General features: G+C 33.5%; 1 protein-coding gene, 1 long non-coding RNA gene and 1 pseudogene across 8 annotated transcripts; all 3 read right to left on the bottom strand.

The window, feature by feature from the left end:
• Nucleotides 1–28,872: 28,872 nt before the first annotated feature.
• On the bottom strand, nucleotides 28,873–36,511 carry LOC115953704. 7 transcript variants are annotated; one of them, XR_004083771.1, is made up of 9 exons: nucleotides 36,329–36,511; nucleotides 34,367–34,436; nucleotides 32,772–32,883; nucleotides 32,055–32,638; nucleotides 30,938–31,028; nucleotides 30,476–30,819; nucleotides 29,519–29,702; nucleotides 29,240–29,294; nucleotides 28,873–29,121 (listed from the first exon to the last, which is right to left on the bottom strand). XR_004083771.1 is itself a non-coding variant. In XM_031071467.1 (6 exons), exons 1-4 carry the CDS (start codon nucleotides 35,292–35,294, stop codon nucleotides 30,657–30,659), a joined length of 384 nt encoding a protein of 127 aa, XP_030927327.1. In that variant the 5' UTR covers nucleotides 35,295–36,320; the 3' UTR covers nucleotides 29,214–29,294; nucleotides 29,519–29,702; nucleotides 30,476–30,656. The 7 variants fall into 7 exon arrangements, 1 of the variants encoding a protein (XP_030927327.1); XR_004083769.1 differs by lacking the exon at nucleotides 36,329–36,511 and having other exon boundaries at nucleotides 32,055–32,156; nucleotides 32,478–32,638; nucleotides 34,367–36,320; XR_004083768.1 differs by lacking the exon at nucleotides 36,329–36,511 and having other exon boundaries at nucleotides 34,367–36,320.
• A 3,078-nt stretch (nucleotides 36,512–39,589) lies between these two features.
• Nucleotides 39,590–42,500, bottom strand: LOC115953212 (annotated as a pseudogene).
• An 11,701-nt stretch (nucleotides 42,501–54,201) lies between these two features.
• On the bottom strand, nucleotides 54,202–60,068 carry LOC115953707. The gene is made up of 4 exons (XR_004083776.1): nucleotides 59,987–60,068; nucleotides 54,733–54,961; nucleotides 54,538–54,595; nucleotides 54,202–54,412 (listed from the first exon to the last, which is right to left on the bottom strand). It is a non-coding gene; the product is annotated as an uncharacterized LOC115953707 (long non-coding RNA).
• Nucleotides 60,069–72,089: the final 12,021 nt, after the last annotated feature.

Below are 72,089 nucleotides of genomic sequence, written 5' to 3'. Positions count from 1 at the left end.
AATCCCTGGTACATGGCTCCCGCATTCTTCAAACTAGAAAGCATGACCTTGTAGCAGTAGAGACCCTAGCTGGTGATGAAAGCGGTCTTCTCTTGATCCTCCTCTGCCATTTGTATTTGGTTGTATCTGGAGAAGGCGTCCATAAAGGTAAGAAGCTTGTGCCCAGCTATCGAGTCCACAAGCTGGTCAATCTTAAGCACTATTCAAATCTGTGAAGTAGACACACATTCTCCATTTCCCGTTTGTCTTTTTTACTGTGACGACGTTGGCCAACCACTTGAAAGAGTATACTTCTTTTGATGAAGTTAGCAGCGAGTAGTTTGTTCACTTTGTCCATGACTACTTTGTTCCATTCAGGAGAAAAAACTCTTCTTCTCTACTGGACATGTTTCTTCTCAGGATCCACATTTAAGCGATGTTGAATGATGTCTGCTGGTATTCCAAGCATATCTTCATGACTTTAAGCGAATATGTCCAGGTTACTCCTAAAAAAGCTGATGATTTCTTTCTTTGTTTGGAGGTTCAGACTCGTCCCTACTTGGGTCGTCTTTGTTGGATCTCCCTCGATCAACTCAATCATCTCTAGTTTCTCAGCAATTTCTAGCGTCTTTTCTTCAATTATCCATGTATGGTTTTCTTTTGACATTAAAACGGCCTGGTAACATTCTCGTGCCAGCGTCTGATCTCCTCTTATTTCCCCAATTCCTTGTTCTGTTGGGAACTTCACCTTTAGGCAATACATGGAAGTGGCTACTTTCCAACGATTGAGGGTAGGCCTTCCTATGATCATGTTATAGGATGAAGATGAGTCTACTACCAAGAAGTTATGTTTATTGGTTACCTGGAAGGGGTACAAGCCAGCCGTGACCATCAGCGTTACTATTCCCCGGGGGTACACCTTGACTCCATTGAAACTGATGAGGGGGGATTCAAATGGACGAAATTGTTTCGGGTCTAGTTTTAGTTGCTAGAAGGCAGAGAGATAAATGATATCTGTTGAGCTCTTGTTGTCTACTAAAACCCTTCTAGTATTGAATCTTTCAATCATGAGCATAATGACCAACAGGTCATCATGAGGTTGTTTCAACCCTCTGGCATCTTCTTCTGAGAATAGCATATTTTGGTCCGTCCGCCTTTACTTTAGAGATGGCATGCTATGGACGTTGTTCACTTGTCTCTGGTATGACTTCCTTAGGGACTTGAATGACCCCCCTGTGGATGATCCCCTTATGATGGTCTTTATCTCCCTTATGGCGCTTTGTTGATTAAAAGGCATGTGATCTTTGTCCCTCTGAGGGACTTTGTGTTGACCCTTGTTATCATCCCTGGATCTGCTGTAATCTTCCTTTTTCACAAACTTTTGCAACTTCCCTTTTCATATAAACTCTTCTATCTGCTCCTTCAAGTCCTTGCAATCCTTTGTATAATGCTCATGATCTTTGTGGAAATGGTAGTATTTTCTCTTGTCACTCACATTGGGTGATGAGTGTAATGGCCTAGGCCATTTGAGGTAGTGTCGTCTTTAATCTACGCCAAAATCTAGTTAACAGGCATAACTAAAGGAGTGAACTTTACTGTACAATGGTTTTTGCCATCTCTTCGTCTGTTCCCTTCAACATTTTGGCGATCTGCCCGATCCCTTTTTCGTTCTCTTCAGTCTTCCTTCTCTTTCTTCTTTTCCTTGGGCTTCTCTACCCCTTCTATTGCTGCCAAGGCATCCTCAGCATTCATATACTTCTATGCCTTCAAGAGCATTTCCACCATCTTCTTAGGGGGATTCTTCGCTAGGGAGACCATGAACTCCCTAGACTTCAATCCAGCCTTGAAGGTTGTCAATTTTACTTTATCATCTGCTTTGTCTACCTCCAAAGTTTCTTGAGTAAAACGTGTTACATACGATCTCAGGGTTTCCTTCTCTCCTTGCCTAATGGTGAGCAAATGGTCTGCTGGCCTTTTTAGGTGCTGCTCGCCAATGAAGTGATGAAGGAAGGAACTGCCTAGCTACTCGAAGTTATCGATGGATGATGTTGGTAGTTTAGTGAACAACTCCCTAGCTACTCCTTTGAGAGTGGTGGGGAAAAAACGACATAGTATCTCGTTAGGAGACTGCTAGAGACCCAAAGTCATCTTGAAAGTGTTAAGATAATCCAAGGATCTTTCAATCCGTCAAATAGCTCGGGTTGCGGTAAACGAAACTTTGAGGGTACCGGGCATTCTAGGACCGCCATGGTGAAAGGTGAATCTGTTCTTCTGACCATTCTATCCAAACTCTGGTCTGTTTTCTCCTTGATTGCATTCTTCAACTCGTCCATCTCTTTTCTCATTTCTTTGAGAAGGTCCGAGCTCTCCCCTTCTGGAGTACCTAGTCATCTTTTCTGATTGTCTCCATCATCATCTCGGTTGGTCTCCGAGCAATTGTCTTCTTGTTGTAGTCGTTGCCTCATCTCTTGGTTCTATTTGGTAAGCTCCTCCATGGTGGCTGCGAGCGTCTGAATTTGCAAAGCTAATGCTGCAAGATCTTGGTTAATGTTGGATTCCATTTGGACTTGTGAGTTGAATGGAAATATGCTTTCGAACTTAGGTGCGAAGAGTCATCCCCACAGACGGCGCGAAATTGATAATGCAAAAAATCGTTAGTCAGAATGATCGTCCAGAGGGAAAGTTGTCCACAGCTAACAAGATTCTGAAAAGGTAAATGAAGAATGGAAGAAGTGTGAGTCACCAGTGTAGTGCCTGCCACAAAGCCTTCGATAGAAAAGTCAAAATGGCTAGAAGAGAAAAGAAAATTCAGTATTAGAATATGAGAGAGTATTACCTAGAGTTTCAGTACCTTCTCAGGTCTTGGGGCACTGGTATGTATATATATATATATATATATATATATATACATATATGTGCTTGTTTCTTCCTTCTAGCTATTGGTGGTGCTTTAATGGTGGTTTCAATGTGGTATTTGTAACGCCCCTATGGGGTGTTAATGATAAGATCTTTGTCTCTCCAACAGTATGGAGACTCATTATAATCATGTAACGCTTCATCATTGATTGTGGGTGAATGGCCTCATCTTCCTCTGACGGGTACCATGAGATGGACGAAGATTGATGTTGCTCTTGCCCACTGTCTTTTCTATGAACGAGGATATAACCGGGACTATCAATTATTATTATTATTATTAAGATGGAGGTTTAAAAAAGTATTAAAAATTAATTTTTAACTTTTTTTTTTTTGGCGTTGTTAATTTTTAACTTTTTAATCTGATCGATTGATTCACTTTATGCTGCTAGATGATTTGACAAATTCTCTCATTCATTATTTGCCTAATTTTCCTACTTTAGCATCTGTTTTAGAGACACATTACTATTACTATGTATTCACGAATCACATCACTATCTTAATCCAGTAAAACGTTCGGATCCGGCTAGACTGATCTTTAGACGAAACGAAATCTCTCTTTTTCTCTTTTACTGGATGCTGTCACATGAGACATGACCCACTTCTCCCACTCTCTCGACATTCGATCAAAATTAAAGCATGGAAACAATAAGATGTTACATCTTCTTTTACTTTCATTTCTTCCTTGGAGATAAACTAACAAAGCTTTAATTTTCAATATGGTTTTCGTCGCTAAACTATTGAAAATTTTGTCTTTTGTTTATATGTTATTAAAAATATTTTACTTTCTGTCGTTGAACTTTAAAAAATATCCATAAACTATCGGAAAACTATTTTTTTTTATATCCAAACTATTAAGAAATCTTTTTATAAAGTTTAAGGATAAAAAATGAATTTTTTACAATTTAGGGGAAAAAAAAACTTTTGGTAAAGTTTAAGAAACAAAATAGTATTTTATATTTTAAAAAAAAAGTATAAATACTTGAAAAAATAATACAAAACTAAAATATTTTTAACATCATAATAAAAAATTTAAATCAAAAAAAAAAAAGATTGAACACTCTGATTTGAGAACCACAAGAATTTTGATTCAACAAATATAAGAATAATTCTATGTCAACATTAATTAATTAATACAACTACATTATCCAAAATTAATTATTTTTTATCTCTTAATTTTTATGATATCCATACTATTTAGGGACTAATTTGGTTTTAAGAACCAAATTGGCTGGTTTTAAAAAGTCTTGAACCTGATTGGCATTAACCCAAACCTGAGGATATATTAGTAGAATATCTTATTTAATTACAACTACATTAACCAAATATCAATTTTTTAAAAAAAGTTTCAACCTATGGTGCCCGCTCTAAATAATAACTCTTAACATCAGACCGAGACACCAACTGATTTTGGTGTAGACAGAAATTGAACTCCAAATCTCTTATATTCAACTATTAAAAGTTTTACCAGTTGAGCTAACTAAAACCCACAACCAAATATCAATTATACAAATGAACCATGGGTCAGTATGTCACTAAGGTCCTCTATAGACTTTTTGTTGGTCTCACGATGCATATGGAATATGCACTGATTAATTGTTTTTGTTTTGGTGTCACTAAGTCGCCTTGTAATTTTTTTTTTTTTTTTTTGCTCTCGTAAATCGTAATAAAGGATTAAGACCGCCTCCGTAGAGAAAGGGTGGTTCCTTCCATGCATGCATTTGCACGTAGCATCTCACGGTGCTTATGGACAAATTAATTAGTAATTACTTGATTAGTTCCATATGGATGGTGTCTGTGCTCTGCCCTTAATTAAATGATGAGTACGGGTGTAATTTGATAGTAAGAGTTCTCGTATCGTTTCAAATAATCATTTGTAAAAGTTGAGTGATTTCACTAGTGGCATTTCAATAAATATACCATGTCCACGATAATATATATATATATATAACCCCATCAACGGCTCGGTAATACATTTGGCAATACCCTTTGCCACATATTACCGTCAAATGACACGGACTTGATAAGTCACATGGAAATCTTTTTTTTATTTTTTATTCAGCAAATAAATAAATTGAATGGTGAGTGTAAATTTTGGTGGGTCGGATAGAGTGATAAAGGAAGTTGCATTAGTCAAGTATTGGATCGCATGACATTTCCTGGCAGTCTTCTTCTTTTCTTTTTCACCTTTTGCTTTGTCGTTTTTCATTGGAGTTCCCTCGTTGTTGAACTTGAAAGCATTGTTTCCTATTTTTCGTACAGATATTGCGTGGGGATAATATTTAGTAATAGTATAAGGATTTTACTAATGTGTGCCCTTAGGGCACACATTAATTTCTATTTTTGGGAATTTTTTTTTTCGAGAATTAAAAAAGTAATGACAGTTTTTTCAATTTCCGAGAAAATGTTTCCAAAAGTAGAAAGCTTAATATGTGCCCTTAAGGCACACATTAACCGGATCCATAGTATAATTAGTATTCACTACCGCACGGGTCTAGGCTTATTCCCTATAAGCCTGATGCGACTACTGAGTATCGTGGAGGAGTGAACACATCATCACTGAACTTTCAATAAAATAAAAAGAAAAGAAGAGAGAAGAGGGCGTGCATTGGTGCACTCTCATCATGAGATCTAAACTTTTGATGTTCCGAATGAAAGATTTAGGGGCTATTTGGATGAAAGGAAATGTTCACTCATTATTTATTACTCATCACTCATCACTCTATATATAACTCATTTTCTATCACCCAATAATGATGAAATATCTCCTACAGCCTGTTTGGCACCTAAAACCTAATTATGTTTTCAACCTAAAAATATATAATAGAATTTAAATGTAATTAAAAAAATTTAAAAACTAGCTTATAGCCCTTACATATACATATGTACAATTAAGAACAATTATATATTAAAAATTTTACTTTTTTTCTCAAAAAATATTACACACATATAAATATGTTATTTCTATCTAATAGAAGTATAATAAATTTCATATAAATATAATTGATACAAAATTAGAATATAATTTAAATGACACTTGGTATGAAAAGTGAAGTGCATGCATGCATTTGGTACTTGACATCAAATTATATGGAAATTAGAAGGTCATTAGGTACAAAATTATCCCTCTTAGACCTAATATTGCAATATCTCAATCTACATTTTATTTATTTTATGAAGGAGGGGATGCTGTTTAAAATGAAAAGAAATTTTGTCTCCAATTACTTTAATTCTTAAATATAATAATTTTGATTTCTGCACTTTTTTCAATACCCTTGGTACCTTATGTAGATCAGATTGTGAGTATAACCGGTGCTGAGTAGACGAGTGGTAGAAAATAGTTAACATTAGAATGTTTTCGATTTTCTATTCTTAGCATAGAAAATGGTTTTCATAAAAATTTACATTGAACCAAACATGACCTATTGATAGACTAGTTTCTCGTTTGGTCGGGCTAAATATAACATGCCATAAGAGTTGGCAAAGTCTTGCATAAAAAGTTGGTGGACTCAATAGTTCCTCTAGGCAATAATTGGAGTGAATTCCTCTTCTTGTGTTAATTAAACTCTATGTTAGTGCTATGTGTAGCTTCTCCATACTTTTTTTTTTTTTTTTTTTTTTTGACAAACAAGTTACTCAAATCTCTTTGAGTATTTGACTACTCCTTCAAGTATATGTAGTCTCCTCATCTTACACACACCAGATTTTTGTAGGGAGGAATCTCGTGGCCCATGAGGGTGGCTTTAAAATGTTGATGAGAGGTTTTCAACCCAAGATCTCATAAATATCTTAAGTCCTAACTTAGGAGCTTCTAGATACTTGGTTTGATTAAAAAGGTGTCTCTTGTCCACTGTAAATTTGATTTATAGCAGTAAAAATTTCCTTTATAAGCAACCAAATGCTCCCCATATTCTTCATCAAAAATCTTAGAACCATCTTTGCTTCTAAATATGCTACCATCTCTTTTTCTAAAAATGCTTCTCCTCCTAGCCATAGCGGTACTTATGAACATGCCTACAGCATATGAGGCTAGCAGGCTTCCAGAGAAAAATAAGTTGCTAGGGCCACTGCAAATGCATGGCTTCCAAGTAACTCCAATATCTGTGATCATGTCCAATCCTCCCACCACCCCCAGCGACACTCCTCCTTCAAAGACCAGCCAAAAGGCCTTCACCAATGATCACGTTGAACACCAACTACTTTTTAAGGGTCCTATCACACCATCCGCTCCAAACCCCGGCACCTATATCCCATCTCCACTGCAGAACAGTCTTCCTCCTACCCCTATGCCTTAAGAAGGAACCTCCATCCCCTAGTCCCAATGAATATATTTGTGTGTGTGTCTTCCTTCTTATCTTTATCAATAAGAATTTTGTTGGCTCAACAAATTGTTGTATGGAATATATATGTATACCTTTGATAATTTGAATTTGAGTTTTTCTCTGATTCTCAGCTGATGGATATGTATATGCTTTGAAATTATATGTTTGTATTGTTGGTTTAGAGAAATGGTTATTCTTTGGAGTTGGTTTAGATAAGCTTTTGGAAAAATATATTAATTTTTGGTTGTGTTGCTGCTGCAGTGCACAGTAATTGGAAATGCTGATAAGTGATAATTCACCATGAGAATATTATTCAGTTTTGCTTAATTACACAGGCAGCAATACAAATCACATATTTATAGGCTCCTTTAGACAATTCTAGAGTCATTCTAGATAACTGATCAGACTCTTAAACTGCATCTAGACATAGAATAGGCTCAGATTCAAGAAAGTTCAAGAAAGTGCATTACATATGCATGGTTAGCCGCATAACCCATCACATGTCAGTGAAAAAAACACCCAGCGGTTCAACAATCTTCTCTCTGTTTCTAAAGAGACAAGCCGTGGCCAACAAGTCAAACATACAAAATGGTGTTCTAACAGACACGTTGCAAATGGTTACACAATTCTCATTATAAATAAACCAGATGCTCTCTCATATTGTTCATCATCAAAATTTATGAACCCTCTTTTCCTAATATGCTACCATCCGTTTCACTAAAAATGCTTCTCCTATCCACAGTGGCGCTTTTTCTTATGAGCATATGTGCATAATGCATATGAGGCTAGGAGAATCCTCCATGGAGAAGAACAAAATCTGATGACGAAAAACAAGTTGTTGTTAGGGTCACGGCAAGTGCAAGGCCAAGTCCCTACAAATATCTGTGCCCAATCCTCCAACTGTCGGCGACACCCCTCCTTCAACTTTCAGCCCAAAGGCCTTTGCTGGTGATCACATTAAGGTCTTTTCTTCACCGGGCAGAGAAGCAGCGGAATGCAATAGCCTCCTCATGTTCAGGTGCCTCCATCTGCACCCAATCTAGGCATCCAGATTCCCAGTTCAACATTGAGAGGAAGGAAGAATCCTCCACATAGCTGCATGGGACTTGTTATGTCGTCCCTCCACCCAATCATCCAGGCACTCGTATCCCAGCTTCAACAACTAAAGAGTCACAATAATGCTATCTTGGGAATATACATAAATTTTCAAAACTGTGAGATACAAAGGCAATCATATGATACAAGAAATTATCAACAATTTGCATAATTTTACCGAGTTTAAGTGATTTCATCATTTTTATTTTTAAAACAACACATCAAACCCTAACCTAATATATATATATATATATATATATATATGTATATAAGCATTTTGTTACTTAGTTGAATTAATATGTTGTATGGATTACATATTTACGTTTTTTATTATATTAGTTTGCGTTTATCTTGAATTTTTAGCTGTTGGGTCTATGTGCTTTGAAATTGTATGTGGCGCATCACCGATCACAATGTCAGTGAAAGAAACACCAAAAGATCGATCACCTAAGAATCTAAGAAACAACTAAAAGAAAAGAAAAAAAAAACAACAGAGAACTTTTGTTTGTCTTTCAACATGACAAGTTGTAAATGACGGGAAAAAATTGTAAGTTCATGTAGGTCTACAATTCCACCACTCACAAATCGTCATGTGAATAAATTGTAACAAAGTTATGAAAATAGTTAGGGTACTAGACTTACTTCTCTCCAGGTAATTTAAGAATCTTCTTTTTATATTCCTAAAGCGGCGAACTGTGACACAGGGTCCCAAAAAGTCTGCCAACCAAAATCCTACAAGTAAAAAATATTACATATAATTTGAACCGAAATCATGTCTTCAACTCTTGATTTCGGTTCAAAAATATGGGTGTGTAACAATATGTATGTAACTTTAACAAATAATACACAAATTCAACTACCGAGCCTTAAAGTTTCCATTCCATTCTAACGCCTTGAAAACCTTTCCATCAATAAATCAATTAGTATGAATTAACCAAACTATTGTTCCATTATTAAATCAATCAGTATGAATTTACCAAACAATTTCAATTAAAATAGAAACTGAAAATTTTCATGAATACATGTCCACAACAAAACCAATATAAAACCCATATGCAACTCAAATTTAATTAAACAGAACAAATACAATTATTAAAAGAGTAATGATATAGATAGAAAATATTTTACAATATTTTTAACAATAATTGAGCTAATATATAAGTGTGGGGGGTATAAAACTGGAAAGCTCATGTCAATATCTGCGTTGGGCCCAGATCCAAGGAAGGCTCACCCCTTGGCCATGAGAAGGATCCTTCTCGGCCATGAGAAGGACCCTCCTCGGCCATAAATGTAGCCGAGGGCAAAAGGGAGCAACTCGATCCATGTGACGACATTTCGAGTCATTTCGCCGAACAGAAAAAGTACTAAAACGACAAAGAACAAGGAAAAAACTGTCATTACTGCAATTAAGTACTCTGCACCTGACAGAGCCATACTTTTAAGCTTTTACAACCCACCCCAACCACTTTGGATTTGGGCTGATGGGACAAGTATCAGCCCTATAAAGCTAAACCTACACGTGGACGTTCGTGAGAGGGAAAAAGCTAGTATAAAAGGAGGAAAAAGCAATCCAGAAAGGGGACTAGGACCAGGTCCAAGAACCAGAGCCACCTAGGCTGCGCCGAGGAAAAAGTCTTCTTGGATAAGCTTAGTTCACTTCTATGTGATCATCTTGAACACCATGACTAACGACTGTCCATTCACCAAGGCCTAGCCTTTTAGCCCACTCTCTACAAATTCATTGTATTGGACCCGCTGGTCCAAGATCCCACCCACCGTGTGGTATTGGGCTGAAAAACGAGACCATACAATAAGCTTTTACCTACTCTAAGTTGCACTCATCGCGGACATCATTCTCTTACCCACTACTAATAATATACATCATCCAGATATGAAATTTATTATCATTTTTTTTTTTTTTTTTGTGTTTATGGACTTTTACCTATTAAAAATTTGGTGCAAATGCACTTTTGGTCTCTACATTTTAATCCAATTTCTATTTTGGTCCCTACTTTTTTATTTTTATCACATTTAGTCTCTATTTAGAAAAGCGTCATCCATTTTAGTCCTTTTCATCAGTGCCCTAACGGCAAAATCCTAGGTGGCTAACAAACTATTAAAATAATAAAAAAATTATTTTACTATTTGAAAATGCCACGTTGGCCACTAAATTTAAAAAAATTAATTTATTAATTTTAACTAAATAAAAAAATTAAAACAAATTATTTAAAAAAGAAATCAAATTAATTAAATTTAAAAAAAAAATATTTACATTATGTTCTTCCCAGTCATCATGAAGAACATGTTCATATTCTTCCTCAAATAATATGTTTGGTTGCGGAGGAAATTAAAAAATCAAGACTATACCAACATGAAACACATAAAATCAAAGGGCATAGATCTACAAAATATAAAGACCTTCAAAGATTCAAAACACAAAGAACAAGAACACAAACCCAAACCCAACCATCAATCTCCAGCAAACCCAGAACATCACATGAAAAATCAAACCCTTCGTACAAATATCAAACCCAAAAACAAACACATAAATTTCAAACCCAAAAAAATTCAAGAAACTAACCCACAAATTCAAGAAACCCATAAACAAACCCACAAATTTCAAACCCATAAAATCCGAGAAACTAACCCACGAACCAAAAAACCCAGAAACAAACCCACAAATCTCCATCGCAATCTCCGCCACAAATCTTCCACCTATCTCCACCATTGAGCTCGGTTCTACCACCTATCTCCACCGCAATCTCTACCACCGAGGTGAGAGATTGAGAGATGAAAGAGAGAGACCCAACCCACCAATTTGAGAGAGAGACCCACCAATCTAATAGAGACTCACTGATTTGTGAGAGAGAGACACCAATCTGAGAAAGAGAGAAGGACTTCGGGTTTTCAGTAGAGAGAGAGAGAGAGAGAGAGAGAGAGAGAGAGAGAGAGAGAGTTTGGCCTAGGAATTTGGTTTTCAGCTGAGAGATTAAAGAGAGTTTTGAGAGTTTGGCTGAGTAGTTTTGAGATTTTTGTTTTTAACTTTAATTAATTTAGTTTCTTTTTTAAATAATTTGTTTTTAACTTTTTTTTTATTTAGTTGAAATTAATAAATTTTTTTTAATTTAGAGCATGACATGGCATTTTTTAATAGTAAACTAAAATTTATTATTATTATTTTAATAATTCCATATGCCACCTAGATTTTGCAGTTAGGGTACTGACGAATATGACTAAAATGAATGGCATTTTTCTAAATAAGAACTAAATGTTATAAAAATAAAAAGTAAAGACTAAAATAAAAATCAGATTAAAATATAAAGACCAAAAGTTATTTTATACCTAAAAATTTTAGGATGATCCTGAGGTTAGGTATCTGAGAGTGTCCAAGGACCAGGGATCGAGGATAGAATATATAATCATATATATGTTTATTTACATGGGTACGTAGGGTCAGAGAGAATGGTACGAGCTGCGCCTTTTAAAGCTGATTCCTTTTGGGTGCACGTGCATGGAACCAAAGTCGAGCCCACTTGATTTTCAAGGCTCTCCAATGAGCTTGTAAAAGAGAATCTGATCTTAGCAACAAAGCCTCTGGTAAATCCTCCTAGTTCAACTTTGGGAATCGTGTTCCACTAGGAGGAGTATGACTGTATGAGAGTTCGTGCTTCTATGTTTTAAAGTTGTGTTCGTGTTTTATAGAAAAGAGTGAAAAAACAGTGCTGTCTGGGAACAAAAAGAAAAAGATGGTGTGGAAGAGTGAGCACTGTGAACATAAAATAAGGTAAAATATGTGTGTAACAGTGAAGTCATTGATTTTGTGCACACTTGTATCAAAACTGACCAAATCTGTAAACCCACCAAACCTGGAGTTCGGGCGTTAGGTTCAGTTTCAGTTGATTAGTAAATCTAATATTATGTGAATTATAATAATTTATTATAATAATTTATTTGTTAAAATAAAAACAAAAAAAATCAATGAAATTTCAATATTTTTGCAACAAACATTTATTTGATGAGAATTAGATCAGACACCCAAAATACAAAGATTATATATATATATATAAATATATATATATATTACTATTTAATGGATTTCCTCAGTCTAGGCCGAATTTTTTTTTTTTTTTTGGTTCTAAAATACCCATGTTTCTCTAGGATTAAGTAAAGATAAAATTAAAGGATAATTTGGTAAAAATATATGTCTAACTTGCACTAAAATATTGCCTACAAAATAGGAACAATCTCCCACTAATCCACTTTTATTTTTTAAAATACTTTATTTTTTTTAATTAAAAAAACCCACGTACTGATATTAAAAAAAAATTAACACATGTATTGATAAAAAATAAATAAATAAAAAAACTAACACACATAAATGTGGGTGTTTAAACCCATCTACACTTATTGCAAAAAATAAAAAATAAATAAACAGCCCTACACTCACATTTTAGTCACACACAAAATACGATAATGGATTCAAATTATTAACATTTACCAAAAAAAATAGAAAAGCCTCTGAGCACGTGCAAGAGCACATACTCAGAGGCTAGTATATATATATATAAGAGGATTTCCCTCTTTCAACTGGACTTTTATGTGGTTCAAAAATACCCTCATTAATGAAGGGTAATTCATTTAGAAATAAGGTTATAAATGTCAAATAACAAATTCATTTTGAATTCAAAAAGAAAACTCCTAAAATTTAAGATTTTTTTCCCAACACGTTCAAAAAAGAAATTACAGTTATTGCTTATCTCTAAAGTTTATCTTTTTTATTTTTTTAAAAAATAAAAAATATATATTTCTAATTATAATATATGTAAATTGTTAACATTTACTCAAAAAAATATAAAAGTCTTTGAGCAAGCGCGTAAGTGTGTGCTCAAAGGCTACTATAATATAATATAATATAAATGAAAGAAAAATTTCAACGTTGGTCACAAATTAAAGGCACAAACAAAACTAAAATACTTTCAATATATAATCACATCATATCATTACGCTGATCAGAAAGGAATGTCAAAAATAAATAAAACTAAAAAAAAAAAATTGGTATCAAAAAATTGGTACAGCTCAAATTCAACAATTCCAACTTTGCTTTATCAGAGAATCAGAACCTTAAAAACAAATTTACAAAATAAAAGAGAGAAATCTTACACGCTTTGAAGAGGGGGACACGAAAGTGAAAAAACCTAGAGATCATGGGGGTGGGACATCGAATCAATGGTTAAAGAGATGAGCAATAATGAATTTGACCATCTTTTTTGGTAGGTTCCGGTCAATCGATTCAGTGTGTATAGATTTTTTACACATCCTTCAAATTTCAAGTTAGGCATAAAGTTGAGAAGATATAATAATTAATTTTATAACTGTAGATTTATTTGAAGTTAATTTGTTTTATGGTTTTTCTCTTCAAGTAGAAATAATTTTTTCACATATATTTGTTTGTTATTGTGTGTGATTGATATCTTGTCTTGGTAAATTTTGGAATAATAATTTTAGGTGATTGATTTTGTTGGCCTCTGATCATGATGCATAAAGTTCTTTTTCAGCATAAGGAAAAGATCAAGTCCCAAAGCCCGAGAGATCTAAATCCATGAGGCTCTCTTGCAATATAGGAAAAACAAAAGTATTTTAACGCACAATTTGTCTAATTTGTTAGACTAGACTGGTGGCAAAATTTTAAAATAAGAACCTGAGGAATAGTATCTAAGATACTATATTTAAGTTTTGCCCTATCGTGTATACATAAAGTTACCAAATGGATGGTGTTATTTTCATAAAGGAGGTAGTGTTATATTCTTTCATACATGACATTGCATTCATAAAAATTCCATCCATTCAACTTTTAACCCCTATAAATATGTGATCTAATTACGAATGAATGCACATGCATTCAAGGATTCATAGTATTGTGTGGATAACCACATAGAAAGAAATTAATATATTTTCTCATCTTCACATATCTTTACCTTGTCTTACTATTTCTTTTATTTTATGACATGTTATCAGCATGAGCCTCTAGCCAAATTCTAAAATAAAATTGCGCTCTTACTATTCTAAAAAAATGTAACACTCTCAATTCATTGTTAGTCTCTTCTTAAGAATTGAAACTTCACAATCTAATTTGTTGATTATCGTATGGTAATGCATGATTAGAAATTTAGTATTTACATAATAAATAGAACAGTACCTTAGGTGCTGTTCTTTAGATTCCCTTCTCAAGATTTAACCATATGACTACTTAACTAAAAAATCAACTTTCATCTCATGAGGAAAAAAAAAAAGAGATAGAAAAATAAACATAAAAGAGCACTAAAAAGCCAGTTCATTTCTTTCCTGATCTGGGAAACATCATCTGTAGAATAATAATGATAATAAAAAATAAAAATAAAAAAGATAGAAATAACTCTATTAAAAAAAGGATAGAAATAAAAATAAAAGAACACTAAAAAACCAGTTCATTTCTTTCTTGATCTGGAAACACCTAAGAAGGAATAAGAGACGGAAGTGAGCCTCGGAAAATTATTGAGTAAAATATTAGCCTCTCTATGGAGAATTTGACAAATTTGATATAGCATAGGAGTCGAAGACAGCTGGATACAAAAATTATGATATCTTAAGCAATAAATAAAAATTTTTTTTAAAAAAAAGATTGTTTTCCCAGATTGAATTATTCAATTAAATACCAAGCTTTTTTATCAGCCTGGAATTGAAAAGGCTTCCCTTAGGGCTTTATTTAATCAGCCCACAGAGCACAAAAGTAGACCTGAAAGCCCAATTCCCAAACTCATCAGCACCATATTTATCCTGTCCCAGCCCAAGTTATATGAACAATTTTTGTTTATTGCAAATACCAACATGTTTGGGCTAGTCTCTCTGGGCATGATAGAGCTTGCTGAATTACTCCTTGCTTAGCCAGCTGAACAGCCCACTTTTTATATACTAAGTCCCAAAAATTAAATGTACATAAGGGTTTTTGTTTTTTTTTTTTTGGGCCCTTTGGTTTAACATTTTATGAACTGTTTTTTTTTTAATCGGCACAGATTTCTCTTTAATTCTTAGTTGATATGTGTGGAGTATTGACAATGTTCCTCAGACAGTGGTTTTTAAATTGGATTTTTTTTTTTTTTTTGGTGATTTTTTACTTGTATTTTGGGTAGGTGAAAAGTGAAAACTCATGCCCATTATCTCATACTTATGAGTTACGAGTGTAAAAGTGTCACTTCACCCAAAGTTCATCGGCATAATTTCAGTTTAGTTAATGTAGTTGTAATAATTAATTATAATTGATGTTGTCATGAAATTTAAGAGACAAATAGAAACCTATATGCTTGAAGTATTATAATTTCTTAATTAGTAGTTTGTCCACAAAAAAAAAATAATAATAACAATAATTTACTTAGTAAACAAATTTTAATTTAGAGACAAATGATGAATTAGGTTTTTTTGATGATGTTCGCAAGAAGAAAATAAGTAAAACAAGTTTGAAACATTTCTTCAACATGGGTTAAGATCTTGTGAGTTGTGACCATATAGAAAATCAGTATACTTCACATAATCATATAAGAGAAAAACATAATAGAAAACCAATATCTTTTGATCACTATTTCTTTGTCTCTACTCATTTTGTATGCTTCGCATAATCATATAAGACATTAAAAGTTTTTTTTTTTTTGGGTAGATTTTATCATTTGTAGATTTTTTTATAGATTTTATCTTTCAAATTATATTATTCGCATAAATGGTGTCTAAGAATCAATAGCAAGGTCAAGAACTTGTCTGAAGAATCTAAATAAAAATTATGTAATTCATATTTTAAATCTTACAAATTTTCACTTTAGGCTGCGTTTGATTCGACTTCAAACGAATTCCGGAAATCAATTTCCGGAAAATGGAGCGTTTGGCTGTGACGGAAAACGTTATTTTCCGGAAATCGAATTCCTGTTGACCAAAATTTGAAGCCTTGACCACGGAAATGAATTTCTGTCTTGATTTTCACTTCAATTCATTTCCGTGGCTTGCAAAACGCAGAGAGAGGGAGAGAAAAAACAGGAAACACAACACGCGAGCGAGAGAGAAAGAACAAACCGCGATCGAACCTCACACCCAGAGCTCCGATCGGCGAACGAGCGAGAGAGAGTCGATTCAAACGCACCCCAAACCGCGATCGAACCTCACACCCAGAGCTCCGATCCGGCGAACGAGCGAGAGAAAGTCGATTCAAACGCACCTGCGCGAAGATCGCGCCGTCGCGAGATCGCGCAGTTGATCGCGATCTCGCCTTCGACCGAGATCGCGATCTCGCCTTCGACCGAGATCGCGATCGACGGCGCGATCTCGCGACGCGTCGATCGCGATCTCGCGCCGTTGATCGCGATCGACGGCGCGATCTCGCGAAGCGTCGATCGCGAGATCGCGCCGTCGCCATTCGAATCGCACCCTTCGTCGTCCCCGATCGCGAACCCAGATTCGTCGTCCCTGATCGCCGCAGTCGCAACACCGATTCGTCGTCCCCGATCGCGATGGTCGCATCCCAAAACCGATCGTCCTCCCTCTCTTCCTTCTTCTCTCAATTTGACCGGAATATGATTTTTTTTTTCTGGGTTTTATTTGTGTTTTGGTGTTCTGTATGATTTTGATTTTTGGTGTTGTTGGGGAGGCGGTGTTTTGGTGGTTGTGGCTTTTAATTGCCGGAGTTTGCTGCCGTGAGTTTGGCGGAGTTTGTAGGAAAATAACATTTTCATCCATACAATCAAACACCAGAAAATATTTTTCACAACATTTTCCGTAATGCAACCAAACACTTAAAAATATTTTCCTTTCCGGAAAATAACATTTCCGGAAAATAAGTATTTTCCGGAAAATCACTTACATGAAACAAACACAGCCTTAATTTATTGTTTTAGGCCTCAAATTATATTGACTCAGCCATGACTACAACATGAATGTGTAAATCTAGATAGAATCTCATGCTAAATCAGTATAATGATTTGGAATAAGAAAAATTCCAAACTTTTATACCATCAAACAAACAAAAAGAAAATAAATTTTTATACTTTCTAAAGCTTTGAAGTGATTAAATTTTTCAATTTTTTTTTTTTTATAGATATAAAATTTCAATCTTGTCTCAAACAAAGTTGGATCTGCAAAAAATCAAAGAAAGATGGATTTTCCTTTTTCCTTTCAACACTAATAAATTTTGGCTCTTTAATCTTTAGAGAGACTCTCCAGTTTTAGCATGCCGCTGTTTTTTTCGTATTGAAAATAATAATAATAATATAAAGAAAAGACGCAATAGTGGACCGGTTACTCAGATTCTAGACATATTTTGTCCAAAATCACATCCAACTTTGTGGGTACCCACAAGACACTTGGGGAGGAAAAGTTCAATTTGCAAAAGTCAATAACTTCTCTCTAATGAATGAAAAATTGGAAGAATCTTTTAAAACTTTTGTTTTTAGTGAATGAAGTCACTTCAGGATTGTTTGAATTTGACACGTCTTTTTCCTTTGTAAAGTAGAGGGCCATTTTATTTGTTCCAAAGCAATTTGATATATGCTTAGCATTAGCATCGAGTATTTTAGCATAAATGTACTAAATAATCACTGCATCAGAGAATGCTATAAAGAAGTATTGCAAAAATATTTAGAATTATGCTACAGTACAATTCTAAATGTAGAATAGTACTGTAGCACAATTGTATAAATTATATTAATTTTCTATTCCCTTTCTTCTGACTCTCTCTCTCCCTTTGTTTCTCTTTTCATTCCTCTCTCCCCAACGGCTCTCTCACCACAACGGCTTCTCTCTCTCATCACGTCTCTCTCTCACCACAATGGCTTCTCTCTCTCATCACGTCTCTCTCTCACGGTGGGCTTTTCTGGCGTGGGTCGTGGGTCCGGCGTGGAGGTGAGACTAGGAAGTCAGATCAGCGTGGTATGGCGGCGATTTCTGAGTATTTCCGGTTTGCAGCGGCGAGATCGATTTGTAGCTGGGTTTGTGTAAATTTTGACTTGATTTTTTTTTTGTGGGTCATCTTGTGGATTTGGAATTTGCTATTGGTTTGATTTGATTTTGGGATGGATTTTTTTTTTGTGGGTTCATGGTGGTGGTGTTGGGGGTTGCCGTGGTCGTGGTGGTGGTGGTGGAAGGGGGTGGGGTTTTTATTATGGGTCATATGTGGGTTCGCGATGGTGAAGGTGGGGGGTTGCCGTGGTGATGGTGGTGGCCATGGGTTTCGGGACTAAGGTTTCTGGGGTTGCTGTGGGGTGGTGGCGTGGTGGAAGGGGGTGGGGTTTTTCTTATGGGTCATGTGGGTTCATGGTGGTGAAGGTGGGGGGTTGCCGTGGTGATGGTGGTGGCCAGGTTGCTGTGAGGTTTCTGGGTTGCTATGAGGTTTCTGGAAGAGAGCTGAAAATGAAAAAGAGGAGAGAGATGAGGGAGAAAAGATATAATTTTAATATATATTATTTTATTTTGTAAATATATTATTTTAATGAATAAAAGAGGAAAATAGAAGTTTGGGATGTGGAGGTATTGTAAAATAGAATGTTATAATGATAACCTTAAAATATTCTGATTCCATTGGGATAGTGGCATCCTTTTATTTTTTTTAATAAGATAGAAATCAACATAAAGAAGCACTAAAAAAAGCTACTCTAATTTCTTTCTTGGTCTATAAACACTTAAGCAGATAAAAGAGATTTGGTGTGTAAATTTTTTTATAACCAATATTTTGACTTGATGATAAAAAGTAATTATTATGAAGCGAATATTATAAGTTAAAATTTTGCCATATCAATAAATAAAAAAGAATAAAAGATACCTCACCAGCCACAATAGACAATTAGACAAATTTGGCATACCATCCAAGACAGCAAGAACAGAACATTCAAATGTCCTTTATAATAGTATATAATACTCTTAAGAGTCAGATTGTCCAGTCAATCTTATCTAGTTATTTATGTGATAAAGAACTTTAGATAGTGACACTTTTTTTAATAGGTCACGTACCATGATGGTTGGTAGCACATGTTATTGTCATTGAATGTCAAACTTTTTTCTTTTTTTTATTTTGTTATTTTTTTTAATGATCTTAGAGCACTCACAATAAAGGAAATATAGTTGTTTTAATATTGAGTGTTTTGTAAAATGAGTTGTTAAAATAAATAATGTTGCTTTTTAAGTTACTAAAAGCTATAATTTATAACTCCCTTGCTGTGAATACTCTAACAAGGAAAACTTTTATTTGTATGATTTTATATGGTAGCCTATGATCTTACAAGTAACACTTCTATTTGCTTGGGATGTAGGCATTCGTGATGCCATGTTTGAATGTGACTCAAAAATTGTAGTTGATGCGGTCTTGGGTTCTCACAGCCCACCAGTGAATATTAATAATGTTATAGAGGGGATTCAGCTTAGACTGCAGGACTTTAGATCAGCTCAAATATCTCACGTGAAGTGACAAAGTAACCATTCGGCACATATTTTGGCACAATTTGTCAAGGGTATTAATAATTATGTAGCTTGGATAGAGGAGAACCTTTATATTATTGAGTCTATCTTGGCTCAAAATGTATTGTTTTTATCTTCTTCTCAATCAAAGTTGCTATCTTCTTATAAATTTTTTTTAAAAAAAAAGTAAAAAAATACTAATGGAAAGCAATAACATAAAGAACACGATATTACAAGGAAGGACCATGTTTATTGTTGAAAATACACACTTGACACTGTCTAGAAACGTGACTTTAACTTACAATTTCCAACTTAAAATTGTGACTTAAATTCACTTTTTCAGTTGTTTTATGCAATTGTGTGAAACAACTTTTTACAGCAAAGAAAACCTCATATAAGTAATATTACTAGGATTTGATATAGAGAGAACTCTACTTCTAGTCATTATATTTCTTTTTTTCTTTTTCTTTTTTTAAATAAAGCCATTATATTACCTGGAGGAATTGCTAAGAAGCAATAACATTATTGTGTGCACGATGAGCTTTGAGGGTGGGTTTGTGAGGGGTATTTCGGCAAAAAAAAAAAAAAAGCTTTACTTTATTTAATTTTTTGCCCCAATACCCCTTCTATTTATTCTATCTTATCTTATCTCTCTCTTCTTCTTTTTTTTCTCTCTCCAAGTAAATAACTACCGGTCTTTTTCTTTCTCTTCACGTTAGTAACTACCAGTCTTCTCAATTTAATAGATAAGAAGAAGAAATCATTTTTAATTACTTATCAATACTCAATAACTTTTTATTGTATTTATGCACACTAATACAAGGGCATCACCATGATGAGTAGAAGATAAGGAGAATTAAATTAGAGCATGAGCAATCAGCCATGTTTTAATTTTATTTATTTATTTATTTTCTATTACCCCAATTTATTGTTACCTCCTATCAATATAAATATATATATATATATATATATATATTTGTTACCTAAACAATACAATGCCTACTTAAGTAACTTAACAAATCATCACCCATTTCCCTTTTTGTTTTACAGAAAAAATTTTAGAGAACATCAAAAAATTAAAATATTTAATGAAATAGTATGAGTGTCCAAGCTTGACACATGATCAAATGAACAATACTGACATGTGTGACTAAATTATTAGGTATTTAGAAGTAAAATGATATGGTACTCATTTCTTTCATTAAATGATAAATTCCTTCAATAAATTTAATTACAATGATCTATTATCAGGTGGAAGAAAGAGAGTAGTCATTATTATTGAGATGTAGTGGATGGAAGTTAGTGTACTTTATTTAATATGACTAATTTATTTATTTTGGGTACACATATAGATTGATAACTTTTAGAAAAAATTATTAGGTATTTTTAGAGTTTAATGACGTGGTATTCCATCATTTCACAAGAATTATAGATTTCATCTTAGTTTAATTAGTAAGATCAAATACCATATGAAAGGATCCCCTAAAAAAAAAAAAAAAAAATCATATGAAAGGTGCGGGTATTATATTATTGTATTTTGATAGTAATAACTCAATTTTTATAATTGGATCTATCATTCAGACTATAATAAGGGGGAAAAAAGTACCATATCACTATCTTTTGGGAGTACATAAATAGTAGTGTAACTTTTTAAACTAGTGATGATTCTTTTTCAAGATATACAGCGACTATGGAACCAAATATCCAATCTTTGTGGTTCAATTGGATCTAAAAAAGAAGCCTGCAGTATTTAGGACTTGAGCATAATGGATCAGAGGCGCACCAGAGATTGTAAAATGCTATAAAATAAGAGTAATGCTATTGTAATAACATTTTTACTGCAAATTTTATATACATGATAACAGTGATGGAGCTATACTTGCACCTGGGGGATAGTGCCCTTTTATATAAATATATATATATATATATATATATATTAATTTTAGCAATTTTTTTAATAAATTTGCACTTTTCCCCTCTCATTCTCAAAATAAAAATAAAAAATAAAAAATAAAACAATATTATTGATTTTTTTTAAAGGCTATAAAAATTTTTATTGATCTAAAATCTGCAATAAATTTAACAAACTCAACAACAAAATTTACCAATAGCAAACTTAAGCCCAAACAACACCCCAAAACAAACCAACACAAGACACAAACAAAAAATAAAATAAAATAAAATAAAAAATTCCTAAGTCAATTCTAACTAGTCTAAGTAAACATCTACACACATCTAACAACACACAAGACACCCCAAAAAAAAAAAAAAACCTAAATTTCTAAATTAATGCTTATTTGGAGTTTCAAAAAATATTTTTGTCCTCCCTAACTCCCGTTCCAATAAATTGTTATTGATTTTTGTCTGAATCTAATAAATTTTTTTTTGAACTAATAATAATTAACTACTTAAAATTTATTATAAAATTATTATGATATAAATAAAGTAACACTTTTTATTTTTCTGCTTTTCAGATTTCTTCGTCACATGGTCTCCATCATGGGTTCAATCAACCTCGTTTAAGCGGCCATCCCTAATTTTAGGATTTATCTTTTTGGGCCGGTAGCGTAGGTACCAGTTTAGACCCCAAAATGGCAAACAAGGTCAGACTATTTTTTTTTTCTTTTTTTGAGAAACAAGTCAGACTATCTTTTTTGAAGAATAATTGTCAGTTTGATACTGACAACTACTTGTCTTTTAATAGTCACTCCCGTTCTTACTTTATTGATGAAAAGGTTTTAATCTCCATTATTAAAATTAAAATACTACAATAGAAGTCTAGAACCACTACTTTGTCACCATCATTCTTTCAAAACTTGGCGTCATCTTTTACTTTTATCAGTGTCTAGTGTAAAACGAAGTTTGAATGTGTATGCAGATGTGTTACATGATTCTCATTATAAATACACCCGATGCCCCCCTCATAACTCTTCATCAACCATTACTTAAGCCTCTTTGATTCAATATGGCTCCATCTCTTTCTCCAAAAATGCTTCTCCTAGCCACAGTTGCGTTTTTTCTTATTAACATGCCTGCTTCATATGAAGCTAGGAGGATCCCCCAAGAAGAAGAGCCAAATCTGATGAAGAAAAACCAGTTGTTAGGGTCATCGTTGGTGCAAGGCCAAGTGCCTCCAATATCTGTGTTCATGTCCACTCCTCCCACCACCACTGGCGACACCCCTCCTTCATGGATCAGCCATAAGGCCTTTGCCAATGATCATTTGCTACGCCGACAGCTTTGTAAGGGTCCTGTCATACCATCGGCTCCAAATCCGGGCACCCATATCCCATCTTCAACAAGCACTTTGGAGAGTGACAACGCTGCACCAATGCTAGGCTCACTGCAGAAGAGCCCTCCTCCTCCCCTTATGCCCTACGAAGGCACCTCCATCCCCTAGTGCGCAGATGAATTTTATTGCGTATGGATTATGTATGGATGTGTGTTTGGGTTTATCTTTGATTCTCTGATGATGGATATATATGTATGTGCTTTTGAGACTCTTTATGTATATGTATATGTTTGAGTTTATCTTTGATTATGTGATGATGGGAATATATGTATGTGCTTTGACACTATGTTGTATGTGTGTATGTATGGTTAGCTGCATATATAACCTGTCACAATTAAAGTGAAAGAAACACCAGCACACGAACGGATTTTTCTTAGGCAAACTTTCTTTGGTGGTCTTTAATTTTTACTTTCCAGGCGGTTCGAGAATCTTATGTCTCTAATGGCCAAGCTGATGAATAGCACATAGTACCAAAAATTCAACCCGCCAAAACCCAACAGCCAAGCCTCACACTTACCATTAAATCCCAAAACCATTCAGGCACCGTCCCACAGTAGAATAAACACCACAAAACTATCAAACCCATTACCACATAAAAGTTTTATGATAAAATCCATCTGCAAATCGAAATCCAATAACAACATCAACCAAAAAATATAATAATAAATAAATTTAATTAGGTACAACAAGTGCTTGGGTTTACAAAACTCCTATCATTCCTAAAGCTCAATATTAATATTATTTTTTTACTTACAACTAACAATTTGTGACATCAATATTTGTCCAAAATAATTGCCTTTTTCAATTCTATGAAAAAGTTTAGTACCACACAATTTTTCACTACTTCTTATCACAACTACAATATAACCAAGTATGATTAATAAAAAAATAATAAATTCATGTAAAAGTGATAATTAACTATTCATAATCTATTATATTAGAATCATGACAAAAAAAATTTATGTTCATACGACTACTCCTTTTTTGGTCATAAACTATTAGAATTATGACCCAAAAAAATTATGGTCGTAATAGCAACCACACAAAAGTCCTATAATTATTACTACTTTTGAGGAAGATCCATGTTGGCATCTGTGTGTGCCAAAAGTCAAGGAGTTTGGTAATAGAATATAAGTATATAACCACATATGGCAGGGTCAGGAAAGTTACGCAGTGGCTTGTCATTATGCCTGTAAAAGCAAATTCATGCCGGCGTGTCTTTAATGTTTGAATGCGACTAGAATTGATCGGTTGCACGTGCTAGCAAGGTACGTGTGGAAAGAGACAACTTTTTTTAATACATTAATATATTTTATTTCCTTGCCTTTTGCTTTTGTTTTTGTTTTTTCTTGCCTAAAATGGGTCTTTATTAAAAACTAATTAAGCTAAGTGTGCGTTTGTTTACACTTTTAAGAGCTAAAAACACGCATATTAGAAAAAACGGTAGAAAAATGGCGTTTGGCTCAGCCCAAAACGCAACTTTTTGATAAAAGCTGTGTTTTGGACTCAGGCAAAAACAACGTCCAAAACGCGCAAAATTTATGGACCTCCTGAGGTCCATAAATCAAAACGTGAATGGAGCGTTTTGATATAGCCATTGGGCTCACAAGAAATTACCAAATTACCCTCTATTAAACAACAAATCTAAAATCAAAACAACAACAGCAGCAGATCAAGAACAGAAAAAAAAAAAAAAAATTAGAACAACAACTCTTTCGGAACAGCAGATCAAGAACAGAAAAAAAAAAAATAGAACATCAACTTTTTTCGAAAACAGCAGATCAAGAACAGAAAAAAAGAAAAAAGAAAAAAAAAAGACCAACAACTCTTTCGGATCAACAGCAGATCAACAACAACAAGAAGAAAATTAGAATAACAGCAGATCAAGATCCTCTGGCGGATCAAGAAGACTGACGAAAAAAAAGGGGGGGAGAGATTTACCGACCATCCAATTTTCCCGATCATCCAAGAACAAGAAAAAAAAATAGAAAAAGAAGAAGGATGAGTTCTGGAGTTGGTTCCGATCATCCAATCTTCCCGATCCAAGCACTTAAGGTTACGTTCTGCAGTTGGATGAGTTGGGTGAGTTTGGTTCCTTCGTTCGTTTTGAAATGCTAAGAGGAAAAAAAGAGAGCTGTGTTCTAGACCGAAGTACTAAGAGGAAAAAAAAAAAAAAAGAAGAAGAAAGAGAGCTGTGTTTTAGACCGAAGTGCTAAGAGGAAAAAAAAAGAAAAAAAAAAAAAAAAAGAAAGAGAGCTGGGAATGTTCTGGACTGAAGATGGTAGAGGAAAGAAGGAAAAAAGAAAAGAAAAGAGTGTGGGTACGTGGGTGGATGAGAAAAAAAAAGAGGGGAAAAAAAAAAGAAGTAGAGCCCACGTGTGTGGAGAGAAAAAAAGAGGGAAAAAAAGAAATTATATCACAATATTTTCACAATATTTTTGCAATAAATCTTAAGGTAAGTTATTATTAGCTAATATTGGTGAGAAAAAAATAATTTTTTTAGAAAGAGAAAAAATAATTTTAATAATATGTTAAAATTAAAATTAGTATTAATTTTTATCACAATATTTTTACAATACTTTCACAATAAATCTTAAGTGGTAGGTTATTATTAGCTAATATTGGTAAAAAAAATAATTTTTTTAAAAAGAGAAAAATTGATTTAAGTATGATGAAGTAATTGATTTAAATATGAAACAAACTCACATAAAAAATAAATAAATAAAATAAAAGTATGAAATAAATTCCTTTATATATACATTGTCATTTTTGGTAATTTACCCCTTAAACTGCCACTTTTACAAGTGCTAGCCAAACACTCAGCTTTTTCATTATGTACTTTTTAACAGTTTTTACCAAACACTCAGTTTTTTGAAACTCCACTTTTTCATTATGCACTTTTAACAAAACTCCACTTTTTCATTATGCACTTTTACGAAAAGCTGAACCAAACTTACCCTAAAGATTGTACCTAGACTCATGTAAAATAATATAAAAAAAAGGTATAAATGACAAAATTTTCATTGTGTTTGGTTGAAGAAATTTGATGAAGAGTTTCAATTATAACATATGATATTATTTGTTGCAAAAATTTAAATATTGTGACAAAATTTTATCAAAACTCAATTGATTATTATTAGAAGATACTAATATTCATCGTCATTTTTAGAAGTTTTTAATGAGTGGATATGGCCTTTAGCAAATAGGTATCAAAATTCTTATATAGTTTCATACTTCTTCAAACAAAAATGCTATCTTAATTTTCTTCACTGGCCGCACGTCAACCACACTAGTTATAATAAAATAAAGCAAAATACATTATAATATGTTCCATAGAGAACACATGCATCTTTTAGGCTTAGCCTGTCCCACAAACACAAACTTGATGATGGGTGCCCCACGCACATTCTTTATTTCTTCTAACTTTAACAACAAAATGATTTTAAAACATCGGACAAACGAAGATTGAGTTTGGATATAAGGATTTAAAATCAAGGGATTTAAATAATAGTTGACAATATTCGTTGGTTGATATGAATTTAACAACACAAAATAATTTAAGCTTTCAAAATTCTGTTCAAACAAAAACACTCGTAATTTTACAAATTTAACATTTTACAGTTATAATAATCATTTCAAATAAAATTTCACCCATAGAAAAAAATTTTACCCTCTTATTTAAATTCAAAAGTGAAATCCAAATCCCTCCGTTTAATACTCTATCCAAAAGGGTTATACTAGATTTCACATATTAACCATTCAGAAATTATTTATTATTGACCAATATAAATATATATATATATATATATATATATATTATGTGGGGAAGGGGAGATTTGAAATAAAATTCTATTGAAAGTTGCTAAAAAATATAACTTTTAGCAACTTAAAACACTACTTTATCTATTTTAACATCCTATTTTATAATACACCTAACATCAAATATTTTATTTTAACATTCAAAAAATTAAAATAATATATCCAACATAATAAACAACAACCACAACCAACAATACATTAAAATAATTTTTTTTTATAACTTTGGAGCTACAGTAAAGTGTCAAACACTTTACTGTAGCTTTAGTTGTCAAGATTTTTAACAATAGTACTCTTGTTGTAGCATGCGTTTTTGGAATGAGTTGCTAAAAAATAGCTTTTTTAGCTTTTAACATTCTTATTGTGAATGAGCATTTGGCACACCAAAAATTAAAAAAGCTCCCATATCACATGTTTCAAATTTTAAAAGTTTTAGCATGGGTGAACAATACCATTTGGAACGGTACTGTTCACAAATTATAAAATTTTATAGTTTTTTTATTATACTCTCTCTCCTCTCTGACCTACTGTTCACAAATCGTAAAATTTTTATTATTTTCTATTGGGATAAGTTTTAACTAAATATTATTTTAATGTATGGAATTGAAGATTAGAACATGTGATGTATGTATATTGTAAAATGATGTGCTAAAATAATAAAATAGACTTTTAATGTTAAAATGACATACTTTTGCAACAGCTGATCTTGATGTCCTAAGAAATGCAAATTGACCTAAAATTCATTGACACTTCCTTGTTTAACAATTAAATGAAAAAAGCATAAAAAGGGGCAATAGAATTAATCATAACAAAGTTTTTGAAACTTTATTCCACGCACAATTCTAAAAAATACATAGGAGAATGAAAATTATAATCCATATTACAAGCATCATACAAAAAAATTTAGAAATTGTGGAGAGAAGGTTTGCAGGATGGAAGAAGCTGTAAATGACCAAAAGAGGGAGGGTCACTTTGAAAAGAAAACACTTCGTCTTCTACTCCTATTTATTTTAGGTTGTCTTTTATGATGCATACTCATGTAACCAGGAAGCTGGAGATACTTCAAAAGCACTTTCTATGGGGAGGAGTTAGGGACACCAAAAAATTACACTTGGTGGATTAGAGAGCGGTTTGCTCTTTACTGTAAAAGGGTGAATTGGGTGGTTGGAAGTTTAGGTTTTTTTCAATCAAGTCCACTTAGGGATGTGACTTTGGAGATCTAAAGTTGGAAAAGGATCATCTTTTCCCTTCTCTAATGGTGAAAATCAAGTTTTGTGGAGACCAACAAAGAGTGGGGCATTTGAGGGTCGTTCATGTTAAAATGCCCTCAAGAGCTCTACAAGCCACATTTTCCCATGGAAAAAGCATATAGGGTGCTAGGACCCCACAAATAGTTACTTTTTTTGCATGGACAACAATGAAAAAAAATACTGACAATTGATCATTTTTGTAAGAGAGCTTCATTGATAGTTTGTAAGTGTTGAATGTACAAGAGGATCAGAAAATTAAATGAAGTAGAATGACCAAATATGGTAGTAAAAGTAGAAGTTTAGTTTTTCATTGAATCCAGTGACTCAACATAGGAGAAATTATATAAAATGCCAACATTACCATAGTACTAACAAGTATTACTTTTTTTTGATAAGTAAAAGTTTATTGATCTCAAAAAAATGGAACACCCTAGTACACAGGGAGTGTACAAGGGTTCAAACAATCAAGAACAAAAATTACAAGAATCTAAGAAATCAAGAAAGGATGGAAAGGATTGGTTCCGCAAAGCAGCCAACCAATCCATTAATGTTCTAAAGAAAAATAGCTTCAAATCTGATATAGATCTCTCCTTATCTTCAAAGCACCGGCTATTTCTCTCCCTCCAAAGGCACCACAATATAATAAAATTTCTATTCCACACTTTCGTTTCAATTGAAAAGTAAGAAAAATTATCACATAATTGGACTTCTTTTGTGAAAATTCACTGATTGTTATATACTCTTTTTTTTTTTTTTTTTAATTATTGAATATGAAAACTTTATTTCACAAAAGAGGAACATAGTCCATCTCCATCCAAAACTCCAAATGCAGAGAGAGGAATGGAAGAGATGGGAGGTGTTCCTCTAACATTACGATCACATACCCAGAAAGTAGAAACAATTGGAAGATCACTTACAAGTTTAGAGATATACTTCATTTGTACTAACGTCTCTGCTATAGGGGCAGAACTGAAAAATTGGGAGTGTAAAACTGCAATGAACAGCGATACGGGAAATAAATTTTGGGTAAAATGAATACATAATATGCAAATTTGGTATGTAATAAGTAACTTTAAGAAACTTAAATGAAAGATACAGTGAATCATTACCAACAAAGAAGAAAGTGATATCTCTCAATAATCTTGAACAAAACACCAACCAACCCTACAGCAACAATGAAAATAATCAATAACAATAAGCAAAAACCAAAAAAAAAAGTGTTGTCCTTTTAGAAACATTTTCTAAGAAATGACATTTGTGAACCATTTGTTTCAGGGCTAGCATTTTCCATTGACAAAAGCCCTGTGCAAAAGATACATATTTATACATAAAACAATGTTACTACCAGGACTACTGAAATAATTGGGTCGAGGAGAAACCAGTTCTACCTTGTCCAGTATGCTTCATCCTGATGTTCTTGTCAGCAAGCTTCTAAGCCATAGACTGATTCTCCACCTCCTCCATTACCAAGTGCAAAATTACTTCCCTGGATCATGAAGTAGGGAATAATCCGGTGGAATGTGCTACCATTGTAATGAAGAGGTTTTCCACTCTTTCCAACAACTTTCTCCCCTGAAATAATTAAAAAGAAAGGAACCTATAAGATAAACTTCTAAGACCATTTGTTGTGAGAAGGCCACAGTCAAGATATTATTCAATCCAGAACAGTCAGCAAATTCCTTATAAATCTACAATTCCTTTTACAATTTGTTGAGGAAAGAAGGGTAGCAATGTGGCATATATAGATAGTTGTAGCTAGAGCATCTGTTAGGTACAAGAGAGTTATGTTTTATCAAACTTGTGGTTTAGGTGTTTCATTGTCTAGAGATTAGAGAAATAAACTTGATGAAAAAACTAGAGTAGGGTTTAGTTGTGAGATAATGTGAGAATGAGATAGAATAAGGAATTATTGAAGAAGTGAAAGATAGAGATAGATAGAGAGATAATTGAAATTGAGAGGGATTTAGGGAGAGAATTCAACGAGAAAATTATATAGAATTCTACGAGAGAAAGATCCAAGCAAATGCATCACAATTCACTAAAGAGATTAGAGTTACAAGTTGAGTATTTATAAAAGGACTTGCTCCAATCCTGTTGGTTGTTCATTTTCTAAATATGAGTGTGTTATATATGGCTATTTCCATATTTAACATGTGTTAAATGAGCTCTAAATTGAAGAAGAAGCTAGACTAGGAAGCAATTGCTATTCAGAAAATTTAACGTGTTAAATGGGCAGTAGTATAAGCAGTGTGCCAAATTATTCTCATGCTTCAAGAAAGCAATTGCAATTCAGACTTTGTGCACATCATGGCCCCTTTATGAATCTTCTGTCTTTTCATCCCTACCTTGTGTTTAACTAATTTGGAAGCACTAGGTGTAAGGATTGCTTTTCTTGCTAGTGTTAGTCAGCTCCATCTTGCTCTGGTCATGACTTGTCATAATTTTGTTGTGATTCCTAGTGCTCTTCGTTTGTCTTTCCTTCTACTGACTCTTCAGTGATTTTGCATTATTAGAGCACTTAGCACTTTAAACTGCTCTTAAACCACCAACAATACCAGATGACAAGTGATGCTCATTTGAGCTAGGGATAAGGGCATTGATTTTCTTCTCTCTCTTTCTTTTCCTTTGTTCTACTGAACCATTCTCCTTAGTTACAGAACCCATTGCTTTGTGTTTCCTCTTCTCCAGCCTAAAACCAATAAAGCAAAATAATCAAGTCCAACAGTAATGAGATGGAGATCTAAAGAAAGGAGAGAGCGAGATCTAAAGAAAGAAGAGATCAGCATATAAAATGTGATCAGATGTACATGGATCCAGAAGGCTTTGTAAATGAATCTGCAAGCGTCATTTCTGTATAACCAGCACCAGATTCTTTGGACTTGTTTTCGAATTGCGGTTCTGCAATAAGATATACAAAGACAGCATAATCTTCCATCATATATTTAATATGATTCTTCATCAAACACACTTCAAATGAACTCCCACCAAAAGAAAAACCACTGCATGAGGGACATCAGTTTCCCCATGTTTAAACTAATAATGCTTAATAAGGGGGAAAAGAAAGTCATTATGTGTCTTCAACTAGAGGACTTCATCTCATAAATGGGTGAGGACACACTGAGACCAAATTGATAGTAGAGAACAGAGGAAAAGGGTAAAATAAGAGAAGAATGCAAGGATAACAATCAAATAACACTATAACCGCCTATAGCTGGTCTATATCAAATTTTAATAACAAAATCAGAATATCTTAACAACCCCCCCACCCCAAAAAAAAAAAGTTTTTCAGCATTGGGGATGAATTCTGGTTTATGAAACTTCTTACAAACACACAAGGAATTCCAGGCAACACAAGCACAAGACCACACAAAGGCTCAAAGCCAGACACCGAGCTTCAAACACTAGCTTGGGTTCATTTCATGCACAAGGTCTCTGGCATGATTTAACCTCCTCCAGACTTCTAATCCCACTTAACTATCCCCCACCTCCATCTTCGTCATCCACCTAGTCGAGCTCACAGGACACACTTCTGCCATGCTAATTGTGCATGACACACAGCAAATCTTCGGAAGGCTATCTTAAGACATGCTGCAACATTACATTGCTAATGTTCTTCTCAAGATTATAAAATATTTGGAAAGCAGAATAAGCATGTGGGTTATTAATGCCATGTGTCATTAATTTACCATTTAAAACAACGCCTCCATGGCAAGGAACCTATGATCTAGCTATATTTGCATCACCAACAATTTTCAGAAGAGATTACACAGTTCAAAAATATTTTATTCTGCTCAATAAATTTCAAACTTGGGGGCCTAGACAGAGCTCAAAGGAGTTCTCAACCAATTAATTGATCAAGTCCCTCCCTAAAATTAAAATAAATTATATTTAACAAAGAGCATAAACAGGAAATGAAAGAATCACCTCAAAAATGGCCTTCAGAAAAACCTTATATTTCTCTGGAGTAACTGACCCAACTATTGCAGAACCTCACTTCCGTATCAAAATCGTCATTATTACAATGACCTGTAAATAAAGATGTATGTGCATGTGTTGAAAATTTCCAACACCAACACCAATACATTTTCATTATTATGTATATAAGGCCAATAAGTGCTTAATGTCAAATTTGCTTGTGCCTATGATCTAAAATGATGTCTGGGGACAATGACCATGGTTGAACTTCATACACAACATCAGACAAAATACTGTGCAGGTCTTTGTCTTGTAAGCATGACACTAGTACTTTCAAAAAGCCCAAAACAGCCCTTAAATATGCAATCAACTAGCATTGAAAGCAAAATCGTACCAACACTCTGAATCAGGAGCAATTAAGAGAACACTCACTTTTATCACTTCCCCCACTTTGGTATGCAGCAAAGATAAAAGTAAGGGAAAAGATCAGGCATTGACAGAGAGATATCTACATCCTGATAAACCAATACTGACAAAGCAGACGCTCTTCCACTTATTAACTGAGGATATGAGCCAGAAAGATAGCCCATGATCTGATTATTGTAAAATCATTAGATATTAATGATGAAAGCAGCTGTGGAACTGGTGATACATCAAAGGATCAAGTACTTAAAGGTACCATTAGTATTAAATCAGATGTTGAAGTAAAATCATTTAAATACTTACCATGCTAAATCAGTTTGTGATAAGGGGCATCAGAAATAGCTGATGAGTCTTTCAAGCTGGCACTTATCTTAAGGAGTATGTCATAAGAAGTTTTCCTAAATTCTTCATTGCCCTACATATAAAAAAACACATTACTAATGCAGCAATCTCTCTTATCATGGAATTAGTACTTTTTTTGATAGGTAGATAGAGGGGGAGGAGGAGGTGGGGCTCAAACCACAAAAATGGGCACCACAAGGGATGCCATTAGCACTAGGTTATCACTTGAACCCTGATTCTTTTTTTTATAAGTAATAAAAATGTCATTTGAACATTAAAAAAGAGTCACCCAAGTATACACAACGTATACAACTGGGGATCAATACATTCAAGAACATAAATTACAAGCATCCAACAAATCATAAATCGAAGAGATAGAATGGCTTCCTACAATAGACATCCAATCTAATAGAGTTTTAAAAAATAAAAATTTTGGATTGATTACTGTCCTTTCAAAATCCTCAAAAGACTGGTTGTTTCGCTCTAGTTTAATATCAAACAAAAATTATAAAAAGCGTGTGGTTACAATTTAACTTAAGTAATAATGACACAAGAAGTTTCAGATGACTCAAGTACTAAGCTAATGTCAAAAGGTTGACAACGGAAATGCAAAGTAATACATCAAGAAGAAAGACAAAGTTGGACCACAGCCCCCCACCACAACGTACACACAAAAGAAAATCATGAAAGCATAAAAAGGGAGGAGGAAATATTGGCATACATAAACTACTAAATCATATAATCTAGTTTCCCATGTTGCAAGATGGTAAAGCTCTTAAGGACCTCTCAATATTTTCTGATGATTTGCTTACTATACATACTGTCACGTATCCTCAGGGAAAATATTATATGAGTGCATTGACTTCCTAACTGGGGATCATAATTGACTTCAGATGAGTATTCAATTTAGCAGAAGAAGACTTCATGTAGATAGATAAATCTACTTCAAATGCTACTTTAGAGGCAGCTAGCCTTCCACTATCAGTATCAAGCCCTTTTGTGGGCCAAATCACAATCCACCAATAGTAGGGTAATGGCAGCGAACAGCCATTATCTGATTAAGAGTTTTAAGCTCCAAGGTTTTTGGCAAAAAATAAAGGGTAGAACTGAGTGACGTGTATGGGATAAAGATCTCACTATTCACATTTACACAAGATCAGGCCTAAAATTCAAGCAAAGCTTCAAATATGTACTCTTAGGGTCCGTTTGGATTGAACTTATTATTGCTGAAACTGAAAACTGAAAACACTGTAGCAAATAATTTTTAAATGTATGAATAGTACCGTAGGACCTATTTTTAATATTTTTAGTACGTGAACAGTAATAAACAGTGCATAAACAGTGATTTTTGTCTCCTGCACAGTGAACCCATATGAGGTTACTGTTCACATGCAGGGGAAAAAAAAAAAAAAGTGAAAAACGTGAAACGCTGGACGCAGACTCAGTTCCCAAACGCTCACTTAATAAACTAATAGGTTTGAGAGAGAATCAACAGACCAAACAAAAGTTGTATAGGACAGCTACAACATCATACTTCTACAAATAATAGCTCTTACCTCCTTTAATGTGAGTACAATTTTCATTGAGTATAAGTAAGGCCTTTGTATTCTCCTCCTCCAAGCTCATCTGCACAAGCATACAAAGGTTTAACAAAAATTTAGCTAAAGAAATTTAACAGCCTTTTTTAATACTGTACAGAGAAGGCTGCCACTTCACATATAGGGCTGAAAGCATAAATGTTTGTAGGGAACTAACTAACTACAATTAACATGCCAAATGAACTGAAGGCAAGTACTTATGAATGTACCAGAAAAGCATAGGTCCGTGAGATGTGTTTGCAATATCTACAATGTAAAATGCCAAAAGCAACTGATTCATCTAAATATGTATTAACCATAAAGTATAAACCAAACTTCTCCCCCAAAAGAATACCTATTCAAATGTGATAAGAAACAACTAATTGTGCCAAATACCTCTGGCTATAATTCAAGTAAGTAGATAATCTTCATTATGAAAAGAAGTGAAACAATGGAACCATGAGAATGTAGTATGGCCTCATTCCACGTAATATGTTTGTGGAAGATCCTTTGAAACGAGAATACAAGCACAGGTGCCAAGCTCTGAATTGCAAGTTGAATAGCATGAAAAATGAAAAAATCTCACATACCACAGATGCAAAACAACAAGCTCAGGTGCCAATATTGATGAAGTGAAATATGCATGCGCTACTTGTAACTAACATTGACTAATTGACCTTGATACATGAATTAACCCAAATCTGAGTTTCCCATTTGAGTTACAAGTTCCCAAAATGTGCATTTAACTATCAAGAAGCTGCTGTAGGATGACAGAAGTAGGAGGAGAAGGCAGGATAAATCGGCATTGAAAGCCTTAAAGTGCCATTCGGCAGTTGACCTTCCATACCAAAATGTCAAGGTCAGAACCTCCCAGTTTTGCCGAATTTTGAGTTCCTCTGTTTCTCATTTCAGCAAGAATGTGGGTTCCAATTTAAGTTTTTTTCAATTTCCTTCCCTATTGTGGCTTTTGAAAGTACGTCGAATGTTTAAATGACAAAAGTGATTCATTGATCAGAAACAGCAGGATATTCACTTCTTCTGGATCCAGTGAAGTGATTACCTCCGGATGCAAGCTGTTTTAAGATAAATGTTGCTGGTTTGAGCATCAAAGATGGGACTGGAGGTGTGGGAGCAGTAACATGATAGAGCAAGTGAGGTGCTTGCTGCATTGTCTGAGAGAGTTTGTGATTCATCGTTGATTAAAAGAACATGTATTACTCCTCTCTCACATATAGTGCAATGAAGTCATGTCACGGAATTTAGTAGAGTGATTGTGGAATGTGAAGACGCTGGGATGATAATGCACTTACAAATGTAGCACGCTATTTTGTTGAATAGGGACAATTGCTAAATGATATTAGGCAAAACATGTTAAGCTTAGAATGTGTATCTTTCCAATTTGTGCAGTAACCACACAACTCGAGAGAGCTAGCAAAGTTTTCTCAGCAAAAGGAAGAGCCTAGGTGTGGCTTGAGGATTGTCCTTTCTTCTTGCTCCCAATTGTACACAAAGATATTTCTAAACAATAATTATAGCTATAGCCTTTATTCAAGACAAATGAAAGGGTGTTTTGGATTAATTCAAGGAAACCCAGCCTCCTTAACACTTCAATTTGTAGTAAAAGTTTAACATCTTTATCAGATTTTTACAAATTAAAGAATAGGAGCTAAGAGCCTAAGACATGCAATCAAACCCTCGTTGAAACCTTATTTACACATTCAATAAGGATCTAACTTAACAATACTAAAGACAATTATAAATTAAACAAGCATATACATTAACATTATATGTTTTCTTATATCTTAATCTACTAAATATTATAAACTTTAGATTTTGATGCACAATCAAAAATATCATAGCAACCAACAAGAAATGCATAAAATAAAATTTAATGGGCAATGCATACGGTTTGATAAAAAAGAATCGTAAATATAAAACTACTTTTTCTTAACGTTATTCTGCAATCGAAGAAAAGGAACACGGAAGAGAGAGCTCTTTAGGGAATTCCAATTTCCAATTAGGGATGAAATAAAAAAGAGGGATAGGGGCAAGACTAAGGGGTCCCCTACCCAAAAATTTCTCTGGGTCCTCCGTTATGTAAACAAAAGCTCCAAATTTTGTACAAAAAAGTGTCCTAAAAATTGTAGAGTGGTAATTGGATTTTTAAAAAGAGAAAAATATATATAGATTGTGTTTTTAAAAAGTCAGTTTTTTATTATTATTTAGTTTATTTTGTTATTATTCATAGATCCTATTACACTTTTTGTATTATTTATAGGTCTCATTATACTATTTTAGCTACTTTTTAATTTTATCTACAGTACTTCTAACGGAAAAATTTTCAGTTTTGGTTAAATAAGCTATTCCCAAAAAGACTTATAGAATGGTTTTGTTTTGCATTTTTTCTTCCACCTTTAAGAGCATCCACAGCAGATGTTCTATAAAAAAATGTTATTTTGACACACCAAAAGTCTACTTTATTATTTTATCAAGTTATTTTACAACAACCTATTTATCAGATGTTTTATAATTCAATTCTATATATTAAAATAATATTTATTACACGTTAAAATAATATATTTAATATATTAACTCCTCCCACCACCATCATCATCATCAAACACAACAACAACAGTGGCAACAACGCACAACCACCATTGTCGCAACAACAACCACTAACAACCACTGCCGCAACAACACCAACAACCACCACCGGCACAAACCCACATCCACCAACGCCAACTAAAAAAAAAAAAAAATCCACCACAACCCGCCACATTCACAAACCTCAAAACTCATCCCAAATCAAACAAACCCACAACTACCATTGCCGCAACAACACCAACAACCACCACCGGCACCAACCCACGTCCACCAACACCACCTTAAAAAATATATAAATAAAATAAAATAAAGCCTAAACTTACATGTGATCTCCACTAGTCGACCTCATCGGTGAGGCCAAACTCCACAGCAACGACCGATCTCAATGGCAACGGTTTAGGCAAAGAAAAAAGTAGAAAGAGAGAGAGAGAGAATGACCAGAAAATAAAAAATAAAATAAAAAAGAGACAAAGAGGCACAGAGAAAGTGATAAAAAATAAAAAAATAAAAAAAGAGAGAAAAAAAGAAAAAGAAAAAAATAGAAGTGAAGCTTCTGGAGAAAGAAGAAGAAAAGAGGAAAAGAGAGTGATAGAGATGGAGTGGTGGAGAAAGAAAAAAGAAAAAGAAAGAGAGAGAAGAGAGAAAATCAAAAAAAGATGAGAGAGAAATGAATAAAAAACTTTTTTTTTTAACATTTTTGTCCGTACCATTCCAAAATGGAATGGTACTGTTCACTTGTGGCAAAAATTATGAGATTTGGAACATCTCATAAAGGGGGTTTTTTGTGTTTGGTGTGCCAAATGTGTCAAATATTTGGCATTTGGCACATCTGCTGTGGATGCTCTAAGAAGACTCTCAAAATATGAAAATATTGAGAAAATAGAAATCCAACTTAACTGAAATTCTAATATGTTTTAAAAAAATTGTTATCAATGTGTCAAGTAAGAACAATTATATCACAAGAATCTTCTAAGAAAAATTATATCACAACAAGATTAAGTGTATTAATTAATCATTATTAATTGTAAAATATTCGCAATTAAACCTATAAGTTCTTAAACAAACAAATATATATAAAAAGCTAAATTTTCTATTACCATGCTTAGAATTTGGGCTAATATTAATCAAGTTCAAAATATTTTAAAACAAGTCAATTTGATCCATAAAGCTAACTTAGATTCTAAACTCTATTAGGCCTATTAGTCTTTTTTAGTCAGTTTTGAAATGTCTTAAAACTAATTAGCATTAATCCAAATTTTAGGATATATTAATAAAATTTACCTACACATAAAAAAGTAAAATAAATAATATTTAAATATTAATAAAAATTCTCTTAATTTCATCTGTCTTAGGCAGTGTTTGACTCGATATAAAATGTTTTCCAAGTGTAAAATTTTTTCAAATTAAAATATTTTTTGGAAATTATAATATTTTCAATTGTTTGGTTATGTTCTAAAAAATACACTGAAAAATAGTTTCTAGTATTTGGTTTGCATGTAAAATGGTTATCGGAAAATATGTATAATCTGGCAAATACACCAGACTCTCTCTCTCTCTCTCTCTCTCTCTCTCTCTCTCTCTCTCTCTCTCTCTCTCTCTCTCTCTCTCTCTCTCTCTCTCTCTCTCTCTCTCTCTCTCTCTCTCTCTCTCTCTCTCTCTCTCTCTCTCTCTCAATCTATTAACCAAAATAACATTCTTCATAATATGCACTAAGCATATGAATTAGCTTAGCCAAGCCTTGAATGATTTCTTTCTTTTGTATCATCCCTCTAAAATCATCTTACTCATCATATTATTTTCCTTTCTAAGTCATCCAGTTTCTAACTAAACATTACTTTTTTATATTAATGTTACACTGCTCAATAACGTCTATTGGAATAATTTTAAAAATTCTACGGTTGGTTTACAAGTTCTTGTTCTTCTTAACACACAACACCAAATTTCATATGAATCAGATTTCACTTACAATTTGAGAAATAAACTCATGTTTTGTGTATAGTGTTGAAATACAAAAAAGTTAAAATTTAAATTAATCTCTAATTAACTTGAAAATTTGCAAGCATATAGAGTGAAAATGAAATCTACTGGTGGATTTGTCAAATATACATCCAATAGAAAATTATTGAGTAATTTAAACAATTCTAAAAGTTACATTATATATAATTTGAACCAATTCATATATATATATATATATATATATATATATATTCACACACACGCATGGGTTTCTAAACAAACATTACTGGTCTTTCCAATTTTCCCTTTGGAAATGACTTGTGGAGGGCACTCCAAGGGAAACATATGATGAGTCTTTTTAAGTCATTTAGTTGACTCTTTTCAGTACAAATATAGTACCCACTTTTATTCAATCATTCCGTTCAAGCTATTTGCAGTTTTTTTTTTTTTTTTTTTTTTTGGTTAATGGGGAATACTGCATTAACTAGCCATAAAAGGTGAAGTGTTGGCTACAAGCCTTAAGGAGTACAGTCCAAGAGCATCAGAATTTAAAATAATACAAAGATCTTCAAAATAGGAGTGTCCAAAAAAACAAAATTCCCATCAAGGGTGCAGCCTCCTTTAGCAAGATAATCTACGCATCTATTCGCTTCCCGAAAGACATGGCTGACCCTGACTTGCTGGAACTGGCGAAGGAGGTACCTGCAATCATTAAGCAGAGAAGAAAAGGAGTTATTGTAAGGTCTGGAAGAGTTTATTGATTAAACCTATGTCCTTTGTCAAAAACCTAGGAAACCGAACACTTCAAACTAGTAGTCATGTATGTATTGAACAAATTTTCGATACATATTATATAGAAAATCTGTTTATTTTGCTGAAATTAAATTTTTTTTACTAAAAGTACTATATATAAAAGTAAAAATTAGCTGAAATAGTATAGTGAGACTCATAAATAGTACCAAAAAGTACAATGGAGCCCATGAATAATAGCAAAAATCAGCTGAATAGTAAAATAAATTGGCAAAAATAATTTTTGCCAAACACACACTAACTCTCTTTATTTTTCTTTCCCTCTCTCTTACTCACTCTCTCCATGAAACTAATAGATTCTTAATTAGTTTAATTATTGAGAAATATTTTATGACTTCTAGCATTTTTTTTTTTTTTTGTTTCTTTAATTTAAACTAAAAATTAGAGCAATATGTTTTTTTTTAAATATTTATTTATATGCTCCACATTTTCAAGAATAATATTTCCATGTCAACATATATGGTAGACAAGTAAGATAACAAAGACTTAGTTAGACTAATGTATCAACATTTGACACTGGATGGTAAGATGTAGCACTAAATCACTATAACTATTGTCCAAAGATAATATCATGTTACCAAAGGATCAAATATTTTATATGGGAAACATGTTGAGTTGTTGACTATCTCTATATGTTGCCAGCGGGAACTACATCCTTGACAGAGTTGAGGCAAATTGAAGAAGTAGCAAATCCAGTACTTAATAAGAGTTAGAACAAATGCTACCTTCATGAGAACAACGGAGAGTAGTTCATCTTTAGAAAACTCCGACTGAGCTTGGACCTGTTGAAAGTTCAAATAGTGTATAAAACACCCTTAAACGTTTAGACCCCCAATTACAAAATAACCAATTCAAGTTTTATGACAAACAACTAGTGTGCGGAAAATTAACAAAAACTATAAACAGAATTGGTAAACAATCTAAACCAATTAAAATCACAACCCACAGCAGATAATAAAAGGTAAAGATAAAAGGGAAGGAAGATGCAAACACAAGGACAACACACGATGTGTTATCGAAGAGGAAACCAAAGCCCTCGGCGTAAAACCTCTCTGCCGCCCTCCAAGCGGTAAGTAATCCACTAGAAAATGTAATTGGGATACATGAACAGTAATAGACCCTCCAAGCCTAATCTACCCAGTGTACTTAAGCCCTCCAAGCTTCTTGCTCCAACGAGGTTGCGCCGAACCTATTTCTTTTCTAACTTCTCGGATTCCGCTACTTGACCATAGCATCAACCAATGTAGATTGGTTCCTTCCTAACTGCTTCCCAGAACACCAAACAGCCCTCTCACAATAATGGATATGGTAAGAAAATGTTTTGGTAACAGACCTCTCAAGGGTTTAATAATGGAGAGGAAGAGAGTTGAGGAATTTGAAGAGACTCTTATGTAAATATTGTAGATGAATCAATCTTATTTTGCTCTAGGGCTTCTCTCTCAAAATTCTCGCTTGAAGCTCTCATTCTTTTGTGGGTATAAGGGGTATTTATACTGAAGTGAGAATGGAATGTGAAGAGTCAAGTTTTACAAAAAAGGGGTGGCCCACGGCTTGGCCTCGCGGCTTGACTGAGTCGCGAGATCCAACCACGAGATAACAGAACGGCCAGTTGTCCTATTTTGTCCTGTAGTGCTCCAGCTAGCATGACGCTTCAACTTCTAGCATGCTTGGCACGTGTGCTGCTTCTGGCGGCTTGAAGCCGCGAGTCACGCGCAAGATCAAGTCGCGAGTCTCTGTTTTCTTGCACACTCTTGAGCCTTTCAACACTCTATCTCACTCACTACCCTTACAACAATCTCACCTAAATACAGGGTTACTAAATGCTGAAATACAAGCAAATTTGGCACGGAATAGAGCCAACAAGATGGTTGATTAAATTCAATTTAAACAAAAAAAAGAAAGAAGAAAATTATCAATTGAAACAAAAAAAAGAACATAGTTTTTGAATTTACTTCAGCAACAAACTAAGGAAACATGATATGAGCTTTCTAAAAAAAAAGAATAGTTCTGTAGGTGCACAAGTGAGGCATGAGCAGAAAGCTAAGGCATGATTAGTTGACTGTTATTGTTGGAGAAGAGTACCTAGTTCCCAAGAGTGTCAAGGAATCAGATGCAAAACTCATATCTGAAATGTAATCTTGATGAGCAGCAAAAGTATTGCAGCAAGAACGTTGTCTGGTAACCCAGACCTTAATACAGCCTTCATCATCACCTGAGGCAATAATTGCCTCACTCAGGTTTATCAATCTGTTGATTGCAGCACTGCTCCACAAACATTCAAAGCATGAAATGAACATATTATTAACAAAACAAAAAAAGGACACACGAAGAGAACAAGGCAGGCACTCCCACCTGTGAGCATCTTCAAGACGAGCAATTGCTGATCCAGTCTCCGCATCTGTGGCCAGAATTGACTGGTCAAGAGAACATGTCACAATTGCTAACAATAAATGCAAAACCAACCATTTCATTACCCCATTATTAGGCATGTATTAAAAAAAAATTCATTATTCATTTCCCCTCCCTGCCAAAACAAAAGAAAAAGGAAAAGCAATAATACCATGCCCATTATTGAAGAATCTAACAGCTCTGCAAGACTAAGTGTGTGCATGAACTTCCAATAGCCTTTGTGGTTTGACATTATGTATTGGTGAACATTTCCATCTCTGAGTCCTGCAGTAATGAGGTCCCTCGAAGGATGGAAATCTATGTCAATAGCAATTGTTCCCAAATTTATCTCCATTTCCTCTCTTTTTTCCACAAACCCTTCCCGCTTTGATGACAAATGCAAAGAGGTACGCCAATCTAGCCTCCAGCCTAACCACAAGAAAGTTTTACTTCTAAAACTTACCACCAAAATAAACCATACCCGATCACCACACCAGACTAGTAATTAGTAACCCCCTAGAAGGTTTAAATAGCAAGTCAATTCAGCTCATTTCAGCCAATTTCATGCAATATATTGATTTAGCAAGGCAATATATTCTAACCCGGCGCAATATATTGATATATCAACATGTGTTAAAGGTCTTATGTTGAGTTTAGTCATGTGAGTCTCTCCCAAAGCAAGCGTACAGCAAGATCATCAGCTTGTATTCAGTACCCACCCTATCTACATAGAATATATATAACATGCCAAACATAGAGTCAACTAACTCCAATTTAGTAATAGTTAAAAGCTCTTGCTCTTATAATTCTGATTTTCTCTAATCAAACTACCCTTTTTCATTTAGAGGTCCTACGCAAAAGTATACCAGAAAAACATCATCCTAAAGATATTAATGTCATTGAATCATTTTATAACCCACTGCTAAAATAGATTAAGATAACACAATTTCGAAGTCCCCAAATAGTTGTCTCTATTGTTGACACACCACATCGGTCTCTCTCTCTCACCCTCTAAATACACAATTCATTCATCATAATTCTAAAATGATTTAGGTAGGTATTAGACATATGATTTAATAATTTTTTACCGACGGATATAAAATCATAGTCTAGTCTCCCAATAATTTTTCTCAATCTTATTCTTGTACAATCCCCATCAACAACATTGGTCACATGGCCTGCAAATCCCTTTCGCTTCTCCAAAGGTTGCAACAAAAAAAGTAAATATATTGTCAATTGTCCCCAACCTCACACCATACAAATATATTCTGGTAAGTCACTTCCAAAGCTGAAGTCTTTCCTCCCAAAATACTTAACAAACTTGGGTTTAAAAGTATCCAATTTTCTCACCCCTAATCTATCATTTATCGATGGAGATAATTTTTTCACCAAAGTGCAATCACACTATATTTATTTAAAAAATTATTTTCCCTTTGTTCCTGAACTTTCTGAACAAAACAAACACCGTTAAAAAAATAGTAATAATTCAAAAAAAAAAAAAAAAAAGGCAGAGAGAGAGGAAGGTGGAATTGTCGATGCAATTTCTGGGACCTGGCTAGTGGGGACAGAATTAGAGTTCTACCGTTCTTGGGTTTAATGTTTTAGTGAGAAGAATTGTCGAATGGTTTGGGCTCGTCAATGGGCCGGGTCAGCCCATTTTTATTTGGCCCATGTGCAAATAAAAAGGGTTTAGGATGTGATGTATCTACGTATTTAGATTAGATTAGATGTAATATAAAAATGTTCAAAACTATGTAATGTTCAACTTTTCAAATTAATGGTATTTCATTATCTTGTTAGTTCCTAAGAAAGCTTTATAGCTTGAAGTACTAATGTAACAATCCATACTTACAATATTTCACATGCCCAATTACTCTAGTTACAATACTTTATGTCCCCTTTTCTCCATTGAGAATGTGCATGAGATACATATTTTTTGTTATGTTTATGAGAAATATTTTAAAGAAAATTTTGATAAATATGGTAGAAATTTCTCCTATCAAGAAAGGGCCAATATATGGCTTGTGTAAGTTATTGTCCTTTGCATTAAGTAGCCTATGTTAGCTAGTTCTCTTTTAGTGGAACGGTTAGTTATTCCTTAGGAGTAACTATTAAATTATTTAGTTGTATTTTTAGTATAAAGAATAGTTACTCCTTAGAAATAGCTATTTATTTAAAATGAAAAATAGTTGTTCCTTAATCCTTATTAAAATGGTCCTAATAGTTTCTTTTGTCTTTCTTTTTGATTGATTCCTTAACTTAGGTAATAACTAAAAAAATGTAAATTACTAAAATGCCCAAGCAAAACAACTCTCTCTCTCTCTCTCTCTCTCTAACATTTTTTTCTTCGTTCTTCATCTATCCCCTATGTTAGGTTTTCTTGTTTATTCTCCTTTAATCCTTTTGTTTTAACACAACCGCAAAAATGAAGTTGTAGATCTTTACTTCAAGATAACAAAATGATCTAAAATAATGCTTGATGGTTTTTTTTTTTTTTTCAATTTTACTTTTATATTTTTAAAAAAGGTAATTACACTAAACCAGCATTGATTTGACCTGAAATCACTTTGTTTACCCGTAATTTGAAAATTATCACTTTACTTACCTGAAATTTGTTTTGTTTGTCTTCTGTAACTCAACTCAGTTAAAAATATGGGTAAATATGTATGTATTTTTGTTTCTATTTTATGTCTCTTTTCTCCCAAAATAGAAAAGACATAAAAAGACAAAATTAAAAAGATTAAAAAGTGATTGTTTTGTAAAATCAAACAAAAACCTACAATAAATCTTGAGACTTAGCAATAGAATCAGATCTTTATACCTATAAAATAAATAAATAAATTCAGATTTCAAAGGCAAATAAAAAACCCGCAAAAAATCCAAGCGCCACGGTGATTGCACCCTTCATTCCAGCTTTTGAATTCCGATAACAATAGGCTTGAATCAAATGCAAAACTCAAACCAAGAAATTCAATCACCCGTGACTCAATCCAAGACTTCCACTATCATTGACTCGTTGATATTTAATACATACAAACAAACCATAAAATGATGACAAATGACATCAAACTTTGTTTCTAGCAACATGGAACTGGATGTAAGAAGACATGATCTTCAATGGTTGATCCATTGAATGGGTTCATGGATGTCGCTCACTTCATTTCTAAGAAAATGATATGCTTATCATGGATCTGGGTCTGAGCAAAGGTATGGAGCCACCATTAGCAACACCGACGATCCACCACACCCACGATGACACCGCAACCAAGCCGCGTCCACTTTAACAACCCAAAATCTCAGATCAACACCAAAACACAAATCGCAACCTATATGACACGCTCCTCAAAACCCAGACCCAAATCAGTCATGCGCCTCCTCCACAAATCAAAATCCAAACGCATATAGCCACCCTCGGCTCCTCCATTGTCGCAACCATGACCCAAAGCTACCGCCTATCTAAACCAGAGTGTGGGAGATGAGAGAGAGAGTTTGTGAGTGAGAAAGAAATAAAATCAAATAAGAAGTAATGGAAAGAGTCTTAAGTGATTTTTGCCTTTAATGATAGTTTCTTCTTAGCGTTACATAAGCAATATTATGTTTGTTCTTAAATTCTACAAAATCTTGCTTTTAGATTTTTTTTTCTTTTTTTCTTTTTTTTTTTACGTCTTGGGAGAAGAGAGATACAAAAAATAAAAATAAAAATTCATGTTTATCTCTGTTTTTAATAGAAGTGGGTTATGAAAAATAAACAAAACTTATCATAAGTGAGTAAAGTGACATTTTTCAATCTACGAATAGGTAAAGTGATTTCAAGACAAACCACAAGTGGGCTTATTGTAATTAAATCATATACTATGTGCATCTTTAATTCATTAAAAAAAATATTTTTAATTCATTTATTTTAATCTTTTTTTATAAGCATTTATTTTAACTTATCTTCAAACCAATTTAATTGAAGAACCAATATATTAATTTTGAACAGCAACATAACCATATAATTTGTTAAATGTAGTTATAATAAAATGCTTAGAAAACCTCACAAAAAGAAAGGATATTTTTGGAAATATGACTAAAATGTAAAATTTTAGAATTCTATTCTAGTATACTCACTATACATTATGAATAGGGATCATTATTTCATGAGTACTTCTTGCATTTCTTGTAATACTTATTTCTATTAGATTGTAATAATAATTACAACATACTAAACAAGCCCTTAATAAACAAATGAACAAACACATGATGATGTTAGGCATCTTTACCATCTGTATTGTAGCATGGGTTGTATGAAAGCATTTGCCAGGTCAGACAATTGGTGGTTGTTATTAGATTAGTTGGATTGATTAGCTAATAATCCGGGTGGTTAGTGTATAAGATTAGTATAAAGGTGGGAAAGACATTGTAACTGTTCATGATGAATAATACTTTGGTTACTCTCTCTCTCTCTTAGCTATGGAGGCCCAGGTCCCCTCCAAGTGACCTCCCCTAAATTTTAATTCCATCACAGTTCCTAACAGGTAATGGACAAGATATTAGGGTACTTTAAGCTATAGTTACCGTTATAAAACAACGTTGTTTCAACCTTGTAAATTTTGTAATTTCTCAATGTCCCAAGCAATAGCGTTTGGACACAACCTGAACATAAAAATAAAAATTGCTTTTTTTTTTTTTTTTCCCTGCAGGACTCCAAAAATCAGCTAAAAAAGTCAGTTAAATGTTGATGGTAAAGCAAAGGAAAAATTTTTACCACAATTTTGCTACAATTGTGAGTGGCAGAAAAAAAAAAAATTGTGGATTTATGTGAAAGTTATAGACAATCACTTACAGTTACGACATCAAAGTTGTGGTTACTTTTTATCAAGTACTAATACTCTAATAGTTGACCCATGTGTAAATGATGGTATCCAAGCACAAGTTAACACATATGCAAGTGTAGTAAGAGTTATGAGTATGTGATCCTAAAAGAATTGGTTACCAAAAGCACTACACACTTAATCACAAGTTAATATTTAAGTGTACGAGTGTCAAAACATATTAAGGTTGTGTATTTTATTGTGATCAATCGGGTATCTTTGGGAATTTGCACAACATTCACTTGAAATGAGTATTTATCTGCTTTTGGTAACAGTTTGATGTACCGAATTGCAATGATCACTTCTTAACCTATTCCTTTTAAAAAGAAAAGAGAAGAAAAATATTAATAGATGTCCTAAAAAAATTGGTTTATAAACTATTTTTAGAAAAATTTTATCAAAAAATAATAAAATAATTATTTTTTTGACAATTTTTTATATTGTAAAAATAATATCAAAACTTTCATTTAATTTATTAACAATTATCTAAATGTAACCGTCATCATAAATATCCATCCGCAAATGGACGCAAGCCGAATCCGGTAAAGTTTGTAACTTTGTACTCTAGTGTATCTTAGTGTTGCCTACTTGCCTGTGACTTGTACCTGGGACCTTGCGCTTCGTCAAACACTGACAACTCAAAGCCAAAAGCAGTTTGTTTTTTTGTTGCGAAACAGACACTGAAGAGCTGCTTCTATTCTAGTCGGCACGTTTTCTTGTAAGAGAAGCATCTGAAATTCTGAATGCGCAACTTTTGAATTTAAAAAAATAAAATTAATTGATTTAATTTTTAATGTTCTTTTAGTTTGGGTCAAATTTGACGTAGTGCCGTTTTGATGGCCTTTCCAACCTCCACATCAGGTGATCTTATCAGTGCCATTAGAAAGCTTTTGAAGCATGGTTTCTACTTTTTAACAAGACCCATATTTACATATTAATTTTTAATGGATGGTTGAGAAACTGCGCATGTGGTCTTTAAAATCCAAACTTGATTCATCTTTAAACATTTTTTGTATTATTAATTTCTTTATATCTTGCTCATTTAAATCTAATTTAGATTTCTAGTCCATGCTTTGGTAGTTCAATTAGGTTAAATTGGTTCCATTTCCAATATCTCTCTGGTGTATTTTCAATCATTGTAATTCACATTTTCCTGGGGTTAAGATCAAGATTTATGAAAAAATTAGGAGCTGATAACATACATTATTGACACATCTCCCTTAGAGTTAGAGTTCTATTTTATCTTTTTATCTTGTAGTAAATTACCTTGAATGATACATAGTTATTTTGGGTATAACTTGAACCTATCTTATGTATATATATAATTATATATTTATATCATCATTGATCTAAACTTTGGTAAGTCACTTACAACAACGTGCCCTTACAATCTAGGAGTATAATAAATAATTACACTGCTTAATCCCTTGAAAAAAAATATTAAGTGGCAGTTTATAGTCATCATTATATATTTTTTTGAAATAAGTGTTGAATGTCGTTACTATTTTTCCTAATATATTTTCAATAATTATTTGTGATGGGAAAAAAAAAAAGCTCACATAATTTTTACTGAAAACACTATCTGAGCAATACTTAAATGTGAGGGCATAAAGGCCCTGATCTTCTTCTCATTTTTTTTTTTTTTTTTTTTGTGAATTAAATAAAGGCCCTGGTTGAATCAAACATAACCAATGGTGGATACATAAATCTCACAAACAACCGAAAATTATTTTATCTTATGCGTGCTTTCACACCAAATCTTAAGGTCATAAAGAAAGTTGATACATATTATTAAGGCACATATAGCTATAAACATAACCTAAAATCTTGCACAATAATTTCCACTTTCACATCCCATATGCATTTCCAAACAACTTCAATCAATTAGTGTGTTGCTTTTAAAAGTCCCCAAAGGGGAATCGAGACAATCGACACCCTTCGTTTTAATCTAGACTCTAGAGTCTTCTAACCCAAATCCCCATTAAAGTCACCAAGGACCAAACACCATATCATGTTCATGTGTGTGTAGTGTAATACACAATGTCTGGTAAGTTTGAATATATGGGACTAAAATAATGTGGTAGTTGAATGGATGAGATAAGCACGGAACCTATAAAGGTATATTTCAACGACAAAGGATGATTGATGATTAATCCCATTGTCGTATCAAAAAAAAGTTAACACAACACGTGTCTTTAAGGATACGTGCTCTCGCATGGTGTTACAAACAACTAGTGGGGAAGAGAATCTGCATTGTTCCCTTTCTGTCCTTGTTGATCTTAACAGCTGTTTGAACTTTTCGGCTCATGCTTTTCAACCATATTTATTGCACTTGCACATCAGTGATATTTGGGACAGTTCCAAATAGGTGTATCAGCAAATGAAGGCCCCTGCAAAGTTTATATAAATATATACTATATTGTTAACCCTTCATCCATTACCCCTACACAAAGTACTACCCTCCACACTCACACACAGAGATGGAAAGCCTATCTTCTAAACCATTCTTTGTTGCATCCCTTTTCATAGTACTTGCCATTTGTTCCTACATGAACTCAAGCTTAGCCGCTACACCTAACCAGCTAAGCTCTGAGTTCTTTACCAATTCTCCGACCACCCACGACAGCCAGATCAAGGAAAAGGCCTTTGCTACTGACATCATTACAACATCTGTTGCCTTGACCATTTCTCCGACCACTGGCGACAGCCGGATCAATGAAAAGGCCTTTGCTACTAAGATCATTACAACATCTGCGCCAGTGCCCAATTCTCCAACTGCCCATGACACCCGGATCAACGAAAAGGTCTCCATGGCTAGTGCTTTAACTTTGCTGCGCCGAGAGCTTCTTAAGGGTTATTCTCACCCATCTGCTCCAAGCCCAGACACCTATATCCCAGATTCAACCAATCACAAAGCTACACCAGCACCCTCGCCCGAGTTTTCTTTGCTACGCCGAAAGCTTCTTAAGGGTTATACTCCGCCAACTGCTCCGAGTCCAGACACATATATTCCAGCTTCAGCGAGCACTTTAGCCAATCACAAAACAGCACCTGTACCAGCGCCAAATTAACTAAGTACTGCAAAGGCTCTAGCTAGCTGATATATAGTTAAGAATTTTGTTACCCTGGTAATTGAGTGGGTTCAACTAATATATTGTATGGATTATATGGTAATATGAATTTGGGTTTGTCTTGGACTTTCAGTTTATGGGTGTATCATGTATGTGCTTTGAGACCGTGTGTGTTTGGTTAGCCGCATCACCTTTCAAAGGCCAGGCAAATCTGTTTGTCTTGGCAGAAAATATAGGGAAATTAATTTGTAGGCCAGACAGCAGCGTTAGAGTAATAAATTGATTTATTATCTTCCGTAAAGCTCATTTCCCAATCTTTTCTCAGCAGACAAACAAGCCCCATGTTAACAAATCTAATAGAACAAGTACAGTTTATCATCTCTCTCTCAGAAAAATAGTTCAGTGCAATTTAAGTGTGATTTGAGTTAGCTATATAGAGTAGGTTGTTTCAACAGGTTGAGACGTAGAAAACAATTTAGCATTTTTTTGTTTTTTTAGAAACAACAAACAGATCAGCTAAAATCTAAGCGATAGATTAAAAAGCTTGTCGAGATCGACAACAGTGATCTATCTCGACAAGCTTAGTGAGTGGGCGGGGGATTCTTGACGATGGACACTCGCCTGAAGACTTTTCCGATGGGTTATTGTGAGTGCTCTACCTCGAAGTGCTTCAGTAACCTCACTCCATTTTCATGTTAATATATGTGCATGTTCGGTGAATCTCTCAAGAAACTCTCTCCAGAATTTGACACAGCCTTGAGAGGTGAAAATTGATGGATTTGTCCATAATTTGACCAGTTGAGAGAGTTGAAAGTTGATGGAAGGTATTGGAGGAGTGGCTGGCAGCCTGGCAAAACTTGGCAGAATGGTGGGCCCATTCATTTGTTTTGAATTTTCCTTGAATTTTGACAATGGAAAGCCCAAAAAGTAAAAAGCCCACACCACAAAATATATATATATGTTGGGGAAACTTAACCTGATAAATTAAATCATGACTTTATCTCAAAAATAAATAAATATATGAAATCGTGACATTTTACCTCTTTTTTATGAAAAGAGAAAAATTTTACCTCTAAGGCTCCGAACAATATCTATATTTAGTAAAATTCATTAATAGAGTAACTCATTTGGTGAAAATAAAATAAAAATATTTTCTTGCATCATACCCAAACGGCACTGTAACTTGCCATGAGAAGTTGCCTTTTTCTCATATTAGAGAGTGCAAAACACAAGAGGATAACACCAATAAAAAAATATATATATTTATATATATATATCAAACATAATAATAAATAGGGAACAATATTTTTAAGAAAGAATAATTGAAATAATGACTAGCTACTAAGAAAATGTTATCCATTTATGGTTTTTTAAATATGTAACATAATGTTTAGAATGTTATGGTTTAGTTTGTTACAAGAAATAACCTTCGGGGTTTATTTTGGAAATTTTTCCAAATTTTATTTTCACCTGTGACATAAATATAATATTTGACTACTATTTTGATTCCTAGCATTTATCCTTGTCAAAATATTTTTTAATATTTCAAAGAGATTAAATTTTATAAGAATGTTAACTTAAAATAAAAATTTTATTTCTTCAATCCCAACATACTATATCATCATATTATTTATAAAAAAATAGGCATCACCACACTATTTAATTCTAATACCCATTTAAAAATTCACCTTGACTGTGATGTCAGAATATATTTTTACCTCCTTGGCCTCAATAAATTTTTTTAAAAATCAACTAAACTAATTAGACTAGAGTCTCGACTGAGATCAGGAAGAGGGAGACAACGCATGAGAGGAGATGGGACCACAGAGCCGACGATTAGTGGTGCTCCTGTTTCTGTAAACTAAAATCAAAGCTAACGTGGGACAGTGAACTGGGATTTCATTCTCACTCGAGATTTTAGTGTACAATTTGCACACCCTCTACAAAGTAAAAGCATTCCAAATAGCTGGATAGCAGAAAACTTGATTGTAGTGCAGGAATTTGTTCACAGCTTCAAGAGGAAAAGGAAAAGGATAGGCCAGGCGGGAATAAAGCTATATAGACATGCAAAAGGCCCATGATAAGGTTGAATGGAATTTCCTCTTGACAGTTTTTGAAGTGTTTCGGGTTTGGGTCGAAATTTATCACCCTATTCCGACAGTGTATCACTACAGTGAGATTCACATTGTTATTAAATGGTAGCCCATGTAGTAGAATAGACCCCTAAGAGGTGACACACTTTCACCCTACCCACCCCTAAAGAGGTGACCCACTCCTCAAGAGGTGACCCACTTTCATCCTACCTTTTTATTATTTGTGCAGTAGTATTGTCTAGATTGTTGCTAAGAGAAAAGCAGTTGGTCTCTTTGACTAGAAGAAATGAGGCGGAGGTTATGGCTGATTGTGTAGAAAAATATTGCAGATGGTCTGGCCAAACAGTGAATCTTGCAAAATCTGCCAGATTTAATCTGGCATATTCACATCAAAGAATGTTTCTAGGGCTTTTCCCCAAAGCTTGTCAAGAAATTGAGGCTGCAGGACAATTAATTTGGATTCTAAGTGTGCATTTGGAAAACACGTTTTCGGTATTTTGCAATCCCACGGCACTATTCACTAACGCGCCAAGTTGCTCAAAAAGCAGATTATTTTTGCTATATACGGTGCCTTTTGCTAAAAATTATTTTGCCCATGTGTTTTCAGTAATAAATTTTCAATTTTTAACAAAATAAACTATATCCAAACGGACTCTAAATATCTGACTAACCCTCTTTTCCTTACAAAAAAGATCTGAAGATTTCAATTTCCTGAAAGATAAGCTTCAAGCAGAGCTAAATGGGTGGAGTAAAAAGTGTATGCCATGTCTGCTTTTAGAGTGCCTCACAATCTGTGAGGAGCTTGATGCTAAAGTAAGAAAATTTTGGTGGATGCCTCGAGAAAATAAATCAAGATTCCTTGCTCTAAAGGCTTGGGATCACATTTGCCAACCAAAACAATGTGGTGGTCTCGGTTTTGGAAGGTTCAAGGATTTGAATACAGAGAGACCTTAAGTAATTCTGGGTGGTGTTTTTTTATCTTTTCCCTTTTTTCCTTTTTGCTTTCTGCTTTGGGTAGATAATTTGTGTAGTTGTTTACAGGCTGTTCTGTTTCTTGTTTGTTTCAATGTTAGTTTACGATTCAGCAAATAAATAAAAAATCCATCCATTATTTAAACCATGTGCCAAATGCCCAAAGTTCCACTTGTTCATTTACTTTCCTTAAAATAAGCTCTCTGAAAAACACACGCACACAAACAAAGGATCTAGGGATTACCAAATGATATTGAGAGATTTGTATGTAGCATTGCAATGATGTGCGTGCCACTACCATGTGCTCCTTTTCTAAGCCATACAAGTTTACAATGCACCAAAATACTATAAGCTCTTCCCAAAAGGCACAATTAATTTCATTGTCAAGATCAGCATTTTGAGATGGGTGAATACCAAGATTGTGAAATAATAATAATGCTAGAAAACTAAATGCAAAAAGATATCAACGATATATAGAACTAAAAACTTAGACCATGTTTGACAGCTATATCTTTCTCATACAAACAATTTTCATGTAGAACACAGAGTTGTGGTTTAATAAACTATGAATCATTTTCTATTGAATTACTAACAAGCAATCCACAGGAGCAAATATAAGCTTAGATTCCAATTGAACAGGACATTGTTTGGTAATTAAAAATTAATCCCCAATGACTGTTAGAGTATTGGTAGGCTAACAAAACTTCTACAACTCTGGAATGAAATAGGACACTACAAGAAATTTACAAAAGACAAAAATACCTTAGACCAATAAAAGATGGATAAGACTGTAATTTTGATTAAATGGAGTAAAATGACTAAATACGGTAGTAAAGTAGAAATTTAACTTTTCATTGAATCCAATGACTCAATACAGGAGAAATTATATTAAATGCCAACATTAATGACAATTATAGTACTAACAAGTATCACAATATAATAAAATTTCTATTCCTAGCATTCATTTCAATTGGAAAGTAAGAAAACTTATCACTTAGAAATAGTTGGACTTCTTTTTTTTTTGAAAATTCACTGATTATATATATATATATATATATATATATATTAATTAGAAACTTTATTTCACAAAAGAGGAACCGAAACTCCCAATTTAAAGAGCGGGATAGGGGAGATGGGAGGCATTCCTCCAACATTACACTCACATGCCCAGCAAATAGAAATAATTGGAGTTGGATCACTTACTGGTTCAGAGATATACTTCATTTGTACTAACTTCTCTGCTATTAGGACAAGTAGTGAAAAATTGTGACTGCAAAACTGCAATGAACAGCAAAATGGAAATTTTGGATAAAATGAGTAAATAATTTCCAAATGAAGTATATAACTAATAAGTAACTTACTTTTAGAAAATAAAGTCAAAGCTACAGTTAAGGAATTATTACCAACAAAGAGGAAAGGGAAATCTCTCAATAATCTTGAACAAAACAACAACCAACCGTACTGCAATGATAATGAAAATAATCAACACAAAATAAGCAAAAATGATTGACAGAAGCCCTGTTTGTTTCAGGGCAAGCATTTGCAATTGACAGGAGCCTGTACAAAAGATTAATAAATAAAAAGAATAATGTTACTACCAGGACTAATGAAATCAGTAGGTTGAGGAACAAATCAAACCAGTCCTACCAGGTCCAGTATGCTTCATCTTAATGTTCTTGTCAGCAAACTTCTATCCATAGACCGATCCTCACCTCTTCCATCACCAAATGTAATATTACCTCCCTGGATCATGAAGTTGAGAATAATCCTGTGGAATGTGCCACTTTTGTAATGGAGAGGTTTTCCAAGCTTTCCAACAACTGTCTCCTAAAACGATTAACAAGAAGAAAAAAAGGCACTTATAAAATGAACTTTTAAGAGCATTTGTTGTGATAAGGCAATAGTCAAGACTTGAGGTAATATTCAATCCAGATTCCGTAGCACTTTCCTCACAGATCTACAATTGCTTTTACAATTTGTTCAGGAAAGCAATGGGTTACGATATCTTTTATCTAAGCATTTGTTAGGTCCAAGAGGGTTATTTAAAGATCACAGTTGTTGTTTAGGTGTTTGAGTGTTTAGAGATTAGAGAAATGGGATTGAAGAAGAAACTAGACTAGGGAGATAATGGGATAATGAGATCAACAAGGAATTATTGAAGAAGTGTGTGTGTGTGTGAGAGAGAGAGAGAGAGAGAGCCGAAATTGAGAGGGAATTGGGGAGAGAATTATAGAGAATTCAAGAGAGAAATATCCAAGAAAATGCATAACTATTTACTAGTGAGATTAGAGTTACAAGTTGGGTATTTATACAGGGACTTGCTCCAATCCTGTTGGTTGTTCATTCAGCACATGTTCCTTAACCAATAGCAATGCTGAGGAATCATACATGAAGTAGGGTCCTTCATTGTTGCTAGTGCTTGAGATCAAATTAGGCAGCATTACCCTAAAGTAGAATGGTGGAAAGTTATTTGGTTTAAGCTAAATGTTAAGTGTGGGAGCTGTGATTTGTGAAAGTGCAGGTGACGTTTTTGCTGCATTGTCTGAGAGAGTTTGTGATTCCTCTTTGATTTTAAGAATGTATATTACTACTCTTTCACATGTGATGCAAATCATGTCACAGGATTTAGCAGAGTGGTTGTGGAATGTAAGACACGGGGCTGGTTAATGCACTTACAAATGTAGCAAGGTTCTTTTTTTGTTATAAATAATGAAGTTTTGTCAATGTCAAAGAATAGAGTCACTGGAGACCATACAATCAATCACTCGCATTACATAAATCTATAAAATCACTAACTGAATATATGGAATGATTACGCAAAACTAACATCCAATCCAATAAAGTACTAAAGAAAAATAATTTTAAATCAAGCAAACTTCTCTCTGAATCCTCAAATTTAGCAAGCTATTTTGCTAAAGAGAGACTATCGCTAGATGATATTAGGCAACTCATGTTAAAGCCTTGAATGTATTTCTTTCCAAGCTGTGCAGAAAAGAATGTAACTATGCAACTCAAGAACTAGCAAAGTTTTCTCATCAGCAAAAGGAAGAGCCTGAGATGTGGCTTGAGGATGTCCTTTACAGGGAAGCTGTGAAGAATAGAGACCATCTATTCTTCAAGTGTTCCTTTTCCAGAAGGTCATGGAGGAAAATTAAATTCAGGTGCTACCAGGAATCCATTGCTGATGATTGGGATTCCAAATGTTGCTTCCTTGAGATAAGATTGTGGTAAACTAGGACTCAGTGCAGCAACCCTTCATCGCTGCACCCATACAAATGCTGTTATATTCCAAGGATTGGTTAGATCTGAGGAACATATGGGGAAGAAGTCAAGAAACAGGTTAGAGCTCGAATTGAGGGTGGAAAAACCTATGCTGATTCCAGAGTTAATAGGGAAATATGCTATAAATGGGGATTTGCAGAAGCTACCCTCAAGAATCAAGCCCCTACAAGATAAAGAATGTGCTGAGTATCTGCTAATGTTTAGCTGGTTGCAGGAATGTTGTTACAGAAATTTGCTATGGTCTCCTTGGCTTAGTATATTTTGTTGTATCTTTGGTAGACGGATTGTTGGCCTGAGTAAGCTGGATTTATATTCTTTGCAGACTGTTGCTGCGTAAATAGGCTTTTGTTGTATTTCCTTGGCTTCTTGTTTGTTTAGTTTAGGTGTTTCTATGTGTAGTTGGTGTTGCCTCCATGATGAGGGTGCTGTTAGTTTCAGGTTTTTGGCTTTGACCTGTGAGTTGGTTTTGTAATCCTTTTTGTATGTTGGTGCTGGTTTCCCAGAATGTTGGCAGTAAAAATTACTTGATAATCGGCAAAAAAAAAAAAAGCTGTAAAATTGATCTAATTGATCCATGCATGTGCTACTTTTTTTTAATGAATCCTGGGCTACTTGTTACTAACTCTAACTTTGACTTATTGGCCTTGATACATGTATTAACCCTAATCTGAGCTTCCCATTCAAGTTACAAATTCCTAACATGTGAATTTAACTATCAAGAAGCAGTTATAGGACAACGGAAACAAAAGAAGGCAAGACATATTGGCACTTTGGTCTGGGAATTAAGTGTCATTTGAAGGCCTTAAAGTGTTGTTCAACACTTGACCTTCTGTACCAAAGTGTCAAGGTCAGAACCTCTGAGTTCCTCTGTTTCTCAAGTCAGCAAGAAGGTGGATTCCAGTTTGAGTTCTTTTCAGTTTCCATTCCTATTATGACTTTTGAAAGAGTTTCAAATGATCAAATGGCAAAATGATTCTGGAATATGTTTGGTCCCTAGAGGTGCCCCTTAAGATCCAAAATTTTGCTTGGTATGCTAGTTCGGGAATCCTTCAAACAAGGACCAAGGCTTTCAAAAATTGGGAGTCTCCTTGTCTTGAGAACTTCCTCACAGTTGGGTGGAAACTATGGAATCGTAGGAATGAAGTTTGTATGGGGGCTGCTATGTCATTGCCTAACATCACAGCTTCTAGTGCTGTCTAGTTAGCCATGTCATCCATTGAACAGAACTAGCAGGAGATTCACTTCAATCCAGTTCTATTTATGTGGTAACCTCCTGATACAAGCTGTTTTAAGCTAAATATTGCTGGTTTCAGCTTCTGAGATGGGACTGGAGGTGGGAGCCATGATTCGTGATGGTGCAGGTGAAGTGTTTGCTGCATTGTCTGGGGGAGTTTGTGATTCCTAGTTGATTAAAAAATTGTGTATTACTACTCTTTCATGCGTGATGTAATGAAGCCGTGTCACAGGACTTAGTTGAGTGATTGTGGAATGTGAACACACTGGGCAGATTAATGCACTTACAAATGTAGCAAAGCTTTTTCTTTGTTTGATAAATAATGAAGTTTTATTAATGGCAAAGAATAGAGTCATCCAAGTATACGACTAGGGACCATACAATCAATCACTCAGATTACATAAATCTATAAAATCTCTAACCAAACATATGGAATGTTTACGCAAAATTAACATCCAATCCAATACGGTTCTAAAGAAAAATAATTTTAAATCAAGCAAACTTCTCTCTGAATCCTCAAATGTAGCAAGCTATTTTGCTAAAGAGAGACTATCGCTAGATGATATTAGGCAACTCATGTTAAAGCCTTGAATGTATTTCTTTCCAAGCTGTGCAGAAAATAATGTAACTATGCAACTCAAGAGCTAGCAAAGTTTTCTCATCGGCAAAAGGAAGAGCCTCAGATGTGGCTTGAGGATTTTCCTTCCTTCTTGCTCCCCCAAAAGAATACATATTCAAATGTGATAAGAAACAACTAATTGTGCCAAATAACCTCTTGCTGTAATTCAAGTAAGTAGATAATCTTCATTATGAAAAGAAGTTAAACAATGGAACCATGAGAATGTAGTACTGCCTCATTCCACATAAACTGTTTGTGGAAGATACTTTAAAACGAGAATACAAGCACAGGTGCCAAGCTCTGAATTGCAAGTTGAATAGCATGAAAAATGAAAAAATCTCACATAACACAGATGCAAAACAACGAGTTCAGGTGCCAATATTGATGAAGTGAAATTTGCATGCACTACTTGTAACTAACATTGACTAATTGACCTTGATACATGAATGAACCCAAATCTGAGTTTCCCATTTGAGTTACAAGTTCCCAACACATGCATTTAACTATCAAGATGTTGCTGCAGGATGATAGAAGTAAGAGAAGAAGGCAGGACAAATCAACATTGAAAGCCTTAAAGTGCCATTCGGGAGTTGACCATCCGTACCAAAATGTCGAGGTCAGAACCTCCCAGTTTTGCCGAATTTTTTCCTCTGTTTCTCAATTCAGCAACAATGTGGGTTCCAGTTTAAGTTTTTTTCAATTTCCTTCCCTATTGTGGCTTTTGAAAGTGCCGAATGTTTAAATGACAAAATGATTCATTGATCAGACTAGCAGGATATTCACTTCAATCTGGATCCAGTGAAGTGGTTACCTCCTGATTCAAGCTGTTTTAAGATAAATGTTGCTGGTTTGAGCTTCAAAGATGGGAGTGGAGGTGTGGTGGCGGTGATTCATTATAGAGCAGGTGAGGTGTTTGCTGCATTGTCTGAGAGAGTTTGTGATTCATCGTTGATTAAAAGAATGATTGTGGAATGTGAAGACGCTGGGATGATAATGCACTTACAAATGTAGCACGCTATTTTGTTGAATAGGGACTATTGCTAAATGATATTAAGCAAAACATGAAAAGCTTTGAATGTGTTTCATTCCAAGTTGTGCAGTAACTATGCAACTCAAGAGAGCTAGCAAAGTTTTCTCAGCAAAATGTAGAGCCGCAGGTGTGGCTTGAGGATTGTCCTTTCTTCTTGCCCCCAATTGTACACAAAGATATATTTAAACAATAATTATAGCTACAGCCTTTATTCAACCAAAAAAAGAAGACAATGAAAGGGTGTTTTGGATTAATTCAAGGAAACCCAACCTCCTTAACACTTCAATTTGTAGTAAAACTTTAATATCTTTATCAGATTTTTACAAGTTAAAGAATAGGAGCAAAAACATGCAATCAAACCCTCGTTGAAACCTTATTTACACATTCAATAAGGATTTACACATTCAACCGTTAATTAAACAAGCATATACATTAACATTATATGTTTTCTTATATCCGAATCTACCACCAAAAAAAAAATAAAAACCTACTAAATATTATAAATTTTAGATTTTGATGCACAATCAAAAAAAATATCATAGCAACCAACAAGAAATGCATAAAATAAAATTTAATGGGCAATGCATACGGTTTGATAAAAAAGAATCGTAAATATAAAACCACTTTTTGTCTCTTCTCAATTTTCTAGGCAAACAAACAGAAAGATAAGATGAAAGATTAAATTACCTGAAACGTTTCTTAACGTTATTATGCGAAGAAAAGGAACACAGAAGTGAGAGCTCTTTAGGGAATTCCAAATTCCAATTAGGTATAAAATAATAAAGATGGAAGGCGAAAGACTTAAGGGCCCCCAACCCAAAAGCTCCAAAATTTGTACAAAAAAGTGTCCTAAAAAGGGTTGAGCAGAAAATTTTAAGCATTCTTACGTCACTCAAAATTTTTTAATTTAATGTAAATTTTAATAAATTCACCATTAAATTATAATATCGTTATATATTTTCTATACTTACAAAATTTCAAGATGATCAAATATTAATGGTCATATTATCAATCAATTGTTTAAATTCAAATTTGTATAGTTTAAAATAATACATAAAATATTAATTTATAAATGAAATGGTAAATAACATCCAATTAACATGAAAATTGGCATAAATGTTAAAAATGTATAGAACATGTAATTCAACATTGAGGTTTTCAAATATAAATTATATAACAAATTATAGGATGATATAACATTATTTAAAATTATATCAGGTGTAACTTTAAATATATATATATATATATATATATATAGGGTAGTAAATAACATCCAATTGGCATGAACATTAAAAATATATAGAACATGTAATTCAGCAGTGAAATTTTCAAAATATGAATTATATAACAAGTTATATATATAAAAGTTTACATTCTTTCTCTCACCTCAAGAAGGCTCTCAAAATATTGAGCAAATAAAAATTCAACTTAATTGAAATCTTAGTTGAAAAAAAAAATTGTTATCAATGTGTCAAGTAAGAACCATCATATCACAAGAAGTTTAAGCAGATTAACCATTATCAATTGTAAAATATATGAAATTAAACCTATTTTGAAATGTCTTAAACCTGGTTAGTGTTAATTCAAATCTCAAGATATATTAATAAAATATACCCGAAATAAAAAGTAATATAAATAATATTTAAATATTAAGAGTCTGTTTGGGATCTACTTATTTTATTGAAACTGAAAATTTTTTGCTGAAAATACCGTAGATAAAGGTAAAAGTTAGCTGAAATAATATAATGGTACCATAAATAGTACCTAAAAAATGCAGTAGGACCCATGAATAATAGTAAAAATAAGCTGAATAGTAAAATAAATTGACAAAAATAATCTTTTGCCAAACGGACACTAATAAAAATTTTCTTAAATTCATCGGTCTTAGATTTCAAAATATATTGAATAGGACCATGGAGAAAAAAGTTACGCGATGCATTTCAAGAGGCAACCAAAACTTCCAGCCTTTGCCTTTTGGGCTCAATACTAGCCTCTCTACAGAAAATTTGACAAATTTGGCATTCAATAGAAACACTAGAATAGCAAAAATATACTATCGTTGATAATTTTTTCTGTAATCCAGTCAATCTGATATAATAAGAAAATTAGAGAGTGATTACTTTACCAACTTCTAAGTTCTATGTACCAGGATGCCAGGATGGTTTGGGATATGCATTGAGGTAACGGGTGCAATACCATTCAATGATTGAGGACAATTTTCCTCTGCCATTGGATGTCTCCTAGGTGAAACTAAAAAGTTTAGATTTTTTTTCTCAACCATTTATGGTATTGCACATTTACACCCAGTGCAGGATCTCAATCTAGAGGAATTTTTTTGTCATGAAGAGGGTTAAAAGCACACACTAATCTATGACCATTCAATCCATTCTTATGTTATTTTTGTTGTAACAAAAAAAAAAAAAAAAAAAAAAAAAAATCAATAACAACAATGTTGAAGGGGAGTCTGGTGTCAATTATAGCTGTGGGCTTTCCCACATGTGGCCCAAACACAAGAATATTTTAAACTTTTTTTTTTTTTATACAAGATAGAATTATACTTTAACCTAATCTAAGTGTATATGTGTGTGAAACTCCCTCCTGGAGACTTGAACCTTGACCCTTACCCCCCATACTCCACAAGCACTTATACTTATGGAGTGACCATCGTACCAAGGGTGTGCGGTGGTAGAATATTTTAAACTTTGATTTTAGGCTAACCCACCCCATTTAATGGTGAGACTAACCCAAACACTTATGGTGAAGAGTCCGAGCTTATACCACCCTATTAATGAGCTTCAGTTGTTTGTTTAAAATTATCTGCACATGCAATTGTGGGGATCCTTTAATTTTGTGATTCATCGTTGATTAAAACCATGGTAATGGGAGCAATACCATTCAATGAATGAGGACATTTTTCCTCTACCATTAGACCGTGAAAAGTGCACATTCATTTATGACCATTCAATTCATTCTCATGTTATTTTTGTTGTTAAAATAAAAAATAAAAAATATGTAAAAATTAAATTTAAAAAAAATAATGGTTGAAGGAGAGATTGTGGTGTCTACAATACTGAAAAATTACAGTTTGCACTATACTGAAATTTTTATTAAAAAGTAATTATACTTATTGAAAATGCGTTTGGTTATATTATTGGAGAATGCTTTTTTATTTTTATTTTTTATGTATTATGTAATTAATAACTTACATGCAAGATCAAATTTTAAGAGTTAAGATTGCCTACTGATCAATGATGAGAAATGAGACTACTTGAAGAGGTAAATAGTGTGCATAGTGGTTTAATCCTTAATTCAAAATGAATTTTTTTTTTATGAACAATTTAAAATTAAATGATTCAAGATTTCAAGTCACTTTATAGCTCAAATGATTCAAGTCACCCTCCTCAATTATTGAATTATAAAAAATAAAATAAAATTTGTGATTTCTAAATATCCCAAACAATAGGACACAACGTGAACATAAAAAATAAAAAATTTTATGTTTTTTTGCGAGAATCTAAAAAACAACTTAAAAATCAGTTAAGCATAGGTGGCAAAGCAAAGGAAAAGGTCTAGGACTCATACTCCAGAAAATCTAGCACCACAATTTTGCTACAATTGTGATATGAATAACAGAAAAATTGTGGATTTATGTGAAAATAATAGACAAACCAATCACAATCTGCCACATCAAAATTACAATTACTGTTTATCAAGTATCAATGGCTAACCCCTTGTGTAAGTGATAGCAATCCAATCACAAATTGACACGTGTGTAAGTTGTGGTTAGAGTTGTAAAGTATGTGATCCTAAAAGAATGAGAAATGTTTTATCCACAACATTTTCACAATAAATATTATGTGGTTGGTTATTATTGGTTGTTACAAATGAACAAAAAAGTAATTTAAGTAATGAATTCAAATTAGAACCAATAACAACTTTCCATCTGTACGTGCAAGTTAGATTTGAACTTATATGAGGGAGTAGATAAGTTATCTAACAATACATCTTGATGAGAAAGCTCATAAGTGACAAAAATGCAAACATTGACATCATAATACCTAGAGAAAGAAAGTGATTGCAAGAATGTAAAGTGAACACAATATGTACGTGGAAAACCCTTAGAAAAGGATAAAAAAACCACAGTTTGAGCAAGAGAGAGTCACCCTTGCTTTGTTTAGCTTTGTATATGTATGGAAAAAGAGGTATCTCTTCTATAATAAGGATGTTCTTCCTCAAAAGAGATACCTTGTTTTTCTATCTCACTTTCTAATCAACTTTCTACTCTCTTCTCAAAAGATTTACTTGGGTTCTTACCCTAATAGTCCAGCTGCATGATCTTCTTATGGCCTGAGAAATATGGCTGAGTACAAAGATAGGTGTCAAATCATCATTTTTTTTTTTTTTTTTGGACCTTATTACAGCTAGGGTACTATTTGGTGACTGGATGAGAGAGAATACACCAATATTAGCATTGGGGAACAACCCTTAAGCAACGATAGGGACATCAAAAGTACCATAGGTGAGACGCATGTCCCTAAGGTGGTCAAACATGCACTCAGCCAATAAAGGCTATTTCTATAGTTGCTGACCTTAGGAGGTCACTATCTCCCTTTTTATGAGTGTTTGAGTACTCATGTCAGATGTATATCTTACTTCCTTCCCAAGGCAATCATGCCCTCGGCACGGGGCTAAGGATAAAATCTTGTAGCCAACGTTTCCTTTCCTTTACTCACAGCCACTCCACGTGTAAGGTCCAAATTCAACCACATCGATACTCTCCTATGCCTTGGCTAGTGTATTGTACACCACCTATAATTTGTTGTGAATATGTTGTGGATGTAGCACTTCTCTAAATGAATTGGGTACCAAAGGCACTATACACTTAATTGACACTCAATTTCACAACATACATAAATGCTAATTTATTATTTGATTATATCATTTACACATGTAACCATTATATATACTTAGTGAAAACTTAAATTATTGTGCACTAATCACAAGTCGACACTAGCATAATCTAAAATTGGGTATGGGCTTGAGTGTGGTCCTAGAGTTTTCCAAAAAAAAAAAAAATTGATGTCAATTCAAAGAGCCAGGGTAATGTAGCAATATCCTCTCTCTCTCTCTCTCTCTCTCTCTCTCTCTATATATATTATATATATATAATTTTTTTTTAAAAGGAAAAAAAAAAAAAAAAAAAAAGCTCAACTAACAAGCATCAATTTGCATTAGCTAAGGTTGTGTATTTTATTGTAATTTACTTTGAAAATTTGCACAACATTCACTTAAAAGGGACATTTGTCCATGAACTTAGCTTAGATCGAATACTCCAATACGCACAATAATGACACAAGTTTATTTTAGGTAACGGTCCCATACAGGATACATTAGGTCCAAAATTTATCCCTTAACGATTGCAATGAGCCAAATTAGGGAATGACTGCTCCTTAACATATTTCTTATAAAAAGAAAAGAAAAAAAGAAAAGAAAATGAGATCTAAGCGTAAAATAAACGCAAGCTGAATCAGGCAATTTGTTCTTATTTAGTAAGAGCATTCCCATTGGCAATTGTAAATGGGAAATGTAGGGGAAAATTAGCATAAAGGCATAAAAAGAGCCCAACAACCGGATTTGTAAAATCTGACTATTGCAAAAAAATTTGCAATTGTGCTATAATGCAATTCTAAATGTAAAATCGCATTGTAGCTCAATTGTAAAACCAAAAAAAATATTATTTTATTCTTTTTCACTTTTTGCTTTCTCTTACTCTCAGTTTTGTTTTAGTGTTTCTCATTTACTCTCTCTCTCTCACAGAACTCCTCCGTCCTCTGTCCTCACTCTTTCTCTCATCTCACATCTCTCTTTCTCGTTCAAAGCTTGCATTGGAGCTAGGTTGGGTTCGAGGTCACAGCATGGTGATTAGCGTGGATTTTAGATTTTGGATCGACATGGATCGATAGAGATTAGAGATCGTGGTGGGTTGTGTTTGGATCAATGAGCAATGTGGGTCGTGGGTCAAGTGGTGGGTTTGGAGTTGTGGGTCAAGTGATGGGTTTGGATAGGTGGATCGGTGTACCATGGGTCAGGTGGTGGCATGGGTTTGGATCGTGGAGATTGGTGGGTTTCTCGGTGGGTGGCATGGTGCCTAGTTTTTCTTTTGGTGGTGGTCGGTGCTAGGGGTAGAGGGATGTTAGGAGTATTGTAAAATGGAGTTTTGGTTCCAGTGGGATTTTAGTAGGCAGTGGGCAATGGTGGCGTGGTGGGCATGGTGGTGTTGTGGTGGTGATTGGGTTGTTTGGTTGTTGAGAGCAGGACAGAGGCAGGGACAAAAATGAGAGAGTGGGAAGATAGAAATTTTTTTATTTTATTGTATAATTTATATTATTTTAATGAGTTGTATTGTAAAATAAAAGTTGAAATGCTAAAAGTATTGTAAAATGATATTGTATAATTGATAAAGAAACTTTTTGAGATAGTAAAATAAAAGAGGGTAAACTCTAACAGCTGGGTAGTCCCAGTGATGCACGTGGCTGTGACTGTGATTATGACTTTGCCCTCGATTTTCAAAGTCATACATTTGACAATTCATTTAAGAAACAAAGATCCTTCTCAAAAAAAAAAAAAAAAAGGCAAAGATCCTTCTCGTTAGTGCTGCTTCTTGTCGGCGTGTTTCCTTATGCACACTAATTTAATTGAAAAACTGCGGCTATGAATTTGATATGACAAAGAAAAAAGGGACCGGCTCACCTCCCGTTAAGAACCCTCCCATCACCTCCCGTTTTTAAATAGATTTGAGACACCTGTCAACTAATAAATCTAATGGTAAAAAATAAAACCACGTCAACCCCACTTTATTTATCACACATTCTCCTCTGTTTTGTCTCAAACTTCCTCTCTCTGCAACATCACCGCGGCCAAATCGAAGATCTACCAGAACACGCAGTGGACAGAAGAAAGCTTCAGTTGCTGGCGGAGGCACAAGTCCACTAGGCCATGGAGCAAAGTACAAGTACCTTTCTCTCTCTCTCTTTTGATGGAGAATGGATATACTAAATTTTAATGATTCAAAAAAGTCAAATCTATAAACAACATGAGCCAATTTTATTTCAAATTCTGCAAAACCCAAACATTAATAAAATTCCAGCAAACCTATGAAAGTGAAGCTTATAAAACAAGATTGGGATCAAAGATCTCTGGGTCAAGTTCCATCTGTTAGCTTCTGGGTTTTTTAAGGAGAGGTAAATGGCAATGGAAAGATCTCCACCAGATCGTGTCTCCTTATGCTCTTTGCCGCTGGGAGAAAGTTTGAGACAAAAAAAAAAAGAGTAGACGTGTGATAATTAAGGTGGGGTGACGTGGTTTTTTTTTTGCCCTTTAGATTTATCATTTGACAGGTGTCTCAAATCTATTTAAAAACGGGAGGTAATGGGAGGGTTCTTAACTTGAGGTGAGCCGGTCCCAAGAAAAAATTGGTTTCCTTTTAAAAGAGAAGGAATCTAATAATTAATTGATTTTTTTTTTTTTGGGCATGTGTGTCAAAATTTGAGGTCCCTTTGATGGCCTTTCCGACCTCTGCTTTAGGTGATCTTAGAGTCGTCAAAGCATTAGCATAGGAGAATTTTTATTATTTTACAACTTAAAGACAGTAAAAACTCACTTCATTTAGGTTTGTATACATAATAAAATTTGTAATTTATGAATAGTAAGGTTGCATATATACAACCTTACTATTCATAGGTTGTAAAAATAATAATAATAATAATAATATTTAATCTAGTGGTTATGTGTGAAGAGAGAAAAATAATAAGAGAATAATAGTGAGAGAATAATACTTTTTATTATTTTATTAAGTAATTTATATTATTTTATTGGGTTGTATATAAAAATAAAAATTGGGATGTAGGATGAGTTATAAAATGAGTTGGTAAAATAAATAAAATAGTATTTGAGAATGCAAAATAAGGTTTTTTTTTTTTTTTTTTTTTTTTTTTTTTTTGCATTTCCGAATACTAGTGCTCTTAGAAAGCTTGTGATACATGGTTTTTAAAAATATCCATATTGACATTTTTTTAATGGACGATTGAGAAGTTGTACATGTGGTCTTTAATATACCAAACTTGATTTGTGTTTAAACATTTTTCTTATTATTGATTTCTTAATATTTTGCTCCTTTAAATCTAATTTAGACCATTAAATAGTTGCTAGAGAGGTAATTTTCACCATCTTTCCAATGGTGATATGTTTGATCTGATCAAATAGTTGAATATTTGGCTAGCTCAAACCCTGGCACTATTAATTAGGGTTTAAACCAATTTTTACCTACTTGTATCACTTTACCCACTTGAAGTTTGATCAAAATTTAAGTTGTCTATCTATGGTTTGAAATCTCATGATGCAAGTATTTCTTTGGATCCTTTTTATCTTATTTGATCTTATATTTTTATATATATTTTTTTGTGTTTTTGAAGGAAAGAAACATAAAAGTAAAGTAAAATCACATATTTAGCCACGTTTTTAACGGAGGTGGGTTAAGAAAATCTAATTGAACTAATTTCATATAGATAAAATATCAAATTTTAAATCACAAGTAAACAACTTAAATTTCGACCCAATTACAAATAAGTAAATAAGTTGTAATTTACCATTTTTTATAAAAAGAAAGAAAAAAAAAAGAAACTGAGATATAAGCGTAAAGTGGACGCAAGCCGAATTGGGCAATTTGTTCTTATTTAGTACTTTCTAGATAGCCCAAGTGGTGACTGTATGACTTTGCGCTTCGTTTTTCAAAGTCATGCATTTGACAAATAATAATAATAATAATAATTAATTGATTTAATTTTTTATATTTTTTTTGGTTGTGTCAAAATTTGAGGTTCCCTTTGATGGTCTTTCAAATCTCCGCTTTACCACCGCGCACCCTTGATGCGGTGGTCACTCCACAATGGTGCAAGGGCTGGAGTTCAAGTCTTTAGAAGAGTGTTTCACACACATATACACTTAGATTAAGCTAAAGTAAAAATTCTATCTTGTATCAAAAAAAAAAAAAAATCTCCGCTTTAGGTGATCTTACATCTTAGTACGACTAGAAAGCTTATGATTCATGCACGGTTTCTAAAAAGATCCGTATTCACTTATTTTTACATGTTGATGCGGTCCTTAGATTTCTCAATATTTTGCTCATTTTAAATCCAATTTATACATTTTTAGAGCATTCACATCAATCTAGGTTTAATAGAAAAAATGTGTACAATTTACAGAATTTTACCTAAAAAGACCCACATTAGTTCATGTATAACTATGTAAATTTATAAATTTACTACAATAATTGTATAAATTTACACTGATACTATTATTTTGTATTTTTAGTTGTTTATTCTTTTTTTACACATCTTGAGGATGAAAAAAGAGAATGGATGGTAGTTGTTGTATGTGAAAAAAGAAAAATAATTTAAAAAATCAAGAAAAATTGATATTTTAATAAAATATAGTATAAAATAAATAATCTGATATTAGATGTTTTGAAAAGTGAGTATATAAAATAAAAAAGTAGATTCGTATACTAAAATAGACAATAATTTTTGCACAAATTAATACAAATACTATTAAATAGTTGCTAGAAAGGTAATTTTTGCCATCTTTCCATTGGTGGTAAGTTTGATCCGACCAAATAGTTGAATATTTGGCTAGCTCAAACCCTAGCACTATTAATTAGGGTTTAAACTGATCATGGTTGTAGTATGAGTTAACATTAGCTTTCTAGTCCCTTCTTTGGTTGTTGGATTAGCTTTATAGCCTCTTCTTTGGTTCCATTTCCAATGTTTCTCTAGTGTGTTTTCAATAATTGTAATTTAGATTGTCCTAGTTTGAGATTGAGGTTTTTGAAAAACTAGTACTTAAGAATAAATATTGATTTCCCTCATTAGCTGTTCTTGGGGTTTGCAATTTCTTTTTTTAATTTTCCTTAGTCATATTTTTCTTTTTTCACTAATCTCCTTTCTCACATTTTTTCCCCTCTTTGTTGAGTTGTTCGTTGGTGTTTCTCTATCTCTTTCTCCTCTCTCCTCCTTTCTCTTTCTCTTCTCACTTTGCGCCCCTTATTTGGTTGCCTCTTCTATTTTCACCAGCTCTCTAGAACTCAATATCTTTTCTCTCAAACAAAAAATAAATAAAAACTTTATAACTCTACAAACTCTCCCTTAGTGCATTTTCATAAGATAATGCAAAATTGAAATGTGACTCAATTTTACACATTCAAACTCCAAAATCACTAACATCAATCAAATTAAAGATGTATAAATTTGCAAAGTTGCTATTTTGTATTTATTTTTTTAATTATTTGTTTGTATATTTCGATGATGAAGGAAGAGAGTGAATGATGGTTATTGTATGTAAAGAAAAAAAATCAAAAAATCTAGAAAAATTTATATTTAAATTAAATAGAGTTTAGGATAAATAATCTTCTGTGGATATTTTTGAAAGGTGGTTACATAAAATTGAAAAATAAGTTTTTATGCTAAAATAAACATAAATTTTTACATCAACTAATGTGAATACTCTTAAATCTTAACATCCCAAAGCAGTTTCCTCGCGACTACTTTGACCGACATCCACATCCACGTGTATAAGCATGTATACATCTCTCTCTCTCTCTCTCTCTCTCTCTCTCTCTCTCTCTCTCTCTCTCTCTCTCTCTCTCTCTCTCTCTCAAAGCATTCATATCCGGTCTTGTATATGTTATATGTTAGTATATTTTAGCTTCAAGGCATAAAAATAGCGCATTACTCTCACTTCCTCTCTCTCTCTCATTCAAAGCTTGCACCGGAGCTAGGTTTTGGATTTTGGATTTGGGATTGGCATGGATTGGCGAAGATCGGAGATCATGGTGGCGTGAATTAGGATTGCTTGGCTGGGATCGGTTGATTGTGGGTTTGGATCGATTGATCGATGGGTTTGAATTGGTGGATCTGTTGATCGGGTGGGTGGATCGGTAAACACAAACACCATTTAGCCATACCCTACAAAAATCCCTCCCTGAAAACCCAAACCCAAATCTCCAAAGACACTGACCAAAAAGAGAGAGCTTTGAATAGAAAAATAAAGAAAACAAAGAGATAAAAAGTGAGAGAGAGAGAGAGAGAACCCAAAAGAGCTGTAGTGATGTGTGCTGTGTTTGTGGTTTCATTGGTAGCTCCGATGGTGGCTCTGATGGTGATTTTTTTTTTTTTAAATGGGTTTGTTGGGATATGTGGGGTTTTGGCTTGGTTTGAACTGATGGTTTGATGAGTTTTTTTTTTTTAATGTGGTTTTGGTTTTGGTTTGATGGTTCGGTGGGTGGTGCTGGGATATGTGGGGGTCACAATGTGTTGGTGGTGGCGTGGTGGCTTTGTTTTTTTTTTTTTTTTAATCTATTGTGGCCGATGCTAGAGGTTGAGGGAGAAAGAGAGGAAAAGGAAGAGAGAGAGAGAGTAAAAAAAAAGAATATTTAAATAAACTGGGAAAAAAATAAAATTTGGGATGTCGAAGATGTTATAAAATTGTATGATATAAATGATAAAATAACTTTTAAGATAGTAAGATATAATTTTTTTTACATACATGATGTGAATGCTCTTACTCTCACCAACTCTCTGTTATAGCTTATGTGTCAAATCCATTTCGCTTTCTGCCCACACAACCCACTGTCTTAATTGCCTTTGTCAACTTTATTTGTTTTTTTTCTACTATTTTAATTTAAGGGTGCCAGCTAAAGTTCTCAAAAAGACAAAATAAAAAAGAAAATGAAATTTTATATATATATATATATATATAGGGTGTGTTTGGATACCGTTTATTTGTTAAAAACTGAAAACACTGTAACAAAATAATTTTTAAATATGCGAATAATACTGTGTGACTCAAATTTATATTGAAATTTGTGTTTGGATGGCTTTTATGGGTCCGTAAACAGTGCCATAAGACCCACATTTTTTCAACAAAACGCATAAACACAGGCTTAAATGCTATCCAAACTTACACACACACACACACACGCACACACACACACACACACATATATATATATATATATTTTAAGTTCAATGGCATTGACCAGTAAGAGCATTCTCATCAACAATTGTAAAAATTTTAGCATTTATGTTGTGAAATTTTAAAATACTCACAAGTGTACGAACCGTACCGAAATATAGTTGGACAAGAACGAGGTCGAACCCACAGGGACTTGTATGAACGTAGGAAAATTAATTAAACCTTAACCAAATTAATCCTAATCTAGTTTAATAAAAATTGGTTGTTTGCAATTAAATAAACTAAGCAGCAAATAGTTAAACTAAGCAAAATATATAAAGCAATAAAAAGATGTAAACAATCAAGGAAAAGGAATTAAAGTTTTGGAATCTGCCTTGTAAGTCATATCAGCATATATTTATGATCATTAATTTTTCCCAACTCACTACATAATAATCTAGAAATCAATCTTGCTATCATGGAAAAATATCATCATTAAAACTTATGTTTAAAAATCTAAAACATGTTCTTTTTCGCTTCTTAAGTATAAAATCAAATCATCAATTGTATCCGTAGCCAAACAAATCACAAGATATATCCAATTCTAAAAATCAAATCATAAATTGTATCCATTAACAGACAAATCACAAGTGATATCCAATTTTATAATCAAGAATTAATAAACCAAGCATTCAATTAATTAAGAAAAATCGTAAATCATGAGAAAAACATGATTGAATTCATATATAGAATCTCATTTTAGTCAATTGATATGAAGCAAGAA

This window comes from Quercus lobata, chromosome 7 (assembly GCF_001633185.2).
Source record: "Quercus lobata isolate SW786 chromosome 7, ValleyOak3.0 Primary Assembly, whole genome shotgun sequence".
Lineage (NCBI taxonomy): Eukaryota > Viridiplantae > Streptophyta > Magnoliopsida > Fagales > Fagaceae > Quercus > Quercus lobata.
This window is presented reverse-complemented; position numbering and strand designations above follow the sequence as displayed.

Bases quoted from the DNA above. Each gene is read 5' to 3' on its own strand.
- LOC115953704 (XM_031071467.1), bottom strand. From the start codon at position 35,294: ATGAGAAACAGAGGAACTCAAAATTCGGCAAAACTGGGAGGTTCTGAC. The intron at 34,437-35,234 runs GTATGGAAGGTC...ATGCTTGTGCAG, and splicing joins GTTCTGACCTTGACATTTTG to ATGAGCTTGGAGGAGGAGAA. The intron at 30,820-30,937 runs GTACATCTGATC...TATTGGTTTTAG, and splicing joins ACAAAGCCTTCTGGATCCAT to GCTGGAGAAGAGGAAACACA.